The 72,089-nt window shown below is 36.3% G+C and overlaps 1 long non-coding RNA gene and 1 other non-coding gene across 2 annotated transcripts; both read right to left on the bottom strand.

Moving 5' to 3' along the window:
* Nucleotides 1-13,149: 13,149 nt before the first annotated feature.
* LOC116269847 lies at nt 13,150-13,252 on the bottom strand. Its single transcript, XR_004177666.1, has one exon. It is a non-coding gene; the product is annotated as a U6 spliceosomal RNA (small nuclear RNA).
* Nucleotides 13,253-29,299: 16,047 nt separating this feature from the next.
* On the bottom strand, nt 29,300-68,665 carry LOC110740455. Its single transcript, XR_002517025.2, has 2 exons — nt 67,154-68,665; nt 29,300-30,112 (listed from the first exon to the last, which is right to left on the bottom strand). It is a non-coding gene; the product is annotated as an uncharacterized LOC110740455 (long non-coding RNA).
* Nucleotides 68,666-72,089: the final 3,424 nt, after the last annotated feature.

The raw sequence follows: 72,089 nt of genomic DNA, 5'->3' as shown, positions 1-72,089 counted from the left end.
AGACTAAGAAGCTTGAATCCTAAATAATAAAACTCTAAGCTAATTCATGATCTCCTCTGCTGATTCAAAAAATAATGTAATATTGTTAAAAGCATAAGAACTAGGAAATCGACCAGGCTCCGTGGCTCACGCCTGTAATCCCAGCACTTTGGGAGGCCCAGGCAGGCAAATTACCTGAGGTCGGGAGTTCCAGACCAGCCTGACCAACATGCAGAAACCCCATCTCTACTAAAAATACAAAATTAGCCAGGTGTGGTGGCGCATGCCTGTAATCCCAGCGACTCAGGAGGCTGAGGCAGGAGAATCACTTGAAATCGGGAGGCGGAGCTTGGGGTGAGCTGAGATCACGCCATTGTACTCCAGCCTGGGCAACAAAAGCAAAAACTCCGTCTCAAAAAAAAAAAAAAAAAAAACCTATGAAATCACGATAATAGAATGGATTCCAATTTTAGCACTAGCTAAATGAACTTTAGCAACTCACTACCCCCAGACTCAGTTTCCTCACTTGTGAAATGGGTTGAAATTTCACCTTTCAAGATTGCTGTGAGAATTAGGTATCAACAGAATGACCTTTAAGACAGCAGTTGGTCCCACAGGCTCGATAGACATACTTCCCTTCCTTTGGAGTAGACACAACTGGTATCACAACTGATAATTCAGAACGCACAAAAATTATTGCTAAGTACCAACAGAATAAGAAGTGGTTCCAAGAAACTTGATAGGTGAACATAAGAAAACACCACCTTAGAAATTGTATTGAGTTGGATAAAAATCATAACCTTTTCCATTTTAGGTTATCATAAGAATTAGAGCAAGATAGACACGAGAGCTGCGTATTTCAATGAACTCTAATGGGGGAGGTAATGCACTTAATTCTGGAGGACTTTGAACCACAATGAATCAATGTGGCTCTCCATTGTAAATGGCTTAAATTTTGCTTGCTGACAATTTTATTATTAATAAATCGGTTTTAAACATGAGAGTACAGATATCTCTGACATACTAATTTTCTTTTGATATATACTAGTAAATGTGATTGTTGGATCATAAAAAAGTTCTACTTTTAATTATTTGAAGTACTTCTGTATCTTTTTCTATAATGGCCTTACTAAGAGGTGACAACATGCTAGCAGCCCTTGCTCACTCTGGGCGCCTCCTTGGCCTCGGAGTCTGCTCTGGCCTCGCTGGAAGAGCCTTTCATCCCGCTGCTGCGCTGTGGGGGCGGGCCCCTCTCTGAGGCTGGCCAAGGCAGAGCCACGAGGTGTGGAGGGAGAGGCACGGTCGGGTTCCGGGTGGTCGTGGGCTTCGCGGGTCCTGCACTTGGCGCGGCCTGATGGCGCCTGCTGGGCTTGATCTGAGGCTGGGTCCCCTGCGTGGACCCACCTCCCTCTTCGTCCGGCTGTTGGCCACAATGGCTGGTCTCCCTCTTTTTTGCTTCCCCTCTTTGTTGTTGGGAGGAGCTCCCTCTGGGCTGCTGGAGTGCCTGGGCTAGATGCCTCAAAGTCCTGCAATCAGTGCCAGTGAAAGGTGAAGCTGGCTGGGCTTCTGGGACAGGTGGGGACTTGGATAACTTTCCTGTCTAGCTAAAGGATTGTAAATGTACCAATCAGAGCTCTGTGTCTAGCTAAAGGTTTCTAAATGCACCAATCAGTGCTGTGTGTCTAGCTAACCGGGTGGGGACTTGGAGAACTTTTGTCCAGGCCAAGGATTGTAAATGCACCAGTCAGCACTCTGTCAAAACGGACCAATCAGCTCTCTGTAAAATGGACCAATCAGCAGGATGTGGGTGGGGCCAGATAAGGGAATAAAAGCAGGCTAGGAACCAGCAGAGGCAACCGGCTTGGGTCCTCTTTGAAACTGCGGAAGGTATGTTGATTCCCTCTTCACAATAAATCTTGCTGCTGCTCACTCTTTGGGTCTCCACCGCCTTTATGAGGTGTAACACTCACTGGGAAGGTCTGCAGTTTCACTCCTGAAGTTAGGGAGACCAAGAACCCACCAGAAGGAAGAAACTCTGGAAACATCTAAATATCTGAAGGAACAAACACCGGACACAACATCTTTAAAAACTCACCCGGAGGGTCTGCGGCTTCATTGTTGAAGTCAGCGACACCAAGGACCCACCAATTTCAGACACATTACTAATGAACATTCCCACCAACAGTGTATAAGAGTTCCACTTTGTCCACACCTATGCCAGCATTTATTTTTTCTTTTTTATTCATAATCATTCTAAGTGAGATGATATCTCATTGTGGTTTTGATTTGCGTTTCCCTGGTGATTACTGCTGAGGATGTTTTCACATCCCTATTGGTCATTTGTTTGTTTTCTTTTGAAAAAATGTCTATTCAGGTCTTTTGCCTATTTTTAATTCAGATTATTTGTTTTTCTGCTATTGAGTCAATTATATTCTGAATATTAATTCCTTGTCAGATGGATAGTTTGCAAATATTTTCTCCCATTCTGTAGGTTTTCTCTTTACTCCGTGTGTATATATATATATTGCAGAAGCTTTGTAGTTTGATGTGATCCCATTTGTCTATTTTTGCTTCTGTTGCCTTTCTAGTGGAGGCCTTATCCAAAAGATCCTTGCCCAGACCAGTGTCATAAAGTGTTTCCCCCGTTTTCTTCCATCATTATTCACAATAGCCAAGATATGGAACCAACATCTTTTCATCAGTGGTTAAACAAAGACAATGTGGTGTACATACACAAAGGAATACTATTCATCCATAAAAATGAATGAAATCCTATCATTTCTGGCAACAGGGAGAACCTGGAGGGCGTTATGTTTACTAAAATAAGCCAGGTGCAGAAATACAAATGCCACATGATCTCACATATAGAATCTAAAAGATAATAATTTCATAGACATAGTAGAATAGTGGTTATTGGAGACTGGCAAAGGTAGTGGGGTACCTGTCAGTGGAGAGAGATTGGTCAATGTGTACAATGTTGCAGCCAGATGGGAGGAATAAGATCTGGTGTTCTAGTACACACTGTGGTGACCATGGTTAATAGTATTTTATTGTATATTTCCAAATAGGTAGAAGAGTGCATTTTGAATGTCCTTACCACAAATAAATGATAACTGTATCAGATGATAATATGCTTAATAACCTGATTTGATCATTATACAATGTAAACATGTATTGAAACATCACACTGTACCCCATAAATATATATAATTTATTACATGGTAATTAAAAATAAAATTTAAAAATAAAAAATTATATTCTCTCATGTATTTCACTCTCCTGTAATTACAAGACAAATAATAATTTCACTTTGGTGTCTTCTTTCTCTTTCCATTTTTCAAATTCTCTAAGAAAATGAGGCTTGAAGAACCCTCTCACCGGTTATTGATAATTGATAAGCAAGTGTTTGCACCTGTTTCTTTGAATGGATACATACAAAATGTGAATGATGCTGCTGAAAATAACAGTCATTAAAATACCTGCATAATTTGTATCTATAAAGATATTCCTTTAACTACATGGAAAAAATAAACACTAGTCCTATCAAGAAACACTCTCTTAGAATAAAAATTATTTTATTTCCTTAAAGAAGTCTGTAAAATTCAAGGAGGAATTTCTATTAGAGATATGTAGGAAGCCACTTAGTCTTGCTCGCATGTTTTAGTAATTTCTTCTTCAAAATTATCACTAAAATTACTCTGGAAATTTATGTTTATTTAAGAATAGCAATTTCATTCTCTATATTATGTAATTTTGAAATAAAATCACATAATTTCTATTACAAATTAATATAAGAATCTTCCTTTATTCTTATAACTCTAAGATTTTTGAGAAAAATGTAGAGCATTAAAATATACATTTCAGGTTATGAGTATTTAGAGTATTGTTTCACTCGCAGATTATTGCCTGGAATTTATTCAGGCTGAAATATATTCTGCCTTGATTTGTCACAGTCTGAAAAACCTCTAAACTAGATCATAAAAAATAATAATATTCAACAATTATTAAGTACTTACTAGATGTCAGGCACTCTTCTGAGCAGTTTGCTTTGGGGTTACCTCATTCAATCTTAATATCAGAGTTAGCCAAGGAATATCATGAATAATTGGGGCTTTTTTACTATACTCTATTATTTTTAGTTGAAACTATGATTTGAAAACCTGTAGCTTAAGCTTCTTTACATTTTCCTTCACGGTCTTCAATCTTAGAGGGCACAGTGTCCCACTTCTTTTTAAAACAAATTTGAGTTTCCTAAAATATTCTTCAAACTCTATTTCTGCTTTCAGCTCTATTTCATTTCACTCTCTTTAAATTTCTCTCTTCTTTTCTGATTTCTTTTTCCCTATGTTCTCTGCCTCTTTTTCTTCCTTTATATTTTTTGTCTTTTCTTAATCTTATTCTCTTTGTTCCTTTCTTTCTTCTCTTTTTACTATATTTCTAAATTGTGTTCTCCCTATTTTATTTTTCATCCCTGCTTGTTTATCTTGTTTTTCCTTCCTCCACCAAATCTTGGTCATCAGCATGTATCCAATTCACTGATATGTCTCAGTCATTTTAAGATAGGTGGTTTGTCTTATAATGATATCTTCTCTCTTTCTGGGAACATCTCACCCAGTTTAAGGATAGATGATAGCAATCTCAATCCCATGCTGTTCATAACACATTTGTCATAGGGAAGCAACATGCATTTTCAGTGTGGGAAAATTTATTCAAAATTGACACTGGTTTCTGTTTCTCTGAAGCAGTATGTCACAAAATAATCCGGATGGACCCCCACAACTTAAGAAATAAAATTTCATTTTAACCTCAATCAACTTGTGACCATAACAAAAACTCTTACAGTAGGATTTCCGTTTCTTTTTTTTTTTTTTTAATTTTTATTTGAGATGGAGTCTTGCTCTGTCACACAGGCTCTAGTGCAGTGGTATGATCTTGGCTCAGTGCAACCTCCACCTCCCAGGTTTAAACAATTCTCCTGCCTCAGTCTCCTGAGCAGCTGAGATTACAGTTATGTGCCACCGTGCCCAGCTAATTTTTGTATTTTTAGTAGAGATAGGGTTTCACCATGTTGGCCAGGCTGGCCTTTAACTCCTGATCTCCAGTGATCCACCTGCCTTGGCCTCCCAAAGTGCTGGGATTATAGGCATGAGTCACCGTACCTGGGCACCCACCACACCCAGCCTCATTTGGTTGTTTTGATTGTATAAAATTTGAGAATAAAAATTAGAGAATGAGATGAATTTTATATGTTATTTTACATGCGTCTATTAATTTATTTGACCTCATGCTGCCATGCTTTAAGAAATCTGCTTGATTAACCTGACCACCATATCTGGGAACACTATGTAGATTCAAATCCCATAGGCTGAAAGATTTTTTTTTTTCTTGAGACAGAGTCTCACTCTGTCGCCCATACTGGAGTGTAGTGGCACAATCTCAGCTCAGTGCAACCTCTGCCTGCCGGATTCAAGTAATTCTCCTGCCTCAGCCTCCTGAGTAGTTGGTATTACAGGCGTGTGCCACCATGCCCGGCTAATTTTGTATTTTTAGCAGAGATGGGGTTTCACCATGTTGATCAGGCTGGTCTTGAACTCCCGACCTCAGGTGATCCGCCTGTCTCGGCCTCCCAAAGTGCTGAGATTACAGGTGTGAGCCACCATGCCTGGCCAGGATGAAAGATTTAAACCAATTAATCTTTCTGAGGCTTCCTTTCCTCAATATAAAATGGGAAGATTAATATCTTACCTGTTCGAAGGCCACTGGCTGTCTCTTGATGAATGGCATACACATTATCTACTTTATTCAATAGTAACCTGATAAAGAGATGGTTAAAGCCTGACATAATTCAATAATTTAGTTAGCTGGATTTCTACACCTAATAATTTAATAATAGCAATGATTTGTGATTTGTTTTAACAAAAATGTTATTAGATCAATATTGAGGTTGTAGTGGAAGTGTGCATGAATCACAGGTAGAGTTCAGCTAAGTCTCAATGGCAAACATTTCTTACATAGTATATTTCAATTTTTAAGAATGATTTTCCTACCTCAGTTCTTGCATTGGTTTTTATCAATCAAATATTCTTGCATGCATTTCACTTAATCTACATAGTCCCTAGAAAACAACACAAATTCGGTTTCAATAAAACCTTTACATGAGGTTAATATAACCCTGATAATAAAACCCTGTGTTAGTCCACTGTGCATTGCTATAAAGGACTACCTTAGTAATTTTATAAAGAAAACAGGTTTATTTGGCTCATGGATCTGTAGGCTGTACAAGCAAGGCACCAGCATCTGTTTGGCTTCTGGTGAAGCCTCAGGAAGCTTGTACTCATGGCAGAAGAGAAAGAGGGAGCAGGTATATCACACAGTGAGAAAAGAATCAAGAGAGAGAAGAGGCTCCAAGCTCTTTAAACAACTAATTCTTGCATGAACAAATAGAGAACTTATTCATTACCATGAGGCCAGAATCAAGATATTCATGAGGGATCTCCCCCATTGATTTAAACACTTCCTACTGTCATGGGATATTTAGGGTGTTGATTTTCTGGTTAGAAACCTCTGTTGCTGGTGGTGTCTTTGTTCAAGTTCTGTTCTGTGTCCAGGAAGAATGAGGTATGCAGACAAATGGAGGGTGAACAAGATGAAGAGGAGCTTTACTGAGTGTTAGAAAAGCTCAGAGGAGACCTGCAGTGGGCAGCTCCTCTCTGTAGGCGGGTGGTCCTCTTGAGCGTTCAGCTATTAAACCCTGGAATAGGTTCTCCTCTCTGCAGCTGCTTGTCACGAAGTTGAAGTCTCTGCAGGTCTCTGAAGCTCTCAGCAAAGGGTAGCTTGTCTCTGCAAGTCTCTGAATCTCTCAGTGGAGACGGTAGCTCCTCTCTGCAGCTGGTCATCCCATCATCTTCTGCTATTAGTAGAAAGGGTAGCTCCTCTCTGCAGCTGCTGGTCCCATCATCTCTCTGTCCTCTGTCCTGCTCTGGCTGAGTCCAGGGCTTTTATACACCTTAGAGGGGAGGAAGGGCATGCCAATTTGCCCATGGGTGGCATTGGGACAGTCTGGAAATGGCACCACAAGTCTCCACTCAGGTAGCCAGGACTGGCAGCCAGGCCACCAGCCTTCAGTCCCTCCCTGGCCTGAAGGTGAGGCATTACTGGGGACCTGCCCCCTTCTGTCCAGGAGCCTGTCTGCCTCGGGGCTGTCCATGGGCCCAGAGTGCTGGCACTAAGGGGCACCTGCGGGCTAGCACTGAGCCGCCCTCAGCCCCCTCTCTGTTTCCCCCCTCATGCTCATGGGCACCTCAATTCTGGAGGGGGAATGGTAGCAGGGCAGTGCCCCAAGCACATGCATACCCAGCCAGGCAGTGACAGTGCCTGGGCTCAGCCCCAGTCAGAGCCAGTATCTGGAGTGGAGAGAGACCAGGCAGTGGGAGCAGACAAACCTGAGCCTACTGGGAGTGTTGAGGGGGCTTCCTGGGCCTCTGAGGGTGCAGAGATGCCCAGGTCCTGTGCCTGAAAGAGCAGCTGCAATTGCACCTGCAGAGCTCCTTCCCCACCAAGTTGAAAGGGCAGGGCTCCTGCTTGTCCCCAGACCCTCCCTGCTCCATGGAATGGGAGGCCTAGGTCTGCAGCCATGGATCTGGTGGCTGCAGCCACATCTGGGAGGGCAGGGATCCTTCCTGCTCCAGGTCCCACCAAGAGCACAGGGAGAGCTGCCCACAATTTGGGTCGCTGCAGCCCCGCCCAGTGGGTGCAGCTCCTGCCTGCTTCATAGACCAGGAAGCCTTGGTCTACAGCTGTGGTTTGAGTGGCTGCAGAGGCAGCTGGAGACCTCCCGCCCCAGCTCAGGAGGGACGGGGCTCCCACTTGCCCTTGGCTCCTGTGGGCCTTATGGAGCAAGCAGCCCCTGGAAGCCTCCCCGTTGCAGCCATCTGATGGCAGTGGCTGCTGCCATTGCCACTATGTCTGCCTCCAACATTGGAGGTCACGTTTCAACTTTAGATTGTAGGGGGCACACATCCAAATCATATCAAGCCCTTTTCCTTTATTAAATTGTATATAAATCGTGACACCAATTATCACCTTGTTATTAGTATCACATAGAACTTTCCTCTAAAGAATGTATAGTATTATTTGATACAGATATCATTAATTCAAAAAGAATTTTTAAATTGTACTGTTTTTACTTAAATATATAAAGTTAAAAAACAGAAATATTTCCTGCAACTTTTAACCAATTTCAAAAGGCTTCAAATATTTTTGTAATTGATTAGAAGAGATTTTCTTAGACATATTTTCCATATTATACCTCTTCTGTTTCTGCTTTATCATGTCTTTGTACCATCAAGCTCATCTCACATATATATACCTACTTATCAGTAAAATCAAACCAGTTGACCAAAACTGATTATCAGCTTATCAGCAATCACACAACATTTATAGAAGTAATGTGTACATTGTCTTCATTAACAGATTTTTTTAAACTTTTTTGATATTTTTAACTCTAATATGATATATTTGCTTGATCTCACCTGCATACTTCAACTGTTGAGGGTATCCTTTTTTTCTCTCTTTAAAAGAGTATTGATTGGATTTATGCCACTCATTTTACTCTACCCTTCTTGGTCCTGCTTTATCTTCCTTGACTCTGGACAGGTATTGGTCTTAACTGTTGCTCTCTGTACATTCTGTAGGGTTTGACCATCTCCTCTTAAGCATGTAAGTTTACTACTCAATGTTCTAGTAATCTACCTCTAGAATATTAGCTTAGATCTATTATGCTTTTGTTCTTAAGCAGGGAATTGGATTAATACATAGTGGTTTAACAAATAAACCAACATGATTCTGCCTACTTATTGTTTTATCCAAATGCAAGCTTTTATCTACTTGTTCCTTATGTCTGGACACAGCATTATCCACTGCCCTGAAACTGGCAGAAATAAATGGTTAGTAATTCTTTCTTACCATATTAAGAAAAGCAGATTTATAGTTATTAAAATTAACTTTTGATTCTCATTCTTTAATGTACCAAATCAACTTGTATTTATTTTGTTATGCTCCTATATTTTCTTCTGTTCTCTAACTTTTTTCTATTTATCTTTCAGAAGAGAAAATAACAGTTCTAGTGAAAGCTGCTGTAGCAGGTTATGATTTGCAATAGACACAGATGCCATAAAGCATAACTTTGGGCAGTACAGTCCACTGGTAGAGCTGTAGAAGGTTGGACTTTTTAAAAACTAGAGGCAAGTGACTGTGACTCAACCTTACTTTATGAGCATCTGAACCATTTGATACTTGGCTCAAAAGGGAAAATTATCAAGACTAGGAAAAGATATGTTAAACAGCTGTTTACACAGAAGTTTCAATGAGTTTAATACTTTCAAGTATCTTAGATTCCTTTCAGATAAAAATTAACAAATACAGCTCTACAAGAATCTCATGCAAGTTTACCATGGTGCAAAAAGATTTCTTTAGCTGATATCAACTAGTTGCTTCCTGTGTAAGGTTCTAAGTGCTTTAGATGATTTATGCTTTTTAATTTTATTCTAAAACTTTTTTTAAAAAAATATAATTTTGTTAATCTTAGTTCTCATGTTGTACAGTAAATTTCTAGATTTGATCATTGATATGGTTTGACTGTGTATACCCACCCAAATCTTATCTTGTGGCTTCCATAATTCCTACATATTGTGGGAGGGACTTGGTGGAGGATTACTGAATCATGGGGGTGGGTTTTTCCCATGCTGTTCTCATGGTAGTGAATGGGTCTTATGAGATATGGTGATGTTAAAAGAGCGAGTTTCTCTGCATAAGCTCTCTTTTTGCCTGCAGACATCCATGTAAGATGTGACTTGCTCCTCCTTGCCTTCCACCCTGATTGTGAGGCCTCCCCATCCACATGTAACTGTGAGTCCAATTAAACCTCTTTCTTTTGTAAATTGCCTAGTCTTAGGTATGTCTTTATAAGCAGTGTGAAAACAGACTAATACAGTAAATTGGTGTCAGGAGAGTGGGGCATTGCTGAAAAGATACCTGAAAATGTGGAATTGCCTTTGGAATTGGGTAACAGGCAGAGGGTGGAACAGTTTGGAGGGCTCAGAAGAAGACAAAGAAATGTGGGAAAGTTTGGAACTTCCTAGGACTTGTTGAATGTCTTTGACAAAAATGCTGATAGTGATATGAATAATAAGGTCCAGGCTGAGGTGATCTCAGATGGAGATGAGAAACTTGTTGGGAGCTGGGGCAAAAGTGACTCTTGTTATGTTGTAGCAAAGAGACTAGTGGCATTTTGTGCCTGCCCTAGAGATTTGTGGAACTTTGAACTTCAGAGAGATGATTTAGAGTATCTGGTGGAAGAAATTTCTAAGCAGCAAAGCATTCAAGAAGTGACTTGGGTGCTGTTAAAGGCATTCAGTTTTAAAAGTGAAATACAACATAAAAGTTTGGAAAATTTGTGGCCTGACAATGCAATAGAAAAGAAAATACCATTTTCTGAGGAGAAATTCATGCCAGCTACAGAAATTTGAGTAAGTAACAAGGAACTGAATGTTAATTCCCAAGACAATGGGAAAAATTTCTCCAGAGTATGTCATTGGTCTTCACAGAAGTCTCTCCCATCACAGGCCCAAAGGCCTACAAGAAAAAATGTGGTTTTTGGGTCAGGCCCATGGTCCTCATGTTGTGTGCAACGTAGGGACTTGGTGCCCTGCATCTCAGCCACTCCAGCTATGGCTGAAAGGGGCCAATGTAGAGTTTAGGCCATGGCTTAAGAGGGTGCAAGTCTCAAGCCTTGGTGCTTCCACATGGTGCTGAGCCTGCAGGTGCAGAGAAGTCAAGAATTCTGGTTTGTGAATCTCTGCTTCAATTTCAGAGGATGTATGGACATGCCTGGATGCCCAGGCAGATGTTTGCTGTAGGGACAGGGCCCTAATGGAGAACCTCTGCTAGGGCAGTACAGAAGGAAAATGTGGGGTGGGAGCCCCCACATGGAGTTCCTACTGGAGGACCACCTAGTGGAGCTGTGAGAAAAGGACCACTGTCCTCCAGACCCCAGAATGGTAGATCCACCAACAGCTTGCACCATGAGCCTAGAAAAGCCACCGACACTCAATGCCAGCCCATGAAGGCAACCGGTAGGGAGGCTGTACCCTGCAAAGTCACAGAGGTGGAGCTGCCCAAAACCATGAGAACCCACCTGTTGCTTTAGTGTGATCCGTATGTGAGACATGGAGTCAAAGGAAATCACTTTGGAGCTTCAAGATTGTACTGCCTTCTTAGATTTTGGAGTTGCATGGGGCCTGTAGCCCCTTTGTTTTGGTCAATTTCTTCCATTTGGAATGGCTGTATTTACCCAATTCCTGTACCCCCATTGTATCTAGGAAGTAACTAACTTTTTTTTTATTTTACAGGCTCATAGGTGGAAGGGACTTGTCTTTTCCCAGATGAGACTATAAACTGTAGACTTTTGAGTTAATTCTGAAAATGAGTTGAGACTTTGGGGGACTGCTGGAAAGGTATGATTGGTTTTGAAATGTAAAGATGTGAGATTTGGGAAGGGCTGGGGTGGAATGATATAGTTTGACTCTGTGTCCCACCCAAATCTCATCTTGTAGCTCCTATAATTTCCACGTGTTGTGGGAGGGATTTGGTGGAGAATTACTGAATTATGGGGGTGGGTCTTTCCTGGGCTGTTCTCGTGATAGTGAATGGATCTCACGAGATCTGATGGTGTGAAAAATGGGTTTCTCTGCACAAGCCCTCTTTTTACCTGCCACCATCAATGTAAGCTGTGACTTGCTCCTCCTTGCCTTCTGCCATGATTGTGAAGCCTCCCCATTCACATGGAACTGTGAGCCCAATGAAATATTTTTCTTTTGTAAATTGCCCAGTCTCGAGTGTGTCTTTATCAGCAGTATGAAAACAGGCTACTACTCTACATTTCCTATACATCTGTTATTCTGTGTTATTTGACATATATCTCCCTATTTCCTTCCTATCCCCTTCACTTGTGGTAACCACTGCTTCATCATCCTTGCATATTTGAGCTCTTTTTACTTAAAAAAAAATCCTCATATAAGTAAGATTATGCAATAATTTTCTTCCTCTGTCTGGCTTATTTCACTTAGCATAATGTCTTCTATGGTAGTTCCATTCATATTGTGGACCTTCTTTTTAGGGGTGATTATTTCTGTGTATGTGTGTGTTGTGTGTGTGTGTGTGTCGTGTGTGTTTGTGACATTTCTTTACCCATTTGTCTGTCTATGGGTATTTATATTGTTTACATGTCTTGCTATTGTAAATAATCCTGCAATCAACATGAGAGTACAGATATATTTGCAAGGTGTCTATCTTATCTCCTATTTATATGTATTCAGAAAAGGAATTGCCAGGTCATATAGTAGTTTTATTTTTAACTTCTTTAGGAACCTTCATACTGCTTTCCATCATGGCTATAGGAAACTACATTCCCATCAACAGTGTACCAGGGTTCCCTTATCTCCACACCCTTGCCAACATTTACCTTTTTTGTTTTTAATTAATAGCCATCTTTATGGGTATGAGATGATGTCTCATAATGGTTTAATGTGCATTTCCCTGGTGATTACTTATGTTGAGAACATTTTACATCTTTTTATATTTTGTATTTTAAAACTTATTGTAGCTATAGTTATTTTTGACTAACTGTAGCTGTAGGTATATGATTTTGACTTTTAATCTTTGTACTGGAGATTTGAAAAATTAACACATTATCATTAGAGTAATAGAGTATTTTGAATTTGATTATGAATTTGCCTCTACTAATTGGGTTTATACTTTTTTATGTTTTCATGATAGTAATTATCCCTTTTTTTTCAGTTTAACCTTTACCTTAAGCATTTGTTGTAAGTCCAGTCTAATGATGATAAATTACGTCAGCCTTTGTTTCTCTGGGACAGGGTTTCTCTTTTATTTCGGAATGCATTGCTGGGTATAGTATTTAGGGCTGATAAGAGTTTTATGCATTTATTTTTTCCCAGTACTTTGAATATATCAACCCATTCCCCGTGGTCTGTGATTTTTTTTTCTGCAAAAACCTCTCATAGTCTAATAGAGGTTCCCTCACAGGTGGCTTGAAGCTTTTATCTTGCTCTTTTTAGAATTCTCTCTTTGTCTCTGCCTTTTTTCAATTTGAAAAACATAGAATATTTCATAAATTTGTGTGTTGTCATTGCACAGGGAAGATGCAAATCTTCTCTGTATTATCACAATTTTAGTGTATGTGCTACTAAAGTAAGTAATAACTCTAACATTCTATAAGGCAGTGATTTGTATCTGGATTTACATATCAGAGATTTAATGCTTACAGAGGATAACTGACCCTACACCACTCAGATAATAAATTATAAAGCCAGAATTTTGACTCATGTGTTCCTGATATCAAAACTTATACTCTTACTTGCATTACTAGACTGCCTATTAAAGAACTCTTTCCCTTCATGATTCAATATCCATTACCTCATGTAAGTGTACTCATTGTTAGGTTTGTTTTATATGTATATTTTTAGGGTGGATTCCTTACACATTCTTTATCACTATGGTAGAGAAAACAGCCCCTGGAATTGTTTAAAAATCTGACATGAATTTACAGCATTAGGAAATAGATAACTAGAGAATGTAAAATTTACCCTGAATATCCTGAAGAGTCTTCACAGGCTGAGGTATCAGTACTATATTGTATAACTTTTGAAGATATTACTCTCTATAACTCAAACAACAAACTGAAATTTCTGGTGTTTCAGTTACTTGTACTGGCAGACGCAGACACAGATTTGTAACCTTGGTTGGGCACAGTGGCTCATTCCTGTAATCCCAGCACTTTGGGAGGCTGAGGTGGGAGGATCACGAGGTTAGGAGATTGGGACCATCCTGGCTGAGACGGTGAAACCCCATCTCTACTAAAAATGCAAAAAAAAAAAAAAAAAAAAAAAAAATTAGCCGGGCATGGTAGTGGGCGCCTGTAGTCCCAGCTACTCAGGAGGCTGAGGCAGGAGAATGGCGTGAACCCGGGAGGCAGAGCAAGCAGTGAGCCAAGATTGTGCCACTGCACTTCAGTCTGGGTGACAGAGCGAGACTCCACCTCAAAAAATGAAAAAAAAGATTTGTAACCTTGCCAAATATTGCATGGCAGCCAATCTTCCTTGTAGAACATGGAATTAAAGCCATCAGGACATGATAATAATGTGAAAAGTATATTAGCTTATTAATAGCAAATTTTATAATCCTTAATCACTCAATACATTACTAGCAAATATTCTGAAGTTCAGAATTCAATACTAAAATCTAAATAATTGGTTGTTGGCAAAAGCTAAAATCACTGGGGGCTCAAATTTCAGCCCACGGTGATGTCCACCACCCTATACTTCCATGGGGTCACAGGTCCTGTATATTAATTTGACCAAAACTTGAGGTGATATCAATTTTAAACATTTCAAAATTGTTAAAAACAATAATAATTTCCTCAAATTTGCTTTGTATTGACTGACTACTTTATTCCTTTCCTTTTTTTTTTTTTTTGAGACCGAGTTTCACTTTGTCACCCAGGCCGGAGTGCAATGATGCAATCTCAGCTCACTGCAACTTTTGCCCCCCGTCCCCCTGCCCCCAATTCAAGCGATTTTCCTGCCTCAGCCTCCCGAGTAGCTGAGACTACAGGCATGCACCACCACACCTGGCTAATTTTGTATTTTTAGTAGAGATGGGGCTTCCTCCATGTTGGTCAGGCTGGTCTTGACCTCTTGACCTCAGGTGATCCGCCTGCCTTGGCTTCCCAATATTCTACTTATTTATTAATTTATTTGAGAGGAGTCTTGGTTGCCCAGGCTGGAGTGCAGTGGCACAATCTCGGCTCACTGCAAACTCCGCCTCCCGGGTTCACGCCATTCTCCTGCCTCAGCCTCCCGAGTAGCTGGGACTACAGTCGCCCGCCACCATGCCCGGCTTATTTTTTGTATTTTTAGTAGAGACAAGGTTTCACCAAGTTAGCCAGAATGGTCTCAATCTCCTGACCTCGTGATCCTCCCACCTCAGCCTCCCAAAGTGCTGGGATTACAGGCGTGAGCCACTGCCCCTGCTTGGCCTCCCAATATTTTATTCCTTTTTGTGTTTAACACTATTCACCATTCTTTCACCCCTCTGATTCAAGTCTAACTGGAGGAAAATCACGCTGTTGACACACATCTCAGAAATATTGTGGTTAAAGATATACAGAGTACCTTGAATTAGGAAAAGCTTTCAATAACCCACACAGTCTATAAATGCCAGAAAAAAAAATCCATACTGGTGCAAAAATATATTCCAAGCTCTCTACAAGCCTCTGGATTATACAGCCATTATTAATTAAAAGAATTCTAGTCAGACCTAAATAGAATCAAGCAGGACATTTTGTCTTGTATCTACTAAGCCCCTGCATTTTTATTTTCTTCATTAGGCCTCTTTTACCAAGTCTTGGGAAATTTTGTCTGGTTTACTCTGCTTATCTGTATGTAGAAGGAAGTCACACTTGAGTATATTTTACTCTGCTTATCTGTATGTAGAATGAAGTCACACTTGAGTATATTGCCACCCTCTTCTTTTTCATGAGTTCAATTAAACAGTAAGAAAGATCAACATGGGTTTGAAGGCCAGCTATATCACCTTGAGTAACTATTCAAGTTTTTAAAAACTTCGTTGTTTCATTTGTTAAATAAGGCTAATGCTCTCAGGGTGGTTGTCATTGTCTTATACAAAATGTTTCTTTCAAACGATTATCCCAAATTTTCCTGGAAAAGATATATTTTAGATAGAACAGTTTGGAACATTCTATATACTATGTTATCATCATTAAATATCAAAATTATATTCTTATATTAATGATTCTGAGCAGTACTAAAGAAAACCTGTTTATATTAATTCAACATTTCTAAAAATATTGATTAAATAAGCTGTGTGTTTAGTACTTATTAACCTGCTGCAGAAATAGACACTTACAGAATATACTTTGGAAAATGCTATTTTAAGGATTAAAAATTGTTTCCAGCCTAGATCACATTGCTAAATTCTAGTCTACAACTACGTATTTTATATCCACACTTAGATATCTATCAGAAAAGTAAAAGGTTAGGAAATGAAATTTGAATTTTTCTCTTTAAATCTGCATTTTATGTACTCATTCTAAACTCAGTAAATATCAGATCAATTCTTTGGCTCATACCAAAGTTGTTATGATTATTCTTGATTCCTCTCTTTGTCTCCTACTCCATATCATGCTCATAAAAAAATCTTATTTAAAAGTACAAAAACTTAGGCTAATTCTTACCAACTCCACCATTATCATGCTAGCCCAAGTCACTCTCTCTCACTTAATTATAGCATTAATTTTTGGCTTGGTTTCCATGATCTTTTCCTGCTCTTCTACAGTCTTCTTTTGGCATAGCAGGTGAAAGTTGTGGTTGTGTTTTTAAATGGAAGTCTCACTGTGTTATTCCTGCTCAAAAATGTCTAATATTTTTTAAGTTGTGCAAATTAAAAACCAATATCCACATAAATGACCCCAAAAGTTCTTCAGGATTTGCCTCAGCCTTTTAATTCTCAGACTTGATTTCCTGTTACTTCCTTCCTTGTCCTCTTTCTTTGAGCTAAAGTAGAATTTTAGTAATTTTAAAGCACAAAGCATGTGTATTAGTCCATTTTCATGCTGCTGATAAAGACATACCTGAGACTGGCAATTTACAAAAGAATGAGGTTAAATGGACTTACAGTTCCACATGATTGTGAGGTAAGGGAGGCCTCACAGAAGGCGAAAGGCACGTCTCACATGGTGGCAGACTAGAGAAGAAGAGCTTGTGCAGGGAAACTCCCCATTTTAAAACCATCAGATCTTGTGAGACTTATTCACTATCCTGAGAACAGCACAGGAAAGACCTGCCCCCATGATTCAATTACCTCCCACTGGGCCCCTCACACAACACATGGGAATTGAAGATGAGATTTGGGTGGAGACACAGTCAAACCATATCATTCTGCCCCTGGCCACTCTCAAATCTCATGTCCTCACATTTCAAAACCAATCATACCTTTCTCCCAAAGTCTTAACTAAAAAATTTCAGCATTACTTCAAAAATCCACAGTCCAAAGTCTCCTCCAAGACAAGGCAAGTCCTTTCTACCTATGAGCCTGTAAAATCAAAAGCAAGTTGGTTACTTCCTAGATATATTGGGGGTATAGGCATTGGGTAAATACAGCCATTCCAAATGGAAGAAATTGGCCAAAACAAAGGGCTACAGGTCCCATGCAAGTCTGAAATCCAGGTAGGCAGTCAAATCTTTTTTTTTCTTTTTTTTTTTTTTTGATGGAGTCTCACTCTGTCACCCAGCCTGGAGTGCAGTGGCTTGATCTCGACTCACTGTAAGCTCCACCTCCCAGGTTCATGACATTCTCCTGCCTCAGCCTCCCGAGTAGCTAGGACTGCAGGTGCCTGCCACCATGCCTGGCTAATTTTTTTGTATTTTTAGTAGAGACAAGGGTTTCTCCATGTTAGCCAGGATAGTCTCAATCTCCTGACCTTGTGATCTGCCCACCTCAGCTCCCAAGGTGATGAGATTACAGGCATGAGCCACCATGCCCAGCCCCGGGCAGTCAAATCTTAAAGCTCCAAAATGATCTCCTTTGACTCCATGACTCACATCCAGGTCATACTGATGCAAGAGGTGGGATGGGAACTGGAGCAACAGTGACTCCTGTTATGTTCTAGCCTACAGACTGGCAGCATTTTGCCTCTGTCCTAGAGATTTGTGGAATTTTGAACTTGAGAGAAATGATTAAGGGCAACTGGTGGAAGAAATTTATAAGCAGCAAAGCATACAAGAAGTGACTTGGGTGCTGTTAAAGGCATTCATTTTTTATAAAGGAAGCAGAGCATAAAAGTTAGGAAAATTTGCAGCCTGACAATGTGACAGAAAAAGAAATCCCATTTTCTGAGGAGAAATTCAAGCCAGCTGCAGAAATTTGCATAAGTAATGAGGAGCTCACTGTTAATCCCTAAGACAATGGGGAGAATATATCCAGGGCATGTCAGAGGTCTTCACAGCAGTCCTTCCCATCGCAGGCCTGACCTAGGAGGAAAAAGTGGTTACATGGGTTGGGCCCAGGTTCCCTGTACTGTGTGCAGCCTAACTTGGTGCCCTGTGTCCCAGCCACTCCCACTATTGCTAAAAAGGGCCAAGGTACAGCTTGGCCCATGGCTTCCAAAGGTGCAAGTCCCCAACCTTGGCAGCTTTCATGTGGTGTTGAGCCTGTGAGTGCACAGAAGTCAAGAATTGAGGTTTGGGAGCCTCTGCCTAGATTTTAGAGGATATATGGAAATGCCTGGGTATCTAGGCAGAAGTTTGCTGCAGGGGTAGGGCTCTTATCCAGTACCTCTGTGAGGGTAGTACAGAAGGGAAATGTGGGGTATGAGTCGCCACACAGACTCTCCACTGGGGCACCACCTAGTGGTCTGTGAGAAGAGGTCCACCGTCCTCCAGGTTTAATTGAACTGTAAATCAATTAAATCTCTTTTCATAATAAATTACTTAGTCTCATGTAGTTCTTTATAGCAGAGTGGCTGGAACAGTTTGCAGGGCTCAGAAAAAGACAGGATGATTTGGGCAAGTTTGGAACTTCCTAGAGACTAGTTGAATGGTTTTGACCAAAATGTTGATAATGATATGGATAACAAAGTCCAGGCTGAGGTGGTCTCAGATGGATATGAGGAATTTATTGGGAACTGGAGTAAAACTCATGGTTGCCATGCTTTAGCAAAGAGACTGATGGCATTTAGCTCCTGACCTAGAGCTCTGTGAAACTCTGAACTTGAGAGAGATAATTTAGGGTATCTGGCAGAATAAATTTCTAAGCAGCAAAGCATTCAAGATGTGACCTGGCTGTTTCTGGATGCGTACAGTCATATGTGTTCACAAAGATATGATTTGGAAAAGGAACCTACGTTTAAAAGGGAAGCGGAACATAAAAGTTTGGAAAATTCAAAGCCTGACTATGTGATAGAAAATAAAAACCCATTTCCTGGGGAGAAATTGAAGCTGGCTGCATAAATATGCACAAAGTAATGAGGAACCAGTTGTTATTAGCCAAGACATTGGGAAAATGTCTCCAGGGCATTTCAGCAATCTTAATGGAAGCCCCTCCCATCATAAGCCCAGAGGCCTAAGAGGGAAAAATGGTTTTGTGGGCTGGGATCAGGGCCCCCACTGTTCTGTGAAACTTTGGGATATAGAACCCTGTGTCCCCAGTGCTCCAGTTCTACCCGTGGCTAAAATGGTACAAGGTACAGCTCAGGCTGTGGCTTCAGAGGGTGCAAATCTCAAGACTTGGAAACTTCCACATGTTATTGGGCATGTGGATGCACAGATGGCAAAAACTGAGGTTTGGAAACCTGTGTCTACATATCAGAGGATGTATGGAAACAACTGAATGTTCAGGCACAAGTCAGTTGCAGTAGCAGTGCCCTCATGGAGAACCTCTGCTAGGGCAGTGCAGGAGGGAAATGTGGGACTGGAGCTCCCACACAGAGTCCCAACTGGGGCACTGCCTAGTAAAGCTGTGAGAAGAGGGCCAGCATCCTCCAGACCCCAGAATGGTAGATCCATTGACAGCTTGCACTGTGTGCCTGGGAAAGCTCCAGGCATTCAACAGCAGCCTGTGAAAGCAGTTTCAGGGACTGTACCCTGCAGAGATACAGCAGCAGAGCTGCCCAAGAGCTTGGGAGCCCACCTATTGCATCAGCATGACCTGGATGTGAGACATGGAGTCAAAGGAGATTATTTCAGAGACTTAAGTTTTAAGGTCTGCCCTGCTGGGTTTCTGACATGCATGGGGCCTGTTGCCCCTTTGTTTTGGTCAATTTCTTCCTTTTGCAATGGTAACATTTACCCACTGTCTGTACCCCCATTGTGTCTTGTAAATAACTTATTTTTAATTTTAGACTTATAAGTGGAAGGGACTTCCCTTGTCTCAGATGAGACTTTGGAGTTAGACTTTTCAGTTAATGCTGGAATGAGTTAGGATTGGAGGGACTGTTTGGAAGGCATGATTGATTTTGAAATGTGAAAAGGATATGAGGTTTTGGAGGGGTCAAGGGTGAAATGATACGGTTTGGCTCATCTCCCCATCTAAATTTCATCTCAAATTGTAATCCCCCGCTTTGAGGGTAGGACCTGTTGGGAGGTGATTGGATTATGGAGGTAGATTTTCTTTCTTGTTGTTCTAGTGAGTTCTTATGAGATCTGATGGCTTACAAGTTTGTCTCTCTTCTCTCTCTCTCTCTCTGCCTCTCCCTTTTAGTCCAATCTGGCAGTGCTTCTGCTGGTATAACACTCCCCAATTCCCCCAGACCTTTATAGTTTCCTGCATATATGCCACTGGGATTTCTCATTAAATAAGAGATTTCTTCACAGATTTTTTTATTTTTTTGATAATCCAATCTATATTCCCAGATTAGGTTGAGGAGGTTGAGGAAAACCCTGAGTCAATCTCTTGCTTTTGTTGTCACTACTCTCACTCCCTTCATGTCTCTCTAACATGACATGTTGTGATTATATTAGAGTCATCCAGATAATCCAAAATAATTACCTCATACTGCCTAATCACATCTACAACATTCCTTTGTCGTATTAGATAACATAATTACAGGTTTCAGTGATTAAACATGGATTTTTGAAGATGTCTCAAATAATTATTACACATTTTATTTTCTGGAGAAACTCAGCAATTAGCATTGATATATTGTTTCTCCTCCACTTGACTTTAGCGAAAAGGCCAAGAAGCAGTTGCCTCTCCTCTGTTCTATGCATGCATTCAGAATTCAGTCAAAGAATAAAAAGGAAACAAGTTTCCAGAAAAAACAATGAAAATTACCAATCCTATTTGGAAAAAAAATTAAAACTGAATGGCTATATAACTCTTTTAAAACTAATTCATAGTGCAGTTATCTAGCCAAAAATATCCCCAGGCCAATAATATATTTTTATTCAGGGATCTAAAATATTTAAGATGGTCCATTTTTTTTCGGACTTGTACAGGATGTACCAGAACACGACCCATCAGAAAAGAAAAACTCTCCTTTATGACTCTCCTTTATGAGGTGATTATAACTTTAATATCAAAATTAGGTAACGGCAGTATAAAAAGGAAAATTGAAGATCTACTTCATTTATAAAATATAAGCAAAATTCTAAATAAATATTAAAAAGCTATCTAGTAAGGGTTATAAAAGTAATGCATCATGATTATGCTGTGTTTAAATAAGAAAATTTGGCCAGGCGCGGTGGCTTGCACCTGTAATTCCAGCACTTTAGGAGGCTGAGGCGGGTGGATCACCAGGTCAGAAGCTCAAGACCAGCCTGGCCAAGATGGTGAAACCCTGTTCCTACTAAAAATAGAAAAAATTAGCCGGGTGTGGTGGCGGGCACCTGTAATCCCAGCTACTCAGAAGGCTGAGGCAGGGAACTGCTTAAAGCCCGGAGGTGGAGGTTGCAGTGAGCCAAGATCGCACCACTGCACTGGGTGACAGAGTGAGACTCTGCCAAAAAAAAAAAAAAAAAAAAAGTATTAGAGTTTTTCATCAAAATGGGAGAACAATGAGGAATAAATAATTATTTTATTAAAGTATTTGATCACATTGAATACGTAACGAATTTTAAAATCTTAACCATATTATAGAAAACAGAAATATTTTTATTCTAATAAAAATTATTTTCAAAATCTACATAATATATTAAATATAGTTATGAATGTTAAAAACTTTCCACTTAAAATCTAGAACAAATCAAAGATGCACACCATTTCAGTTTCTATGTAAAAATTCCCTGGATACCTGGTCATTATAATAATAAAAATAAAATAAGTAGAAGGTAAGTTACAAAGTTAAAGAAATTATTATTTTTCATAGATGATATAACTGTCAAAGTTAAAAACTCCAGACAGTATGCAATATATTTAAATTATTAAGACAATTTAACATGTTTGCCAAATGTACAATAAACATTAGTATATCAAATGCATTCCTCTGCACTAGCAGCAAATATTTTAAAAATACGGTTTTAAAATGTGACACATTTTGTTGTTATAATAACAGAAAATATAAAGTGTCAATTATTAATAAATATAAAAAATCATAAAGCCTGTAATATTATTGATTTTAATTAAAATATAGATATTAATAAAATAATTGGGAAAATGAATAATTAGGAAAGGAATAAAATAATTAGGAAAATTCCTTCAATAGAAGGAATTTGCTACACTTATAAGATTAAAACAATTAGAAAAGCCTTTATTCTCCTTGACTTTATCTGCCAATGAAGTCAGTTTATCAGATCTTTCTACTACTGATCTGCATGGGCAAAGGACTGAATATAACAAAGGCAATTTTTAAGATGCACAGGATGGAGGAACTTGTTCCACAACATGATAAAACTTACTATAAAATCATATTAATTACCAGCCTGTCAAAATCCTGGAGGGGTATAGAAATTTCCCAATTAAACAGAACTGAAATCCAAGAAAGAAATATCCAAATTTCTATGGAAACTTCATACATGACAGAAATACACTTGCAGATCAGAATGGAAGGAAAAGAGACATTAATGCTGATGGAAAATTTGATTATCTCTTTTGAGAATGTACTGGGTCTATAACTCTCATCAATAGCAAACACCAATTTCATGTAGTTTAATAAACAGAGAGAGCAAAACTAGGATAATATTTTGTCACATCAGTATAGGCAACTTGTTCTAAAGAAACACAAGTAAAGTAAACATTAAAAAAGAATAGAATTTCTAAGGCATGGAATATGGAGAGGTAAAATGTTGACTTTAAAGTAGAGATGCCTAACAAACTCTACTTTCACTAAATGATCAACGTTTCTAAGTCATAAATATCACATACCCCTGGTTTGATGCAATGAGTAGGACAGTTTTCTCAAAATGCATATACTCAGTCTCACTGTGCGAAAACTTCAGACAAACCCAAATTGAAAAATATTCTACAAAATCTTAATAATTACTCTTCAAAAGTGTTAAGGTTACAAATAATATGAATAGGATGAGAAAATGTCACAGATTGAAGAAGACTATGACAAGATAACTTAATGCAACATGGTATCCTGGCAAAGAAAAATAGAATTGGTAAAAAAATTGGTGGAATCAAGTCTGTAGGTTAGTTAACGGCATTTGACCAATATTAATTTCTTAGTTTTGAAAAATGTACCCTAGTTAGTTAAGATATTTACAGTATAGAAAGCTGAGTGAAGATCTATAGGAACTCTACAATGTCTTTACAATTCTTGTGAAAATCTAAAATTACTTCACAATAAAACTTTTAAAAAGATTCCTGATTTGAATACATTCAAACAATATCAAGAAAAAGAACTTTGTCATAAGACTTCATAATTTAGCTTTAGAGACGAATTTAGAAGAAAATATTGCAATGCCTATAACTGAACATAGATTAGTATTCAGAACAGATCGAAAGTGCTACAAAACATAAAACATCATATAAGTAAAAGAGAAACAAACTTTTTAGCAAACATCACCTGAAATGAAAAATAAAAAAACCCAGTATGCTCATCCATTGACTGAAGCTAAGTAAATTGGCTTAAATACACTGGGGAGAAATACAGGCAGAGCAATATCTAATCAACTTGTATATTCAAATAATCTTCAATTCAGCCATTTCACTTTGTTTATTCACTAACTTTCCACACATGTAAACAAGGAGACATGCAAAAGAATGACATTTACATTATTATAAAACTAGAAAAAGTTTAAATGTTTATTTAAGAGAACAACTTAACAATACAGGAATGTTTTTGCAGTCATATACTATACAAAAATTAAAGTAAGTCAATTCAATGTAAATGCTTAAATTCATTGCTGAAAATTGCTCAAAAGTTGTTGCTGAAAAGAACAGTGAGTTAATTTTTATATATATGAATATATATGTATAAAATAATGCCATTAAAATATTATCAAAACGTTCAAAACAATGGATATGTAGAACAATTATAAAGATATGTTGGTAATGATAAAAACATTTTCAAGATTGTGAATTTCTCTGAAAGGTGTGAAGAGAAAATGCTGAGGAAGGAGGACATGCACAGTGAGGCTTCAACTGTTTTAGAAAAGTTATACAGATGCATATTGCACAAATTATTTTTTAAATTCATAGGTGTCACCTAGATAAAAAGGAGCAGGATTGAATGAAAGACAATTTTATAGGTTTATGTCACATTGAAGAAAAAATCCAAGGCTCTAACTGGAGTGGAGCATATTAAAAAATACTGGCGACCTCATTACGTTAAATCTCCCCCAGATTCAAGGATCATAGTGCCAGAGAAATGGCTGAGCTTCTGTCAGGCTGCTCTTTACAAACTGCTCTGTAAGTAGTTGTGAAAATTATTAGTATGCTTCTCTCATTCTATTGGAATTGATCCTTTATTTCTGGCATTTTGTAAGATGCATATTTACGTGTTGCACTTACACTCTAGGGGCTAATTTTTGAGTTTCGGAACAAAATTAAATATGTTGAAAGATTACGTAAACTAAAATGTTATATTTAAATGATTGAGAGGTACTAAGGCAAAATGTCAGCAGACTTCAAAATAGTTTACTAGGAAACTAGTTCCACATGATGGAAAATGTAGCCCCCGACCCATATCTCATTAAAATGTAAATAGACATCCCAATATGTTTCTTCCAAACTTGTTTATAAAAATTGAACTGTATTTTATGCATGAGGCTGTAGCTAAAATTGTTTTGTTGCACATCTGCATTGGGATTACTGGAGGTGTTAGTATTTGATGCCAGAAGACATGAAACTCATACCCAGAAATCCATCTAGAGAAAAGCGAGGTCAAGTTACTATTCCTCATATTGGGTGTGCATTGTGGATTACTGGATCAGATCCAGAAAGTTCACATTAGTTTGAACCAACTTGGAAAACCTATAAAAAGATAGGAGTAGATTACTGTAAGATTCTTTAGAGTAGGCAGCTCTCACATATTCTAGTTTCTTTATACCTGAAAGATCACTATATTAACGCATCTATGTACTTAGAAACATTTTTTTTCTCTAGTCAATTATGCCTATACTTTCCAAGAGTAGGAGAATGTGGTGTTTCAGAACAGCAGCTTGGGAGAAATATAGATGAATATAAAATCTGTACCCACTCATCCACATGTTACATGAATGACCAAGAGATAAGTTTCCTAATCTTTCAGAGTTACTTTTCATAATCTGAAGTGGGAGTTATAGGAAATACCTACCTCATAATGGTTTTGTACAGTTTGAATTACATAAAGTATCTAGGATGATACTGTAGACATACGAGGGAATGAAAAGTGATAATTATTTTTATTTATGGCATTATTATTACAAAGTGGACTTAAAATGTAAAGAAATGAATTTTATCAAATCTTAGATCTTAATTCTATGTATGTATTTGCTATTATTGATGTTTGTAGGAAATAACGTCTTTTTAAAGGAATATTTATAGGGTGATCATTTCCTATTCCATTGAAACTATCTCACTGCTTCCTCTCCTTAATTCTCTGAAGAAATCGTCTTTCCTATTTCAGAGAAATGCTACCAAGGGTACTTGAATGATCATCACGTTTCCCCAAGTGATCCTTTCCCATCTCTGAATCCTCATATTTTTGACTCTTTAAACATTTAATACTTTCTTCTTTATGTCATAATTATCTGCATTCATTTAGTTTGCACCACAGCTACAGCTTTCAAACTTTTTGACTAGCACTTTCAGTAAGGAATACACTTTATAAGGTGATACAGAGTTTGCATTCTTATTCTCACCTTTACCATTCAGGCTACTCTAGTCTACTGTTTTCTAGTCTTACAACAGTATACTTGTTATTACAGAGCACCATAAACATTGTGACATTTTAGAATTAAGAAACTGCATGGAATGCGAGTAAGTTCTATTAAAATGTCAGCAAAATAACTGGCTATTGCAAAATACACATATCCCATGGGTCTTCTCTCCTCTCCTCCCTTCTCCTATCCTCTCCTCATCTTTTCTCTTCCTGTCTCTTCTCACTATCTTGTCCTATCCAAATCTCTTTTTATCCATCTGTCTTATTTCATAATCTGATATCCTAACATATCCTATTTTACTCTAGTTAATATTTTAAAATTCTAGACAAACTCTAAATCGATTACATAACCAATAAAGCGTGATCACTGTCTTTAAACCATTTCCCTCATCTTCTTTATGTTAGTATGCATGTTAGATTCTTCTTGTGCCTTTAATAGTGTAGAATGGGCCGGGCTAGGTGGCTCAGCCTGTAATCCCAACACTTTGGGAGGCCCACGTGAGTGGATCACCTGAGGTCAGGAGTTCGAGAATAGTCTGGCCAACATGGCAATACCCCTTCTCTATTAAAAGTACAAAAATTCCTGTAATCCTAGCACTTTGGGAGGCCAAGGCAGGCAGATCACGAGGTCAGAAGATCGAGACCATCCTGGTTAACACGGTGAAACCCCGTCTCTATTAAAAAACACAAAAAATTAGCCAGGCATGGTGGCGGGCACCTATAGTCCCAGCTACTCGGGAGCTGAGGCAGCAGAATAGCGTGAACCCTGAAGGTGGAGCTTGCAGTGAGCCAAGATGGCGCCACTGCACTCCAGCCTGGGCGACAGAATGAGACTCCATCTCAAAAAAAAAATAAAATAAAATAAAAAAAAAGTACAAAAATTAGCCAGGCATGGTAGTGGGTGCCTGTAATCCTACCTACTCAGGAGACTGAGGCAGGAGAATTGCTTGAACCCAGGAGGCGGAGGTTGCAGTGAGCCGAGATTGTGCCACTGCACTCCAGCCTGGGCTACAATAGCAAGACTCTGTCTCAACAAAACAAAACAAAACAGAACAGTGTAGAATGGTGCTTTCCATAGTATAAATGTGTGCAAATATTTATAAATGGACGAATTAATGAAGGGTCTGTTTCAATTCAAAATGACTCAAATTTTGAAGCTCACAGAATTTTTGCTGTTGTTAATAACACTGGTCTATACAGAAAGAGGACTGTCAAATCCAAACTTATTAGATACAGAAGCCTGAGGTTTAAAAATCATGATAAAATGGTACAAACTTGAAATATAATTCTTAATTGTTTGAAACTTTAATCTTTTTCATTTGTGCCAATGATTTATGTTGATGGATTCTGAGTCACCAACATTTTTTTCAACTCTTTTTTTCCTCATAAGTTATTAAACAATAGATTTTTTTCAGATGTCATTTTAATATATTTACACATGGATTAGGTAACAGATTATCATAATATTTAGTTACCTAAAACAACATTCTTTTATTATCTATCACAGAATGCATGGTTGACAATGGAGATTACAGTGATTACAAAATATTTTTGTATCATATGAAAATATTTTTCTTCACAGTGCTAGAAAACCCTTGCTCTAGAACTATGGAGAATACAAACTTTGAAATCAAACTTTAAAAAAAAAAAAAAAAGCATATTCTCCATGAAATTTTAGAATTAAGAAACTGTATGGAATGAAATTTTTATGTCAACAAGGGCAATTGCCTGTATCAAATATACACATCTCCCATGTGTAGGTCTCCCACTACCCAGTGCATTATGGGACAGAACACAGGGCTAGACGTTATACACCATGAGAGACTTCCCCTTTGTTGTGTGTGACTGGGGAAGAGACATTCCCTCCTTCGATGTGGGCAGTGACTGGAATCCATAATCAGAAGGTTTGAGCATAATACTGGTCTTGAGCCCTATTCCATCAACTTATTGTTCAATATTTATGAGAGTGTAGGTTCCAGACTTGGTGTAATCAGCTGGGATGCAAGCACTGTAGTTGTTTCCAGTATTGATATTCCATATCAGAACTCTATAGGATTAATTACTTTAAAAACTATTCTATAGTGGGTTTCCCTGATGTTTTGTAAGAGGCTATCTCTTTCAGAATCCAGCCTCTGGGGAATGGCTTTGGATAAACTGAACCCCACCTCAGAGTGATAGTTTTGAGCAAGTGTAATTCCTCACTGGAAGTTGCCATGGTTTGAATGTGTCCCCAAAGTTCTGAAACTGACCCAATAGTCGCATAGTTTTTTGAATAAACATTGAAATTGACCCTTCTTGTCTTAAAGCTTGAACCTTACATTTGTTTCATCTGAGTTCCTTCCTCAGGAAACCACCTTAGGGCCTCTCACAAAAAGAATCAAAGAACTGAAACTCACCAGATCACTGTATTCAGACAATGAGATGCAGAAACCCTCATTTATCATGACTGCCTTTTCCTCCTCCCTAGTTCCTCTTTTACAAAACATTGTTACATTTCTTCCCTGCTATATAAACCCCTGCTTTTAGTTGGTCAGGGAGATGGATTTGAGACTGATCTCTCATCTCTTCAGCTGTAGCACCTGATTAAAACCTTCTTCCTTGGCTATACTTGTCTCTGTGATTTGCTTTTTGTGCAGCGAGCAGCAGGACCTAGACAAAATGCCAGCTGTTTCCGTAACAAATTTATGTACTGGAAACTTGATTCCCAATGTAATGGCATTAGGGGATGGGAACTGATGGGAGACATTTGGGTCATGGGGGCACCACCTGCATGAATACAATAATGCCATTATTATGGGAATGGTTTTCTTATTTTAAAAAATGGGTTTGGCCACCTCTTGCTCTTTGTCTCATTCTTTTTTCCCCTCCCCCTTCTGCCAGGGGATGAGGCAGCAGGACAGCCCTTGTGAGATGCCAGCTTCTTGATCTTGGTCTCCCCACCCTCCAAAACTTTGACAAAATAAAATTATGTTCTTTATAAATCACTCGGTCTGTGGTATTCTGTAATAGCAGCACAAGATGAGCCAAGACAGAAGTTTTATTAAGCTGCTTTGTAAATTTTTTCATCATTAAAAATCTTTCTTAAATGTGTAGGAGTTGTAATGGAGAAAATAATTTGAAAGGAAAAATTAACAGAACCCATTTTCATTCATAATATATTTGTATATCATCTAATTTAAATTTAGTAAAGGAACTTACTTTTCTAATTAGTAAATGCAGTGTATTTCCTTTTATTAGCCAATATTTTGAATACTTCTACTTTATTCAAATTTGGGGGGAAATGGTGGAAATTAGGAAGCATAGCATATAATGAAGATATATGAGAAAGGGCAATTTATTCATAATAGACTCCAAAATTGTATCAACAAAATTGACCTTTTTAAAAAACTTCTGGTACTAGTATTTGAAACAGTACTCACATCACATTTACTTCTTTTTATTTGAAAAAGGAAAATATGCATATATTATCCAAAGAGGTTGTATATGTGTATTCAGTAGTCAAATTTCAGCAGAATGTCATGCAACAATATTCCAGAATTCCAATTACATTTTAGAATTGGACTGTCCACAAAGATGGTTTTAGGAGGGAACACACATACGTGCACACAGACACACACACAGGCAAACTAAAATTGTCCTGAGTTTATTTTTCTAGGACTTATTTAAAAGGTAAATGAAAGGTACGATATATCCAATAGAATAATTTTCTAGAACCCAGTTAAGTATTGTTTGTTTGAATTTGTTTAAAAAAATCATTAAGTAAAAACCACTTCGAACATAATGGAGTCTATTTGCAAAAACTTCTAAATTTCTGTTATATAACAACCAAGAAATCTAAAAGAATGTACCATGAATCATGTAATTGTTAATATTACAATGAAAGTGTTTAGGATTTGAGTCCGAAAAGAAGGGAAAAAAGAAAGAAAAATAACCTTTGAATAAGCTCTTTTATATACTTCAATTATTTGTAAAAGTTTTCTATGACTGAGTTCATATTTGTTGAAGGTAAGAGGTTGTTTTCTTAGCTTCCATACATCTGGTCAAAGTTGTGGCTATGAGAGAGGATATTCAATGAAATATGAGCTTTGATACTAATTTGGGTCTCACCAATGCCAAGGTCAGCTCCTCTGGGTTATAGTAACAGACTATTCATCATGCTTTGTCTCCATGTGTGGCCTTGTTCTGAACTGATGAGAATCTGCAGTTCACTGGGCATTGCTTGTGACTGAAGGGCTAAAATTAAATCAAATGACAGGGATCAGCTGGATTCATCTCTATAGATAAAAGATATTTTCTTAGGATAAAGAAGAGTCAAGAAGTAAAGAAACTCTTAGAAAATCTTCCTGAATTCTAGTAAGTTCCAGACATGACATGCTATTTATTCACAAAATTTATTCTCAGCAAGGGGAACTTGAGTAGATAAGTAAAAAATTTGTTTTCAAAGACTTCTTTTTGAATCATTAATCCATTATCTTCTGCGTTTCTAAACTAGCTTTCTTCTAGAAAAAAATTTGTTCATTATGGTGCTTTGGAAAGAAAGTTTTTGATCGCTCTGAAAAAAAGTACACTAAAATGTGAAAGTAGTGCTAACAAATTATGCCCTGACTACAAAATGAAGAAAATTAAAACATATCTCTGAACATATACTTTTTAAGAAAAATTTTCCATCTTAAGAAGATAGGAAGAATCAAACTTAAAATTTTAGTTGAATTTTTACAAAGGTTTTTGCATTTCTCACATTCAACATTTTACAGTACAAACTAGAATGAGCTAACATTTTGTTTCAATGTTCATAAATACAATGCCAAGAGGCAGCTATATTAAATTTGGAATAAAATGATTTTGTTTCAAAGCTAAAACTGATTATCTTGCTGTTGTTTAACTTTGAATAAGTCATTTAAATATTTGAGACCTTAGTGTCTAATCTCTTTATAAACTCTAAAATGAATATAATGCTGTTAAACCCACAAAGTGATTGTCATTCTCAGTTTTTTTCCAATTCTGCCTTACCCACCATCCATAACAGATGCCTACTTCAGTTAATACTCTCCAGTCAATCAAGCAATGGGTCTAAGGCTGGTGATTGTACATCCAGTGACAATTTTCCTCTAGCTGATTGGGTCTGGAAATTGTCTGGGAAAGAGTTTTCTTACATCAGATATCACAGAAGCAAGAACTTTTTAATATAATAATGTTTGAGTAATTCTCACCCAAAAATCTTTCATAAAATCCACTCAAATTATTTAATATAAATTGATTGTACATATTGGAATAATATATCCTTTGGGAATATCTATATTCTAAGTCAAGGAAGCTGGACTCCTACTATATAATTCCACGTATAGTTTCAAATGACATTGAATATATTGTTATAATAGATAAATAGGATGGAATTTAATTTCAAATACTAATAATCAAAAATGTATGATAAACTGATTTACTCTGAATCTATGAAAATTTTGACCTTATATTCTTTTCCATGAATGGTGTATTTACATATTCCAGGAATTATAATAATAACATATGGAATACATATTTATTGATAAGCCCTCCACATATGATAATTTATAAAATACTATCATTAACTTTTACCTCAGTACAGATTAATCTATCTAATTCCAGCTTTTAGTTTCTCCAATATAATTGTAGGATTATGGAATTGTAACAAATTTACTGTCAAGAATTAGAGGTGAAGACTTTACTATCCTCCTAAATTTTCTCATTAAATTTTTGGCAACACTATCCTGTATTTTTAACTGGTTTATGTATAACAATAACTAAAACACTTAATTTAAACTTAAAATCTTCTTCCAAATTATAGTTTACATGAAGATTGAGTTCCATGGCTAAATAGCTTTTGAATTCTTATCTATGTGTTCTACTAACTTTTAACAATAGCCCCTAGATTTCATATTTACAAATATGTGTATAAATGATGGATGAACCCCTAACTGTGCAACATAGTTCCAGTAGTCTCATAGTATCTTTCGATTTTCTTATGGCCTGCTCTATGATTTATTAAATTTAGCACCTATGAAATATATTGAAATGTTAAGCCTGCGCAAACCTTTCTACCTAGGTTAAATATTTAGATCTCTGAATCATAAAAAGGTACTTTCCAGGCCTTTCCTGTCTACCATACTTCTAATCTCTTTTGACAAATGTAGAGTGACTTTCTCAGCAGTATCACTGCAAATGTTGGTGACCTCTTTATGCTAGAAATTCCTTCCAGAAAAATAGCTGCCCAGCAGGACTACCGTGAATATTAAATGAGATAATACGTATGATAGAAATGCAGTGATTGGTACTGCGTACTATCAGTATTAGTTTGCTTCTTTTCCTGGCTAAAAGGAAACAAAAAGAACACCTCATCACTAAGCAGAAGCCGAGAGACATTGATTAAATTTAGGCCATATTTCAAAGAGGTTATTCCATTACAATGCTTTAACTACGACACTAATTAGAAAATGGCAGAGATAGTGCTTAATTTTGGTTGCTGTTATAATTTCTGGCATAGAATAACTATGCTTATTTCACTCAGAGGCTGTAGAATTACACTGAATCTACTTTAAAACATGCCTCCACTTATAAGTTGATTCCATCTGAAAAGAGGAATGTTTGATTAATTGTATTTGTGTTTTTATTTTATTTAAAGATAAACGCAAAAACTTATAGATGCTTATTTAAAATAAGTGTGATTTTTGAAGTACTTTGTGACATTACCATAGACAAGGAAATACTTGAAATGAAGTAAAATTGATAGATTGCATATACTAAGCATGCATTGACTAAATATAGGAAAAGGGTTTTCAGAGAGAATAATTTACATAAGAAAAAATATTTTTAGGCAGAGTAGAGTCAAGCTCTTTTACATATCTCCAAAACAATATTAGGCTGTTTTTCGGGGCTCTATTTCTTGTTGAATATTGAATGTGAATATTTTACACCCCTCCAACCCTCAGCTCATTGAGTTTGTCTAAAGACATGCTTACCTTCTTACTCTTTCAGTCAAAATTGGTAGACACCTCTAGGGAACGTGTCTTTCAATGCTGGGCTTTTGTCTCTGAAGTTTCACCATTTTAATACATTACCTCCACAGGTCCTATTGCCTTGTCAAAACTCTTACATGTTAAGTTTGATTTTTTTTTTCTTTTTAAAAGAATTTAAAGTTATTCTCAGTGGAAGCATTACTCCAAAATATATCATGTGTCATTTTTGGTAGTGGAACTACTTGATACTCTTCTTAAATTTAATTATTAGGAAGAGGTAAAAGGTAAAATTAAAAAAAATCAGTTTCATATACTCTAGTATTGTGCTGCTGGTCGTAGAAGAGGCTAAAAATTTGGCATTAAGCATTCGCTAAAAAAGTAGAACCCTGGCCGGGCGCGGTGGCTCACACCTGTAATCCTAGCACTTTGGGAGGCCGAGGTGGGCGGATAACGAAGTCAGGAGATCGAGACCATCCTGGCTAACAAGGTGAAACCCTGTCTCTACTAAAAAATACAAAAAATTAGCCGGGCCTGATGGTGGGCGCCTGTAGTCCCAGCTACTCGGGCGGCTGAGGCAGTAGAAAGACCAGAACCCAAGAGGCGGAGCTTGCAGTGAGCCGAGATCACGCCACTGCGCTCCAGCCTGGGCGACAGAGTGACACTCGGTCTCAAAAACAAAACAAAACAAAACAAAAAGTAGAGCCCTGAAAAATAACCCAAGCATTAGTTTGGCACCCTGAACTGTTATTATACTAAGTAAAAATTTAATATACTGAGTAAAAAACAGCTAGTCACAGAATACCACGTTTTTTGATTACAGTTATAAGAAATGTCCAGAATAGGCAAATTTATAAAGCCTGGAAAGACAGTAGAATTTTTCTAGTGTCAGCCATCTTGGAGGAAATGGGGAGTGACTCCTCTTGAGTATGAGATTTCTTTTTGGGGTAATGAAAATAATCTAATATTTATTGTGATAATAGTTATACACCTCTGTGAATATATACAGTTTGAATTTTATATCTTTAACTGGTGCATCACATGTCATGTGAATTATATCTCAACCTATAATTTTAAAAATGAAAGCAAAATAAGGACATTTCCAGAGAGAGAAAAACAACCCATCTTCAGACCTAATTGAAATAAAAAGTCAAAGATATTTCTATGGCTAAATAGAAGACAAAATAAAATAAACAGATGAAAGCTTGGATATTTAGAACGAAAAGATGGAAACATATGTACAGAAAAACACTAAATAAATTTTAAATCTATAAATTAATGATAATTTATATATATTTAAAATTTATAAAATAAAATGCATGAAAAAATAAAAGAAGGATACTAATAAGTGTTAAATTGTTCTAAGCTTTTTTACTTGGAAGTATAAACGTAGTAATTTTCCAGCACTATTTGTTGAAAAGACTACTCTTTTCTCCATTATATTGTCTTTAAATCCTTTTCAAAAATCATTTGAGCATAAATGTGAAAGTTTATTTCTAGACTTCCAATTTTATTCCATGGATCTATGTGTCTGTCCTAATGCCACTACCACACAGACTTGATTACTGTAGTTTTGCAGTTAGGAAATCAGAAGTGTGAGTCATCTATTTTTGTACATTTTCAAAATTGTCTTGACTATTCATGGTCTCTTGAGATTTAATAATCAGCTTGTCAGTTTCTCCAAAGAAGCCCTTTAGGATTATGAGCGGGATAGTGTCTAACTTGAAGACTGATTTTAAAATGATTGCTATTTTTACATTAATAACTTCTAATTTATGAACATAAGATGTAGGTCCATTTATTTAGATCCTTTTTAAATTCTTTCAGAAATGTGTAGTTTTCAGTGTATATATCTTGCATTTTTTTTTTGCTAAGTTGATCTGTATTTTATTCTTTCTGCAACTATTATAAATGACAGTAATTTACAATAAACTTAGTCAAAAACATATATGTTATATTTATATTTTTAAAACGAGATAAAAAATCAGAATATAACCACAGCCCTACCTGAGATGTGAATCATCCCTTTGTCGAGTGTATCCACACTGTCTACGCTACCTGCCTGCCTGTTAATGACTCAATAATCATCTCCCTTATCAGATCAAGTATTAAATATCACAGTGCTTATGCATCACTAACCCTATTTGAGGTAGTAATGGTCCCAAAGTGCAAGAGTAGTGATACTGGCAAGTTAGATATTCCAAAGAGAAGTTGTAAAATGCTTTAAGTGAAAATGTAAACATTTTTGACTTAACGAAAAACAAAAAGAAGTCGTATGTTGAGGTTGCTAAGATCTATAGTAAGAAATGCATCTTCTATCTGTGAAACTGTGAAGAAGGTAAAAGAAATTTGTGCTAGTATTGCTGTCACACCTCAAACTGCAAAAGTTATGGCGACAGTGCATAAGTGCTTAGTTAAGATGGAAAAGGCATTAAATTTGTGGATGGAAGACATAAACAGAAAAGTGTTTCAATTGACAATGATGTGTTATGTCAGAATGCATTGAGCCTATATGACAACCTCAGCAGGAAGTCCCTGAAACAAGAAACACAACGCCATTTACTTCATTTTATTTTTTATTTTATTTTATTTTTATTATTATACTTTAAGTTCTAGGGTACATGTGCACTGGAGGGATCGCATTAGGAGATATACCTAATGTAAATGACGAGTTAATGAGTAAAGCCGTTTACTTCAAATTAGAGACAGTACACAGATTCAGGAATGGGTTTGAACTAAAAAATATAAAAATTACTGGGTAGGTTGCATCTGCTGATTAAACTTAACAAGAGGTATGTGTATTTATGGGAAAAAAATGGTATATATAGGCTTTCATGCTATCTGTGGTTTTAGGCAACCACTGAGCATCTTAGAATATATCCCCCAAAATAAGAGGGAATTACTGGACTTTTGTTTGAAGAAAAGCAGAGAGAAAACTTTAATAGCTGGAGCTAGAGGTATATGAAAAAAAATTGTTTCTGTTAGGATAACATGATTATATACTAATCAGAATGGTAATAGAGAAAGTAGGTTGAACTAATGAACTGAAGTCCTTAATACAGTGAAAGGTGAGTTTATCCACAACAAAAGGGGAAATGGCCTTTTCTTGGAAATAATTAGGAAAGGTTGAATGGAGGAAGAACAAGAAGTTTGAGTGGCTCTTGAAGGGGGAAAGCAATATGAAAATGAGTTTAAAATATTATAAGTTGAATTATTCCTAATGAGACCTTTTGTAGCAGAATAACCTAATGGGTACTTAGGTTACAAGATTCAGTGTATTGTCATATTTCAAGGAGTGGGTGTGGTAGGAATTAATTTAAATAGAAGAAAGAGAAGGACAGGAAGAATTTGAGATCTCTAGAAAACCCTGAAGAGGGAGAAAAGAGGTAGGGTATAAGATATGTGAGAAATGAGATGAAGACATCCATAAAAGGAGAGACACTAAGGAAATGGTGTCAAGAGAAACATATGAAATTGCATTTATAGATTATTTTATTATGGATGTCACTTAATAAACACATTTTCTCAGTCTTCCCTGTGAATTTTTAAATTATATACACATTACTCACTAACGTTCATATTTACCCAGGGATAGAAGAATAATTTAAAAAGCATTGATTTCATGTCTGAGAAGTCCTATGGAGTACACAAATAGCATTTGTGCACACAGCAGTGCCCAGAAAGGGACACTTTGAATTCTGGAGGTCATTGGCTGTAACTGTTTCTGATAGGATTCTTGCCTGTCCTCATGGAGCCATCCTATCATCAACCTGGGCATGTATTTGACTTTAAATTCTGCCTCTTGAGCACTTGAAAACTTATGTCTTCCCTGTTTCTAATAATCAATGATGTACTGTGTAGCTGATGTCACTACAACATCTATTTGGAGATGCTCTGTGTGGTAGACCAAAAAAGCCTGATGTTACTTATTGCCACCACAAACATATGAGATTGTGTTCAGACCCCTAATGTGCCCTGACCATACTTTCAAATTCCAAGAGCTGAATGAATCAATAACTCAGGTTGGGAAGCCCTTAAGAAAATATACTGAGGTTTTAGAAAGGTGGTGTGATAAGAGCTGCAGTGGCTGAATCCATAAGGCATTTCAGAAATAGTATTAAATAATGTTGGCATTCAATTTTTAATGTAACACTTCAGAAAACTTCAAGCAAAGATACAATTCAAGATGGCTAGGATTCTTATTTCCAACAGTTGACTGTAAAGTTATTTCATCATCTGAGACCAGAAGGCAGAAGGAGAAGCAAACTTTTGGAGTGGAAGACAATGAGTTTGTTTTTGACAAATAGGTTTTAGAGTGATTACAGCACAGACATTATAAATAAAATTCAAGCAGGAAGTTGGTTATAAAATATAGATCAGTTATTTCTCTAATGTTCACCACTTTTTTGAGATTGCACAATCTTGAAGATAAGGAATTTATTTTTTAAAATATTAGGAAAGATAAAAAACACTGCTAAAAACAAAATGGCTATTAGTGTACTTAGATGCAGTTTCTCATTAAAGTGATGTGAGACAGACCTGGCTGCAGGATTGATGCCATTTTGGAACATAAACACACAAAATAATGATCAGCTTATGATTAAATATTTGATAAATGTATTAACCAAAGTGAGAAAAAAATAATCACAGTCTTTAGAGACTCATCAGACTCTGGAAGGCATTGCTTTGCCTCCTTCAGATTGTCAATGAAGCAGTTAGATCTGTGTACATCTTCCCTTAGTCCTCTACGAGAGCTACCAGCCACTGGCTTCTCTTTGATAAATAGAAAGCAGCTGGTGTCTCAAGGATGGCTATTAATCTCCTCACAAGATAAAAGGAATTGGGAAAAGTTGAGGAATGCTTTGTAATCAGTGATTCATGCATTCCTTTCTGAAGAATAATAAAAGATCTTTGAAGTAGTTTCTGTTTAGAAGATGGATGCATTTTAATTTATACATGGTTACTTTAAGAAGTCAGGGTGTACCAAATGAAGTCGAAATTTTAAACACTTTTTTTTTTTTAAATTAAACTTTAAGTTCTGGGATACATGTGCAGAACGTGCAGGTTTGTTAAATAGGTATACATGTGCCATGGTGGTTTCCTGCACCCATCAACCTGTCATCTAAGTTTTAAGCCCCACATGCATTATGTATTTGTCCTAATGCTCACCCTCCTTGGCCCACACCCCTTGACAGGCCCTGCTGTGTGATGTTCCTCTTCCTGTGTCCATGTGTTCTGATTGCTGAACTCCCACTTATGAGTGAGAACATGAGGTGTTTGGTTTTCTGTTCCTGTGTTAAGTTTGCTGAGAATGATGGTTTCCAGCTTCATCCATGTCCCTGAAAAGGACATGAACTCATTCTTCTTTATGGTTGCATAGTATTCCGTGGTGTATATGTGCCACATTTTCTTTATCCAGTCTATTATTGATGGGCATTTGGGTTGGTTCCAAGTCTTTGCTATTGTGAATAGCACTGCAGTAAACATAGGTGTACATGTGTCTTTATAGTAGAATGATTTATAAATCTTTGGGTATATAACCACTAATGGGATTGCTGGGTCAAATGGTATTTCTAGTTCTAGATACTTGAGGAGTTGCCACACTGTCTTCCAGAATGGTTGAACTAATTCACACTCACACCAACAGTATAAAAGCATTCCTATTTCTCCACATCCTCTCAGCATCTGTTGTTTCCTGACTTTTTAATGATAGCCATTCTAACTGGCATAAGATGGTATCTCACTGTGGTTTTGCTTTGCATTTTCTCTAATGACCAGTGATGAGGGGCTTTTTTTCATGTTCGCTGGCCGCATAAATGTCTTCTTTTGTGATGTGTCTGTTCATATCCTTTGCCCACTTTATGATGGGGTTGTTTTTTCTTGTAAATTTGTTTAAGTTCCTTGTAGATTCTGGATATTAGACCTTTGTCAGATGGATAGACCACAAAAATTTTCTCTCATTCTGTAGGTTGCCTGTTCACTCTGATGATAGTTTCTTTTGCCTTGAAGAAGCTCTTTACTTTAGTTAGAACCCATTTGTCAATTTTGGCTTTCGTTCCCATTGCCTTTGGTGTTTTAGTCATGAAGCCCTTGCCCATGCCTAGTCCTGAATGGTATTGCCTGGGTTTTCTTCTAGGGTTTATAGTTTTAGGTTTAAGCCTTTAATCCATCTTGAATTAATTTTTGTATAAGATGTAAGGAAGGTGTTCAGTTTCTGCATATGGCTAGTCAGTTTTCCCAGCACCATTTATTAAATAGGGAATTCTTTCCCCATTTCTTGTTTTTGTCAGGTTTGTCAAAGATCAGATGGTTGTAGATGTGTGGTGTTATTTCTGCAGCCTCTGTTCTGCTCAGTTGGTCTATATATCTGTTTTGGTACCAGTATCAGCTATTAATTACTGCCTCTATTTCAGAACTTATTATTCGTCTATTTAGGGATTCGACTTCTTCCTGGTTTACCCTTGGGTAAATGGGTGTATGTCCAGGAAGTTATCCATTTCTTCTAGATTTTCTAGTTTATTTGCATAGAGGTGTTCTCTCTACATATATATTTATATAATATTCTCTGATGGTAGTTTGTATTTCTGTGGGAAAATTGGTGATACCCCCTTTATTATTTTTTATTATGTACATTTGATTCTTCTTTCTTATCTTCTTTATTAGTCTGGCTAACTGTCTATATTGTTAATCTTTTCAAAACATCAGCTCCTGGATTCATTGATTTTTAGAGGGTTTTTCATGTCTCTATCTCCTGCAGTTCTGCTCTGATCTTAGTTATTTCTTGTCTTCTACTAGCTTTTGAAAGTGTTTGCTCTTGCTTTTCGAGTTCTTTTAATTGTGATGTTAGGTTGTCAATTTTAGATCTTTCCCGCTTTCTGCTGTGGAGATTTGGTGCTATAAATATCCCTCTAAACACTACTTTAGCTGTGTTTTTTAGCTGTGTCCCAGAGATCCTGATACGTTGTGTCTTTGTTCTCATTGGTTTCAAAGAATTTATTTATTTCTTCCTTAATTTCATTATTTGCCCAACAGTCATTTAGGTGCAGGTTGTTCAGTTTTCCTGTAGTTGTGCAGTTTTGAGTGAGTTTCTTAATCTTGAGTTCTAATTTGATTGCACTGTGGTCTCAGAGACTGTTTGTGATTTCCATTTGCTGAGGAGTGTTTTACTTTCAATCATGTGGTTGATTTTATAATAAGTGCTATGTGGTGCTAAGATGTATATTCTGTTGATTTGGGGTGGAGAGTTCTGTAGATGTCTATTAGGTCTGCTTGGTCCAGAGCTGAGTTCAAGTCCTGAATATCCTTCTTAATTTTCTGTCTCATTGATCTGTCTAATATTTACAGTGGGGTGTTAAAGTCTCCCACTATTATTGTGTGGGAGTCTAAGTCTCTTGGTAGGTCTGTAAGAACTTGCTTTGAGAATCTGGATGCTCCTGTATTGGGTGCTTATATATTTAGAATAGTTAGTTCTTCTTGTTGCATTGATCCCTTTACCATTATGTAATGCCTTTTTGTCTTTCTTTATCTTTGTTGTTTTAAAATCTGTTTTATCAGAGACTAGGATTGCAACCCCTGCTTATTTTTGCTTTCCAGTTGCTTGGTAAATATTCCTTTATCCTTTTATTTTGAGCCTATGTGTGCCTTTGCACATGAGATGATTCTCCTGAATACAGCACACTGATGGGTCTTAACTCTTTATCCAATTTCCCAGCCTGTTTCTTTTAATTGGGGCATTTAGCTCATTTACATTTAAGGCAAATATTGTTATGTGTACATTTCATCCTGTCAACATGATGCTAGCTGTTTATTTTGTACATTAGTTGATGCAGCTTCTTCGTAGTGACATTGGTCTTTATACTTCAGTATGTTTTTGCAGTGGCTGGTACTGGCTTTTCCTTTCCATATTTAGTGGTTCCTTCAGGAGCTCTTGTGAGGCAGGCCTGGTGGTAACAAAATCCCTTAGCATGTGCTTAACAAATCCCTTAGCATGTGCTTGTAAAGGACTTTATTTCTTCTTTGCTTGTGACGCTTAGTTTGACTGGATATGAAATTCTGGGTTGAAAATTCTTTTCTTTATGAATGTTGAAAATTGGCCCATACTCTCTTCTGGCTTATAGGGTTTCTGCAGAGACATCCACTGTTTGTTGGATGGCCTTCCCTTTGTAGGTAACCTGACTTTTCTCGCTGGCTGCCCTCAACATTTTTTCATTCATTCCAACCTTGGAGAATCTGATGATTATATCTTGGGGTTGTTCTTCTTGAGGAGTATCTTAATAGTGTTCTCTTATTTCCTGAATTTGAATGTTGGCCTATCTTGCTAGGTTGGGGAAGTTCTGGATAATATCCTGAAGCATGTTTTCCAACTTGGTTCCATTCTCCCTGTCACTTTCAGGTACACCAATCAATTGTACATTTGGCCTTTTCACATAGTTTCATATTTCTTGGAGGCTTTATTCACTCCTTTTCATTCTTTTTTCTGTAATCTTGTCTTCATGGTTTATTTTATTAAGTTGATCTTCAATCTCTGATATCCTTTCTTCCCCTTGATCAATTCGGCTATTGATACTTATGTATACTACACGAAGTTCTCGTACTGTGTTTTTCAGCTCCATCAGGTTATTTATGTTCTTCTCTGAAGTGGTTAATCTAGTTAGCAGTTCCTGTAACCTTTTATCAAGGTTCTTAGCTTCCTTGTGTCGGGTTACAACATGCTCTTTTAGCTCAGAGGAGTTTGTTATTACTCACCTTCTTAAGCCTATTTCTGTCAATTCGTCAAAGTCATTCTCTGTCCAGTTTTGTGCCCTTGCTGGAGAGGAGTTGTGATCATTTGGAGGAGAAGAGGGATTCCGGTTTTTGGAATTTTCAGCATTTTTGCACTGATTTTTCCTCATCTTTGTGGATTTATCTACCTTTGATCTTTGATGCTGATGGCCTTTGGATGGGGTTTTCCTGTGGGCATCCTTTTGGTTGAGATTGATGTTATTGCTATGTGTTTTCTAGTTTTCCTTCTAACAGTCAGGGCCCTCTTCTGCAGCTCTGCTGGTATTTGCTGGAGGTCCACTCCAAACCCTGTTTGCCTGGGTATCACCAGCAGAGGCTGTAGAACAGCAAAGATTGATGCATGTTCCTTCCTCTGGAAGCTTCATCCCAGAGGGGCACCCTCCTGATGCCAGCTGGAACTTTCCTGTATGAGGTGTCTGTTGATCCCTGCTGAAAGGTGTCTCCCAGTTAAGAGGTACAGAGGTCAGGGACCCACTTGAGGAGATAGTCTGTCCCTTAGCAGAGCTCAAGAGCTGTCCTGGGAGATCTGCTGCTCTCTTCAGAGTGGGCATGCAGGATCATTTAAATCTGCTGAAGCTGTGCCCATGGTCGCTCCTTCCCCCAGGTGCTCTGCACCAGGGAGAAGGGAATTTTTTCTGTAAGTCCTTTAATGGGGCTGCTGCCTTTCTTTCAGAGATGCCCTGCCCAGTGAGGAGGAATCTAGAGAGGCAGTCAGGACCCAGATGGTTGGCCACACTGTGGTGAGTTCTGCACAATCAGAGTTAACACTGTGAGGGGAAAACCACCTACTAAAGCCCCAATAATGGCAGACACCCCTCCTCCCACCAAGCTCAGTTGTCCCAGATCAACTTCAGATTGCTGTGCTGTCAGCGAGAATTTCAAGCCAGTGGTCCTTAGCTTTCTGGGCTCTGTGGGAGTGGGACCCTCTGAGCAAGACCTCTTGGCTCCCTGGCTTCAGCCCCCTTTCCAGGGTAGTGAATGGTTCTGTCTCGCTGGGCTTCCAGGTACCACTGGGGTGCAAAAAAGAAAAAAAAAAAACCTCCCGCAGCTAGCTCAGTGTCTGCCCAAACAGCTGCCCAGTTTTTTGCTTGAAGCCCAGGGCCTTGGTGGTGCAGGCACAAGAGGAAATCTCCTGGTCTGTGGGTTGCAAAAACCATGGGAAAAGCATGGTGTCTGGGCTGTATAGCACAGTCCCTCATGGCACAGTCCCTCACAGCTTCCCTTGGGTAGGGGAGGGAGTTCCCTGACCCCTTGCACTTCCTAGGTGAGGCAATGGCCCAACCTGCTTCTGCTCACCCTACGTGGGCTGCACCCACTGTCTAACCAGTCCCAATGAAATGAACTGGCTACCTCAGTTGGAAATGCAGAAATCACCCGCCTTCTGTGTTGGTCTTGCTGGGAGCTGCAGACTGGAGCTGTTCCTATTCAGCCATCTTGCCAGAAAGTCTAAACAAAGTTTCTTACTTAGAGCAAACTATTACTGAAAGATGTATATTGTATGGGGTTTCTTAGTGTTGTTCATTATAGAGTAGAATCACAAACCTGGTCAATTCTAGGAGGAGTCAACTAAGTTCTTCTTCTTGGTCTTAACATAGTTTCTACCATCTACTCAACTGTATTTTGGGGCTAAAAACTGAAACATAGTGATTTCGGTTTTAGAACAATATATTTATTTAAAAGAATAGTATATGGACCTCAAAATGAATAGTAGCCATTGGAATGTCTTTGCAGCTTCAATTTTTTCAAATATAAGAATTACTTATTATTATAATGAACATTATTCAATATAATTTACTTTATTACAATTTTCATCAACTGAAAGAGATCCAAAATTTCTTTGAAAATATAGTTAAAAATTTATTTTCTTAAACAGAATATTTTATATAAATGAAATTAAATTACTTAATCATACAACCATGTAATATTTCATATTACATATATGTTGCAAATATTGCTTATTACATATGTATATTATAAATTTAAAATGTAATTTAAAAATATTTCATACCTAAAAATAGTAATGTGGTAAAATCATATTCAGTCCAGAGCTTTTTTAATATGAGTCCAACAATAATTAGTATTAATTCAGTAGCTTCCTCATCAAATCCATAATCAGATACCCAAGGCCTTATATAGCAGAAATTGTGACAGACAAATATGCAAATGTATAAATGAAGAAAATCTTCCCTCTGAGAATTCCAGAGTACTTTATTAATCCCTGTTTATAAGAATCATTTGGAGTTAACTCTGGATGGAATTTGGAATGCCTGTCTACTATATCTAGATAGATGGAGGATATAGTAGACACAAATAAGGCTGAAATTCTTATTATGAATAAATACAAAATAGAATGCAAGGGAAGGGAAGATTAATTCATAGCAGTTTTTATGAACTGGTTATAGTTCATATTTTTCTATTATTCAGTAAGTAAGTGATCATTAATTTTATGGATTTTGATGGCCAGATATTATTTGAATATATATAACTTCCCACAACCTTTAAACCAAAAATTAGGAGAGAAAAAACCCTAATAAGTACAACAAAAGCCCTAGAAATCTGAAATTGTTTTGCCCATTTAAAAAAGCTTAATAAAATACTATGTCATTAATCCTAAAAATAAATGCATTTTGAAATATATACAGATTAACTTCTTTCTTCAGGAAACTATTTCACTTGGAGTTAGAAATATTTACTTCTAAACTAAAAATAAATGTAATATTGCTAATAATTTTTTTTAATCATATATTCAGTTGTTGTTCTTAGGTGATTTTAAAATTGTTTTTAAAGCCCTAAACAAGTTTCTATCTAAGATACTGAAAGTGTTTGCAGTATTTCTGATAAAAACTATGTCCCAAAATACATTAAGAAGTCCCACTTTAAACTTCCTTATATAAGCCAAAGTATAATATTAGGTAAGTGTTTTGAAGGTATGAATATCTTTGTTTCCTCTCTTAGTGACACATAGAGTCCTATATTTTGGTTTGTGAAGTTATATATTTTTATTAATTGTTCCAGTGTATGTGTGTGCATATATTGATGTATTAGCTCATTAATAATATAAGTCACTTTTTTTTCCATTTCTGAAAGGTTGATGAGTTATTAATATTAATAAAATTAATATTGATATATAAAGAGACAGTAGTGCCTCAGCACTAACATTTATAATGTCTCTTGCAGAACCACTTTCATTTACTCTAGTTACAAAAGCTGCCAGAAACTGTATTCATTACTTTGGGATTCTAAGTATCAATATATTGATTAAACATATTTTTGCTTTGAATAAACTTGTATGTCACTCTTATAAGTGCTCTAACATTTCATATCTATCTTAGTAATATGATGATTTTGTATAGTACAGATTTACTTCAAACTTGCTGTGATCTACATGTTGTTGTCCCCCAAAATTCGTATGTTAGAATCGAATATCCAATGTAGTAATATTAAGAGTTAGGGACTTTGGGGAAGTGACTAGGTTATGAGGGCTTCACCCTTATGAATGGGATTAGTGACCTAATAAAAAAGGCTTGAGGGAGGCTGCATCCTTCTACCATGCCAGGAGCAACAAGAGGTGCAATCTATGAAGCAAAGAGCAACTTCACTAGACACTGAATTTGATGGAGCCTTTATCTTGGACTCCCCATTCTCTGGAATGGTAAGCAATACATTTCTATGATTTTTAAATTACCACTGTAAGGTATTTTGTTATAGCAGCCAGAATGAACTAAGGCAAAGGTTATCCTAATTATGTAGGAGTTTTTTTTTTTTTTTTTTGACATGGAGTCTTGCTCTGTTGCCCAGGCTGGAGTGCAGTGGCATGATCTGGGCTTACTGCAACCTCTGCCTCTGAAGTTCAGCAATTCTCCTGCCTCAGCCTCCAGAGTAGCTGGGACTACAGGTGCAAGCCGCTGCCACATCTGGCTAATTATTATTATTATTTTTTTTAATGTTTCAGTAGAGACAGGGTCTCACCGTGTTGCGTGACCTGGTCTCGAACTCCTGAGCTCAGGCAATCTGCCTGCCTTGGCCTCCCAAAATGCTAGGATTACAGGTGTGAGCCACTGCACTTGGCCCCATTTTGCACTTTCTAAATAAAAAATTACTAAAACGTCTATGTACTCATTTGCAAAACTGTGAATGTTTTATTACGTAAACAACTGCTTAACTATAAAAACCGTGAGGGAACTGTCCTAGTTTTGTTTTGTTTTGTTTTGTTTTCCTTAATACCTTTTCCCAAAGCTTTTATGATGTTTCTCTATGGTGGGAAAAGAATAAAGAGAGCCTCATTCTTCATTCACTAGAATGTACTGATCAAATCCTAGCTGCCAAAACTGAAACATAAATTAAATCCTTCTTATAGGCAATGAACATCGATTTAATATGAAGCTACCGATGCTATTGACAGGCTTGTCAGAAAGCTACATTTTACTACTAGTAAAATTTACAAACTGAGAGTTATGTTGTCTAATGCTTTTGGAGGTCATGGAAGATGGATTCTAGATCTTCTAATCAGGACTACTCTTAATTTTTAAACTATGCATTTTTTACAACGTATATAAATACTAGATGTCCTATGACATTGTCAGGATTGCAGCAATTAAGCCACTTGCTGCAGTAAGGAGACGGAGTTAGAGTATTAGATGACAACTGTCATTCAATTGTTCTTACTTTTTGTCATGCAGCTTGGTTGCATAGATTGAATTAATCATAGCTTAACACATTATCACTATTGGAACATTCATGATGCATTTTTACCATTAATTTATCCAGTTATTCAGTTAAATAAAGATAATTTTTCATATCCACCACTTAAACTGCCAGCTAGAATACGCCAAAAAACTTAAATATACCTGTTGGAACTGCACCTGTCCAATTTTACTGTCCACCCTAAAATGAGCTGTTAATGTAACTTTTGTGTTTTTATTTAGTTTTTCTTATTTCAAGTTTTATAACAGGTAGTCCTCTGGTGTTATTTCCAGCTTTATGTGTTAAGCAGTCCCTTATGTTGCCAGTGACTGGCCATACTATCTCTACCATGAGCCAATGTTCTATATGGCACAAGTGTATTTGAGATCCTTTGAAGCACTTTATTCTGTTCTATTGGTCACTTAGTTTGTCCCTTTATAAATATACACTGTCTTAGTAAGTTAAATATAGACTTTTTGCTTAGATTCATTCTAGAAAATACTCCAATCCCCTCATCTAATTATATTCATGAAGAAAAAAAATGGAGTTGCAGATAAGTGTCTCAATGAAAAGAAATAATGTATTATTGTTAAAAATGAAAAAAAAAAACTCATCTTAAGGCACTACATAATCGAACATCATTTGATAGAAAATCGGGGAGAAATATTGCGTTCTTATAATGATGCTGTATTCTGAATACTTAAATTGATTTTTATAAAATTATATAAAGAGAAATTTCTTCAATTTAATATAAAGAGTCTCAAAATTTCCTCTTTTAGTTATGTTGGTATGTCTTTTCTTTGGGCAGTGCTGTTGTTGTAAACAAGGAAATTTGAAGAAAGATAAAACAAAATTTAAAATAAAAAAAATTAACATGCATATGAAGGTTTCAAGGGCTCCTGTGGCATCTAAGACAAGAGAGTCCATAACCCCAGAAAGATGGGAAACTTACTGAGAACAGACCAATAACCTGCACCTTACTTTTCCTCTTGGGACCTTTTCCAAGTCTTAAGTGGCATCTAGTGAGATGCCAGCAGAGCACATCTACTCTGATGTTGAGAAACCAGTAGAGCTTTCTGCAAATTCTTAAAAACATGGAGAAAAGAAAATGGGATTTGGGCATGGTTTTATTAGCAGTCACGACTTGTGCAGCCAAGATTCTGCAGAGAAGAGATGCATAGAGGTTAAATATGACTCTCTACCTGGACTTTTCCTCAGATTATTTCAAAACTCTTAGTGTAAACTGTGACAAATACTAAGAAACCTAGTAAAAAGTAGCTGAAATGCTTAATGGATCTTTTGACAATCTTACAATGCTGAATATTTAGTGGGTCTGACAATAAATTGGAGTTCAGGACCTGGTGAGACCTGGCAAATTGGTGTGGGGTAGACGTAAAATATATGAAGCATTGAATATAAATGCAACTTCTACTTAGCTTCATCCATTATGGATTAAGGTGATCCTTTCTTTCTCTTTACTCTAGAAGCCTGAAAGAGAATGGGTGAATGTTTCCTGGGGAAAGATATCATCCAAAGCATCTATAATAGTTCAGAACATGATGCCTGACACACAGTGAAATATTATCAGACATTCTAAGAGTAAAAAAACAAAAGATTTGAAAAACAGATAACATGGTTTAGAAGCAACTCAGATATTGAAATTTTCAAATATAGACTTTAATATAATTGTGATTAATATGGCGAGAATATGAGTGATGACATGGAGAAATGTACCAGATTGCTGGGGAAAATATATACATATATAACAATATATATAAAACGCTGTGTGTATTTCAATAATCTGGTCAATATAATGTAAATTTTAGAACAAAATACATGAATGCTATTAAATTAAAAAATAATAGGTTTAGAAGTGTATTAGAAAAAAATGAAGAGATTACTCACGCATTGGAAAACTGTCTAGACTGAAATACAGAAAGAGAGCTGATAGATATGCAAAAAGAAAGGCAAGAGACATATGGGATGCATAAAATAACACAAAAGTAGATAAGAAAAAAATAGAAACAATTCATATTCAAAAAGATAATCACTAAGAATATTCCTAAGTTGATGAAACACATTAGGCCACACATTCAAGAAGCGCAACAAACTTCATGTAGGATAAATACAGATAAAACTTAATGCACATTGTAGTAAAAGTGTTAAAACTCTAAGACAAAAATAAAGTCTTTAAGAATGAGAAAAAAGATCATCTTAAGGTGAACAAAAGCATTATGATCAACTTACTGATCACTGAAGAAGAAAAAATAATACATCTTTTCAAAATTGACATAAAAATCTACCAGTCTAGAAATCTATACTCAGTAAAAATGTTATTCACAAGTAAAGGCAAATAGAAATATCTCTAGTCAACAAAAATGAAAAGAAAATTCATCATTAACAATCCCACACAAAAAGTAATATTGAACAGTGTTCTTCAGACAGAAGAAAAATTATGCCAAGTAGAAAGGATAGAACATAATAGTAACTATGGTAATGATATGAGTAAATCTAAATAAATATTGACAGTAGGAAACAATAATTGTAGTTTGTTATGTAGGTCAAAATCAATGTAGAAATGAATATATAAACAAAGAATACCCAAGGCAGGAGGAAGTAAAATAAGTTAATATATTATAAGGCCAGACAATTGTCTGGGATGGGATATATTAGTTATTTATATTGGATGCTACTAAGTTAAGATGCATTTGGCCGGGGGTGGTGGCTCACGCCTGTAATCCCAACACTTTGGGAGGCTGAGGTGGGTGGATCATGAGGTCAGGAGATCGAGAGATCGAGACCATCCTGGTTAACACGATGAAACTCCATATCTACTAAAACTACAAAAAATTAGCCGGGTGTGGTGGCGGGTGCCTGTATTCCCAGCTACTCGGGAGGCTGAGGCAAGAGAATGGTGTGAACCTGGGAGGCAAAGCTTGCAGTGAGCCAAGATCATGCCACTGCACTCCAACCTTGGGCGACAGAGCAAGACTCCATCTCAAACAAACAAACAAAACATGCATTTGTTCATGAAACCATTAAACAAATAATAAAAATATTTTATAATAAATAACCCTATAGATGAGAAAATGAAACCCTACTGAAACTTGACTGATAAAAAGAAAAAGAACATACAACATGTAGAAAACAAATTGGATCAATTTATATCAAATGTAAATAAAGTAAAACTTCCATTATAAAGTCACAGATTATCAGAATGAATTTTTTTTTGTTTTTGTTTTTTTTTTTTTGAGACAGAGTCTTGCTCTGTCACCCAGGCAGGAGTGCAGTGGTGCGACTTGGCTCACTGTAACCTCTGCCTCCCGAGTTCAAGCAATTCTTCTGCCTCAGCCTCCCGAGTAGCTGAGATTACAGCCATGTGCCACCATGCCTGGCTAATTTTGTATTTTAGTAGAGATGGGGTTTCACCACATTGGCCAGGCTGGTCTCTAACTCCTGACCTCGTGATCCGCCCACCTTGGCCTCCCAAAGTGCTGGGATTACAGGACTGAGCAACCGTGTCTGGCCATCAGAATTAATTTTTATGAAGAAAAACTATATTCTGTGTGGAAGGAAGACATTTTAATTTAACAGAAAAGGAACATGGAAAATGAAAGTATAGAACATTTGTCATGCAAAGAATTTTTTAAAAAAGAAATACAGAGGAGCTATATATATATCAAACAAAATAAACCATAGGGCATGAATTATTCCTGGAGATGAAGAGGAGTACTTCAAAATAATATGGAGGCCGATAAACCAGGAAAATGTAACAATCACAAATATTATGCAACTAATTAACATAGTATTATCATTGTAAAGCAAGAATTAACAGAAGTAGCAAATCTACAAGTCTCTCATCAAAATGGGAGATTATCACACCTCAGTCAGTAAGTGAATGAGCAACCAAAAAAAGTAGAAAGAATTCATAAGATCTGAAAAACCCGATTTTCTCAATTAACTTCATTAACATATACAGAACATAGCACACAACTGCAGAATACACATTTATTTTAACTTCATAAAAACCTTTGCTAAATATACATCAAGTCTGAGGGATGTAGCTATTCCTTGAATATCAAACAATGTGTTATCTTAAATGCATATGGTTTAGTTATTTATTGCTGCATGATAGACTATCTTAAAACTTCACGGACTTACAAAACAAATAATTCATTTATTTTCAAGAGTCTCTGGATTGTCTGAAATCATCTAGCCGTTTTTTTCTTAGGGTTTTATTCTTTCTTTCTTTCCTGTTTTTTTTTTTTTTTCTTTTTTTTAAGACAGAGTCTCGTTCTGTCACCCAGGCTGGAGTGCAGTGGTGCAATCTCGGCTCACTGCAACCTCCGCCTCCGAGGTTCATGCCATTCTCCTGCCTCAGCCTCCTGAGTAGCTGGGACTATAGGACTACAGGCGCCCGCCACCACACCCGTCTTTTTGTGTGTGTGTGGTTTTTTTTTTTTTTTTGTATTTTTAGTAGGACGGGGTTTCACTGTGTTGGCCAGGATGCTCTCGATCTCCTGACCTCATGATCTGCTCGCCTCGGCCTCCCAAAGTGCTGGGAATACAGGCATGAGCCACTGTGCCCGGCCTTTTCTTGGGGTTTCTGTTCAGCACTGTATAGTCACTGTTGTCTAAGGTTGCAGTCCCATTGGGCTCTAAGCGAATGGTTTAATAACATGGCTATTGGTGAATACAGATGGTTGTTTCAAAACTCACATGGGCTCATATGAGAACAGATTTTAGTTCTCCTTTATATTATCTCCTTTATATTATCTCCTTTATATTATCTCCCATCATCAAGCTTGTGGCTTGAGCTTCTTGTACCACAGCAGCTGTATTTCAAAAGCAAAGTTTCCAAGAATAATTTTGGTACCAACTCTTACAGTAACTTTTCAGCTATCTTTGTGGATAATAAGGCAATTCTTATTTATGAGTTTGGTACTTCCCAACAAATCCATTTTTATTTTTACTTTATGATATTCTGAAACTAAGATTTCAGATAATAATAAGATAATATAATGATATTCTGAAACTATTATTTATAAATATACAATAGAGCTACTGGAGTCCATGAAATAAAGGAGAGTAAACCAGATAATCTGTATGGTGTTTATGTTCAGATGTGAATGTCAAAAGTACACCTCTTCTCAAAGAGGGAAGAGGGAAAGCATCCCTGTTAGAAGGGGCTTTCTTAAGTTTCAGCAAAAATAGTGCATATAAGTCTATATAATTAATCATATATCTTCACCTAATATATCCAAATTCTTTACTATGCCACTTTACCCAGAGCCAGATTTTAGGGACATTCAAAAAACAAAATTAGCTTGAGTGACTTGAAGCTTGATATGCCTTAAAAGCAGAATGCCCCTTATTGCGTGGGTGTTGAAGGATGTAAAGCAGGTTGTGGTGTATAGTATAAGACAAAGTACTGTAGAAGTGGGAATTTTAATTTTCTTTTTAAATGAGAATACTAAACAAATAATTTATATTTTATGTCTTCCACATATTTTGACTAAGAAGAAAGTTAAGTTTTACCATGACAAAAAGGGGGAAACAGTTTTTCTCTTAAGGAATGTAACCTAATACAGTGCTTAAATTTATATGAAATCTCACATTGTACTATCTTGAATGCCTTTTCTATCTCCAATGTTAATAAACTTCCTCAATTTGTTTTTCCTACAAGAAATTTGCAGAGAAGAGGAGTTAACCATAGCAAGTTAATAACACAAATGTTTGGAAATTAGTATTGTTATACTAAAAATTAAGATAAAAACTTGTGTTTATTGAACTCTGGCCATCCAACCTTCACTTACAATCTTAAGGTTTAACCTTTAGGTTTTCTCCAGTTACTGCATATCACATATTTAAAGTCATTCTGAACTATCATCAGAAACATTTAGCTTCCAGTGACACTGCGCTGTATTTTATTCAATATGATGTCTATTCTAAATGAAATAAAAGACTAAAGGAACAGTGCTTCCTTCCTTTGAAATCAGATTTTCATTATAGAGTTCACCTTTAAATGTCCCATTTTGTTAGGCAAACAACATTATTTGAAATTAGTCACAGGTTTCTTGTTTTGTGCAAGCAAAGCTTGATTGCAAGCCTTTCCGTAAAGCTTCTATTTGGTTTAATAATTCATACTTCTCTGCTTATCAGCTTTAAAATTCTAAAGGAGGCATTTGCCTATAAATCTTTCCTACTGCTACATTTTATTTTAATGCATAGCAACAGAACACTAACATAATTGGTGCAATCTGTTATTTACAGATATGCGGTGAGACGCAGGTGGCAAAGTCTTTTTTAGTGTTGTAAGGAAAAGTAAGACCTTCTTTCACAACTTGAGTTATGTGAATAAAAATTGTTCCTGGGTTAGGATAGCAGCCATTGTCACTACAGGTGTTCTCTAATTTCTGCAGTAAATCTTTTCCATATGGAATCCTTTTCAATTCCACTCTGCACCAGGATGTGTATTTTGTGTTAAGAACATTTATTCTTAAAATGTGGCCCCATAAAGAAATGCTATTGGGTTTTGCATTTATAATTATTAACAAATATCCAGAATTGATTCATGATTTTGTTTTAATGAAAGTATCTATAAATGCTTTCTAAAATCTAAAACACAAATCATGCTTTTTTGCCCCATCATAAATTCTAGATTTAAATTTTCCAAAATCAAAGCTCAGTTGCTTCATTTGTCACACAGACCTTTGCTGCATTTCCATGGTTTGTTTAAATGAACATCCCAATAAACATTTTTTAAAATGGTAACTCTGTAACGACTCAGTTGAAAGTTGTATCATATCATACAGTCCACATTCAATTAGCTACAATCTTTGGGGCCAGATATAATTTGGACATCAGAACTTCTTACATGTTATAAAGGCAATATAGGTGTATATTGCATGTTGTACAGAACTTCAGCACCCTGTAATTGTGGGATAAAGAGCCTCATTTTAATTTCATCAGGGTTTGCCCCAATCTTCTATTTGGCATTTGGAAATTGTGGGTAAGTGATTACCTCCTTTAATATTTTCTTTTTCTTTCTTTCTTCTTTCTTTCTTTTCTTTCTTTCTCTCTCTTTTTCTTTCTTTCATTCTTTTCTTCTTCGTCTTCTTCTTTCTTTCTTCTTTCTTTTTCTTTTTCCTTTCTTGCTTCTATTCAGCATATGGAAATTGTGGTTAAGCGATTACGTTCTTTAATATTCTCTCTCTCTCTTTCTTTCTTTTTCTTTCTTTCCTTCTTTCTTTTCTTTCTCTCCTTCCTTCCTTCCCTCCCTCCCTCCTTTCTTCTTTCTCTCTCTCTCTTTCTTTCTTTCTTTCTTTCTTTCTTTCTTTCTTTCTTTCTTTCTTTCTTTCTTTCTTTCTTTCTTTCTTTCTTTCTTTCTTCTTTTTCCTTTCTTTCTCTGTTGCTTTCTGTCTTCTTACATTGCTGATACTCTAGCAAAGCCACAGGGGGATGTTGTTGTTGTTGTTATTTTTGTTGGTGGTGTTGTTGCTCACTGATGTTTACAAAGTGTTTACAACAGTGAATGAAAGATATAAACACCCAAAAGATAATTGTTGAATGAATTGTATGAATGAACATGTGGGTAAATTTTATTTCCATTTAACTGTCATTTGTTAAGCACAAAGCATTATCCAGTTACCGGGGAACTAAGAATTTATAATAACGTAAGGAAGTGAATATATAAAATAGTAAAAATAGCACTTATTGAAATTTACATTATGCCAGTAGTTTTCACAGTGTCTTGTGAAATTCTCAAAATAAGTTTGGGATATGCTTCCTATTATTTTCCTTAAATTGTGTATGTAAAACTGAGACTTGGAAAGGATAAAAGACTTGTCAAAGATGTCACAAATGGTAGTATCAGAACGAGACTTTGAACACAGGCAATTTGACTTTGAAGCCCACAGCATTAAGGATCTAGATATAGTGAACATGTCAGCAAGTAGATGATAATACAATTCAGTATGTTAATAAGGATAAAAAAATATTTTTAAAAGTATAAAATGTTTTCACATAATAGTATGGTTGTAATGGCCAGAATATTGAAAGAGAGCTTCACTGAGGTGGCAGGCAGGAAAATATAATTATTGATAGATATATGTAGGCTTTAGAGAAGTGTGATGTTGAGAAAAACTACCACATAGACTCAAGGTCCAGAGTGAGGAATTTCTAAAGATGCTTACATATGTACTCATGGTACTGAAGGAAGAAAATCTAATCTTGAGAAAATCCAAAATTTATAGAAATAAGGTAATTCCAAAAACACAACACCATAAAGCATCTTGTGTGGCTCCATGTCATTTCACAACTGCAGTTTTATTTCTACATTTATCTTCATATAAAACTTATGAACAGAATATTCAATAGTTTCAGTATCAGTTTATCACCTCATGCTTGGTTCTACTCCAAAAAGATTGTCACTGTAATTCACTATTGTAATAATCATCAATAATAACTATTCATCAAATTTAATGATCAATTCTCTGTCTCTATCTTATGACTCAGTAGTATTTGAAAATTTTCTAGCAACCTTATTGAAATTTTATTTCATTGACTTATTATATGTATCATTATATGTATTTTTCTCCTCCTTCCCTTGTTACTACTACTTTATGTTTTTTGCTGGAGTATCTCTTCATATTTCTAAATGCTCAGCAGCTCATGCTCAGTTCTCCAATAACCTTTCTTTTCTCTCTTTCTCCTCTCTCTCTTTCTCCCTCCTTCTTTCTTTCTCCTTCCTTCCTTCCTCCCTCCCTCCCTCCCTCCTTTCTTTCTTTCCTTCCTTCCTTCCTTCCTTCCTTCCTTCCTTCCTTCCTTCCTTCCTTCCTTCCTTCCTTCCTTCCTTCCTTCCTCTTTTTTCTTCTTTCCCTCCCTCCCTCCCTCCCTCCCTCCCTTCCTTCCTTCCATTTTTCTTTCTCTTTCTTTTTCTTATTTATGATTCCATATAGATTTAGGTATAAATAGTTGATCTCCAAATTTATAGCCTGGGCTGGATGTGGTAGTTCACACCTGTAATCTCAGCACTTTGGGAGGATGAGGCAGGCCGATTGCTTGAGCTCAGGAGTTTGAGACCAGCCTGGGCAACGTGGTGAAACCCTGTCTCTACAAAAACACAAAAATTATCCGGGCAAAGTTGCACACATCTGTCGTCCCAGCTACTTGGGAAGCTGAAGATCACTTGAGCCCAAGAAGTTGAGGATGCAGTGATCCATGATCATGCCACAGCACTCCAGCCTGAGTGACAGAGTGAGAACTTCACACACACACACATACACACACAAACACAAACACACACACGTACACACATGTAAATTATAGACTGATATATATAATAATCCCTGAACTCAAGAAGCTCACAACTAAATACCTGCCAACATTTCCTCTATAGGGTCTTAACATAGCGAAAACATTACTTTTCTCTGTAAACAAATTTCTGCTCCAGTTTTTTCTATCTTACCATTCACCATTTATCCAATTGCTCAAACCTGGAAGTCACCCTTCATTCTTTTTTTTTCCACTTTTATCCTGAGCCCAATTAATACGTTTTGACAAATTAACTTTTTAAAAATGTATTTTTAACTGATAAATAATAATTGTACATATTTCTGGTTTACATCATGATGTTCTGAAATATGTATATAGCATGGAATGGCTAAATCAAGCTAATTAATATATACATTATCTCACATATTAATGTAATCTTTTTTTGTAATGAAGACACTGAAAATTTACCCTCAGCAATTTTTGAGTATAAATTACATTGTTATTAACTATAATTATCATGTTGTAAAAAAGGTCTCTTGAACTTACTCCTTTCGTCTTACTAAAATTTTGTATCTCTTGACAAATATCTCCCCATTTCCTCCTTCCCCAATCCCTGGTAAGCACCATTCTACTTTCTGCTTCTATGAGTTTGACTTTTAGATTCCATGTATAAATAATATCATGCTATACAGTTGACCCTTGAATAACATGGGTGTGAACTGTGCAGGTCCATTTATATGCAGACTTTTTTCAACCAAACTCAGATACAGTAATCGAGGGATGTAAAACTTGCACATAAGGAGGGCTGACTTTTGGTGTACATGGGTTCCTCAGGGCCAACATTGAACTTGAGTATGCATGGATTTGGTTGTACACCACAGGGTGAGAAGGTGGTCTTGGAATCAATCCCCTAAAGACACTGTGTTTGTCTTTCTGTGGTTGGCTTATTTCACTTAATATAATATCCTCCAGGTTCATCTATGTTGTTGCAAATGATAGGATTTCTTTCTTGTTTAAGACACAATAGCAATCCATTGTTTGTTCATACCACATTTTCTTTATCCATTCATTCACTGATGCACACCTAGGTATATATCTTGCCTATTGTGAATTATGCTGCAATAGACATGGGAGTGCAGATATCTCTTTGACCTGCTAATTCTATATTTTGGATATATAGATGAATCAACTTTCAAAGCATATCTGGAATCTAACTCTTTTCCTTCATTGTTGCCACTATCATCCTTGTCTGAGCTGCCATCATGTCTTCCATCAGCTACATCAATGCCAACATTAGTAGTTTAATTCTAGTCTAGTCCAGTCTCCATGGTGCCATTAAAGTAGTCTTTTAAAATCTTAAATAATATCACTTCACTACCAACTTTTTGATGGTTTTATTATCACATTTAAAACAATGTCTAAATTCCTAATGCAGGCAACAAGGCCTCATACTATTTAACTTTTAACCTAAACTTCTTCCTGCTTTAGCTATGCTACCTGTCTGGGTCACACTGTCCTTCCTAAAATTTCTTAAATTTGTTAAGAAATTAGAGTAATTTCCTGCCCCAGAGAGTTGAACTTCTGTTTCCTTCACCAGAATGATCTCCCTTTTCACATGTCACCCTGCTGTTCATGTCTTCATTTAGGGTTCTACTTAAATATTTCTTCCTCATAGAGGCTTTCCCTGACCACCTTATTAAAAAGAGAAAACCCACTACAATTCTACCCACTCTCTGTTCCCTTTCTTTGTTTCACTCATTCTTCATATAACTCATCACTACTTTAAATTAGCTGCATAGGCCTCCTGGTGTATTGATTCACCCAGAAGTGCCTGTTATTTATAAGACAGGCTACCCAGGCCTTAAGGGACACAGATGTTTTGTAATATTTATCATAAAAGCTATCATATTAGTGACATGAAGAACCAGCTGTGCCTTTACCAAAGTATAGGATCCAGTAAGCTTCCTGAACATTCCTACGTTTTGTACAATTAAGATGTTGTTTAAATAAAAAATATATATGAACTAATATAATGAACAATGTTTAGTATTTTTAATAAGTATCTCAATTTTTCTCAACACTCATAAATTTACTATTAAGCTTAAATTACCTGTGACATTATTGATTTTATTTCAATTAATATTGCACATCTCAAATGTGCCAAACAAGGGAATAGATCTTAGAAGAACAAAGCAAGTTCCCTTCCCTGAGGTGCTTTTAGAGTAGTAGGAATAGAATATTTGAATACAACAACTAATAATATGAATGTAGTGCAAAGAAACATATATATTTATATATAAATTTTAAAAGACTGTGATGTTGGAGACGTCAATGATTAGGTATAATGAGAGCCTTTAATTTTAGGCTTAAGTTGACTTACAATTTTCGATAATTCAGTCACAATTTAAAGTATAGATTTAAATTAGAACATCCATTTATATAAAAGTCTATCAGCAAAGTATATGTGAACTCATATTTCTAAAACATATTAATTATGGCACAATTTCACAATTGTAGCCCAGGAATTATTATAATAATCTTTATGTCATAAGAAATTGTACATTTGTGCAGATCACATTCAGAACATCTTGGAAAAATTGCCTTTCTACTCCAAATCAGAAAGTATCTTGAACTATTTGCTTCAGGTTGACATCTTTGCTGATGTCTATACTGTAAAGGGAAATGATCAAAGTGGTAACAACAGAGAAATAAATATTCTCTTGTTCTGTATAATTCTCAGGAGAAAATGTATTATTTCTGTCTTAAGCCATTTTTGTAAAACATGTCACTTAAAGTGCCTTTGTAAGAACAGACATAACCATAGCAAATAACATTGTAGGGCTTTGCTATTATTCTCACACAAAGATTTCTTAGAATAATCTGATTCATATTTTCTAGCTCCTACAAAAGCAAACTCTGTTTGAACAGTATAGGTATGTATTTATTCTGTTATTACACTTGTGTCCACAATAGTTGAATAGAATCCCTATTTCTCTAAATAATTATACAATCAATTGATTCATAGCAGTTAGCATTCCAAAGAACTAACACCTACATTCTTAATTATCAAACTATTTTATAACTAGTTTAAATGGGTAACCTTTAAAATAAACATGTATCATAAATGTAATTTAATCTTTTCACCTTGCCTGTAAGTAAATAAAATATGAAAATAAGACATATGAGCATAGTAAAATCAAGAACAAGTAAAATGAGAATTGTGGCTGTTTTAAAACATGTACTATGCACCAGGCAGTGGATAAATGTTTTGTCTTTTTTTTTCTTTTAAAACCTATAGCAACCTATAACATATATGACATATATTATGTTTATCCTTTTTTGAAAGGTATGGAAACAAGAACAGTAAAATTACATCATTTTTCATAATCATTTAACTAACAAGGGAGTTGTTATTCAAATCCAGACAGGTTGACATAAGGGCTCAAGTCTTAACATTCACACTCTTGTTAAACGTTCATTTATTTATTCATTCATTCATATTTTTCCTGTAAACAATGTATAAGACTATGCTGTTGTTATATGCAGATTGCTAACTTGTGATTCCCCACACCTACCTATTTTAGCTGTGTCATCCTGACAGACATCCTGTTGTCAAGAGAGATTACACACACTCTCTCTTTGCCTTAATTTCTTCATTAACAAGATGGAAATTGCAAAAAGAACAAACTATATAAGACAGTTAAATGAGATATAGATGTTCAACTGTTCACAGAATGGGTAATTATTCAAGAAGTGTTAGATGTCATTTTAAATTGAAGACATATTTATTGAGCACCATCAATAAGCCAGGCTCTTTGCTTGTCACTAGGCAGGATGGAATTCTCTTGGCTCTGCTACTAAAATCACTAGTGTTAATGACATATTGGTGTATTGGTGACATACACTCTTTCTATACCTATTTATGCCTTCTGCATATCTGTACCTATCACTTATTCGGCATACATATTCTGAGCATTTAATATATGCTAGCTGCTGGGTGCTGGAAGAATCAGTGATATATGTGTCCAAACCTACTGTTTAGACATATCTAGGCATGTCTTGGAAACTGATGAGGTAAATCTAATTCACATCAATTTGCATGCAGTGAGAACACATCCTAAAGGAAAACTAATAACTAAAACTCATTGAGTGTTTAATAATGCCATTTTGATTTAAATGCTGCCCATGTACATAGGCAAGCAAATTTAATCCCATAGATCTCTGCAGGTGGTACCACTTTTTATTGGGAGTACACATTTTAGGTGGCTGAATTTTTTTACCAGTTTTACTGAAGTACAATTGATATGCAAATAATTGTATATATTTCATGTACACAATGTGATATGTTTGATAATATTATAATATTGATTTTATACATATGAGATATGAGGCACAAGGAGGTTAAGTAATTTGCCAAAGATCACTCAACAACTATGTAGTAAAGTCCATGTCCAAACACAGTCATAAGGCTTAGAACCTACACTTTTTTTTTTTTTTTGAGACGGAGTCTCGCTGTGTCCCCCAGGCTGGAGTGCAGTGGTGTGATCTCGGCTCACTGCAAGCTCCACCTCTCGGGTTCATGCCATTCTCCTGCCTCAGCCTCCCAAGTAGCTGGGACTACAGGTGCCCACCACCACGCCTGGCTAATTTTTTTTTTTATTTCTGTATTTTTAGTAGAGACCAGGTTTCACCGTGTTAGCCGGGATGGTCTCAATCTCCTAACCTTGTGATCCGCCCGCCTCAGCCTCCCAAAGTGCTGGGATTATAGGCGTGAGCCACGGGGCCTGGCCAGAATCTACACTATTAACCGTAATACCATACAATCAATTTTGGACCCAGAACGAGGTGTCATAATACAGAGTTGAAAAAGATTCCTTGTATAGCATGGTGTTTGACAATTAGTTGCTCACTGTAAATTCCCCATAAATTTCTAGTACAAGAGAATGAGTAAAAGCAGGGATTTTTTTTTTTCCTGAAATCTTTATAAGACTGTGGTTTAAGAGGTGATTTTCTATTAAAGTAATTATAAAATACATGAGAAGGGGATTCTATTCCACGTCATCACAACCACACAACTTTGACACATAGAAGTTTCTTATGGATAGGGTGTCTGGCTAGAGAGAGCAGTACCTGAAAAACAGAGCAATGGTGTTGAACAGAGGGAGTAGCAGAGTCAGTCATTCCACCAATTTGTCAACAGTGCTACGAGTGGAGATGATGCTGCCCAAGCAAAGCGACACAGTGTCGGTAACCAGCAGAATCAGCAGTGATGTGTGAAAATGATACAGTGTCAGTAGACATGGTGGTACACATGGAGAAAGGATCAAAGCCAAAGAAGCAACAATGAACAAATTAGGTCTGGTGGTAAATCTAATGAGCCAGAAGTGTCCGTGAGCTCATGTGTAATATCCTCCAGGATTCCCAGAATAATTGTGGGAATATTTTAGGTGGCAGAAGAAGAGTCATTGAAATATGAATAATGACTAGATTTTGATGATGATTTTACTTACATCTTGATGTGACCTTGCAGAAACTCAAATGTCATAAGGCATAGTCTTTGCCCTTAAGAAACGTATGGTCTTTAGGTGAGACAATCAAGCAAATACTTACTTGAAACATGGCTCTTGAGTTACACACAACATTCAGTTGTAACACAATCAGTGAGGAGGAGGATAACTCCCTAGTCTCAACATTTCTTACACCTTGTTCTGCAATATTCCTCCCAAAGGTTTTTAATTTATTGTTCTGATTGTTGCTGGAGTGTTTATGTTGCATGAATTAAGCCTGAATCTTACTTCACGAAGGTAAATTTCTTCTACATTTTATGTATTCGCTCCTTCTCTCATTTCATGCCAGGCAGGAACACAAAGTAGAGGAGGAGAAATAAGAGCAGTCAGTTGTTTTTATTCCTGGTAGTTAAGTTCTAAAAAGCAACTGTGAACCATGAATTAGCAAATTCTGAGCTATGGCTGCTAGCGGAAATACAGAATTGGGTCCCTGTGAACCTCTGGTCATAATATTTTCATCATCTGATCAACATATAACCTTGTTTTAGACATATTTCTTTTTAAAGACCTTTATTTAATATTTATATATATTGTTGATTCATTATGTTTGAACCCACAGCCGTCAATACTGTAACTCATGCCAGAATGAATTTTATCTAACATGTGTTTTCTCTGTAAGTTACGTCCCAGTCTTTCTGAGCTAAGGAACTCTAAGAGGCACTTCAGGACAATGCAAGTAGGCTACTTTAAAAAGTAGAATTGTCAACAAAAAGCACAAAAATGTGAATAACTTGACAACAGCAAAAAAGGACACAGTATGAGGGCAGAAACCAGAAGTCAGAGTGCCTGAATATCTCTTTTTTGATCTCAACTGGCAAGGTGTGTGCACGACCACATATAATTTCTCACTCTGTCTGCAAATGACTGTGAAAGCACAACATATTTTATTTTTGGAGTTACAAACAAATTTTGGTAAATAGGTAAATCTGCAAATATAGAATTTATGAATAATGAGAATTGACTGCATTTGGCGAATAGCATCATGTCATTAATTTCCTTAAAATCTTATTTTTACTTAAGAACTGACTAACTGGGACCCTAGTAATAAATAAAACTGAATACATTTTAATCAGCTAAATGAGATATCTTTGATCACAGCTTATAAAGCATTAGAAAATACACAAAATTATTTCAAATCAATTCTTGATAATGATATAACTATCACTCACATTTTACCTGATATTTTATAATTAATAAGTGTTTGTGCATCCAGTGCATATACATCTTAATCTTTCTGGCAAAGTTTTGACTTTGGCATTTTAATCTCCGTGTTTGAAGAAGAAAACATATACAGTCCTCTTCTGAAGAAATTGCTCCATGTTCTTTTTTGAACAAAGTACATTGAACAAAATAAAATGACATAGCATTGATGTTTATTTTTCTATTTATCTCTTAGCCACATCATAGTAGTTTTGAAACTCGGCAACCTGAGTTATTATAAAATTGCTAACACAGATTCCTATACAGTGATTTTTCCCCACAGATCCTAGTAATAAACTCCTATCATCAAAGATAAACTGTGTTTGTATACTACTGGCTTCAGGAACATGGTTAATTATGGCCAAGGCAATTGACGCTCTAAGAGTTTGAATGAATTGGCTAGGGTCACACAGGCAGAATTGACACTAGCCACAGACCCAACATACCCAGCTTCAAAACTTCTGCTCATGCATATTAAACAACAGCTTCTCTGTTTTGTTTATACTGGCACCTTATAAGGGCCCAGAATTGGCACATGTTCCTCATTTCTTCGGTGAAAAATAAAATTTACTCCATGCTAAAAACCCACTATAAAAGAGGAAATCAATTTTACCCCCAGGCACGTATACTCACTGTAAATTTCTACCTTCATTTAAAATTTCATTATGTTTTTCTTGTTTATCTCCTCCCTTTTCATCAACAATTTTTAAATCAAAAGAGATTTAACACACTAAACTTCACTTGTGGGGAAAACTCCCTTTTCATCAACAACTTTTAAATCAAGAGATTTGGCATACTCAACTTCACTTGTGGGGAAAAAACTATCTATAAGTGGAAGATAAAATGTTCACAGATAAGAAGAAAACTTATCTTTAACCTCAGGCTTACTAAGTAAAACCTTACAAGGACAAAACACTTGACTTGATATTAATTATGAACCAGCCTTCCAAGGCAAGAGAGACCTGAACAGGTTGGACTCATGAAGTGATGCTTGTGAAGTGTCTCGAAATATTGTCACCCCTGCCGAGACTCCTGATGCTGCCACTTCTAATGCCAAACTCGCTGTCTCTCCATGTTGTCCTCTTGTTCAAGCCACTTTACGGCCCTATCCAATAAGCCAAGAAACACTCTAAAAATCTGACTGTTCCAAGTAAAATAAAAGCATTTTTAGAAACCAAATTATGAACTGCAGGGGCTAAAGATCAGTAATCATGATTGATTATACTCTAGAACACAGTTCTGGAAAAAGAGATCTGAAAAAAAATCAGACCAGAAAGCTGCGAATATGATGAATATGGAGTTAAAGAAAAGTCATTCTCCAAATCATTAGGATTGAAAACAAAAAAATTAAGGTATCTATGTAATAGTGAATATTGGCACAATATTTTAATGGTGATCATCATTACAGTTGCCTAAATATTAGTATCGTAAATAAGTAAGATTGAAATAGTTAGACTAGATTATAATAATTTATACAAATTAGGTCATGTCCACAAATTAGGTTATATGAGCTATAGAAAAGTACCTTATAGTTTAGATCCAGGTAGTTAGGTAAATATGTATTTAATTGGGTTTTACAACTCATTTGTACATGTAGACATTGTTTACAATTGTTACAATTAATTTTTTTACACCTCATTTTCTTGATATAAAATACACATAATAAAAGAACCTATGCCATGGATTTATTGCAAAGGTAAATTTGAAAAAATCTGATCAAAATGTTAAAAATTCCATATTCAGAAACAGAATTATACTAGGATAACACCTAGTTGTCAGTTTTAGACCATAGCCAGAATATTTTTAAGCTAGATATCAGATCACATAACTGCTTGATTTTAAAATTGTTAAAAGGCTGGGCATGGTGGCTCAAGCCTATAATCCCAGCACTTCGGGAGGCCGAGGTCAGGAGTTTGAAACCAGCCTGACCAACATGGTGAAACCCCATCTCTATTAAAAATACAAAAATTAGCCTGGTGTTGTGGTGCATGCCTGTAATCCCAGCTACTTGGGAGGGTGAGGCAGGAGAATCACTTGAATCTGGGAGGCAGAAATTGCAGTGAGCTGAGATGGCGCCACTGCATTGCAGCCTGGGTGACAGAGTGAGACTCTGTCTCAAAGGAATAAAAAAAAATAATAAAATAAAATTGTTAAAAAGTCATCATTAGGATGGAAATGAGAATAAGGTCTCAAATCCTTAGCATTGTGAAAAGTCTTTCCTAACTCTATCTACATCTTCATCTCCCAACACTGTACTTGTTGCTCTGTTCCAGGATCCCTGCCACCTCAGGTTTCTTTCAGTCTTTAAAATATAACATAATTCCTAACATTTATGAGTCCTAGGCCCTTTACTGGAATTTTAACATTCCATTTTTAAGTTTTTTTTTCATCCTTTAGATCCTTCAACTTTTCCATTTTTAAAATGTTTATTTAATGCTTACTATATGCTAAAAATTTTCCGTTCCTTTCCTGTATTACCTTACTTAATATTTATAAAACTGTATGTTACATGAATAATTACTACTTCCATTTTAATGATGAGGACACTAAGGCAGAGAACGCAAGTAAATTGTTCAATGGTATGCTCATTGTAAAGGAGAGAGTAGAGATTGTGAGTCCTTGGTATTTACTAGGATGCTATCTAACATAAGGAAAAATTTCTTCCTGTTCCCAGCGGACCACATCACACTGGAATGTGTTCTCATATTTTCCTATTCTATTTCTTCCTAGCACCGACTATAGTTCATAATAATACTTTCATTTGGGAGTTGGTCCACAATAGTAGTTTATCAAATGAACCCTGGAGTCAGACAACCTAGGTTTGAAATATGATCCCACTACCTACTGAATGAATTGGGTAAGTTATTATATGATCAGATTGTTATTTGTAAAGTATTGATGATAATATCACCTGAGGCATAGTGTTATTGTTAGAGCTAAGATAATATATGTGTAACAGTCCAGCTATAAGGACCAAGATCCTAACCACTGTGTGATATGCCAATCTAAGCCAACAGATGGAGAAGACCATTGTCAAACTAATGAAGACATGTATAAACCAGAAAAAGCTAGATGACAGTGTGAAGAGAAACAGGATGTTTGCATAGTCTCAAAGTATTTTTCCTGGACATTTATTAATAATAATAAAGAACACAATACAAGCTTAATAATGGAGGAACTTGGAAAACAAAACATTAAACAAATGATGAAGTTTAATATTATTAGTAGAAATGTCGTCATGTACTCTCTCAAATAATGTACTGATATATGTACCATGTCTTTGATATTTTTGTCTAAATTTGTGACATTAGTCTAATCATGAGAAGACATCACACAAATACAAATTAGGGAACATTCTACAATTTAATTGACCACTACTCTTCAAAAGCATCAAGGTTGTGAAAGACAAGAAAAGTTAAGAAATTGTCAAAGATTGAAGTAAACTGAGACATAAAAATTAAATGCAATTTATGATCCTGGAACAGAAAAAAATGCTAATAGAGGGAAAAAACAGTAAATTTTGAATAAGGTCTGTAGTTTTATAATGAATGGTATTGCACCAAAACCCATTTTCTAGTTTTCATAACTGCAATAAGGTATTTACATTAGTGCAAACTAGGTAAAGGGTTTGTTTTTCATTTTTGCAAATTTTTTATTATCTATAAGTATTTGGAAATTAAAAAGGTAAAAGACAGAGAGGAAGATAAAGAGAAAGAGACGAGGGGAGAGGGAGAGACCTAGACACCACAAGTCAAAAGAGAAGCACAACTGGAAATTAAAGCATTTTGAATTTGACTCATAGATGTAGCTGAAACATAATTTTAGTCTTAGAGGGCTGGGGTCATTTTCAGGTCTGTAGTTGAGACTATGGGCTCACTGACCATAGTCTCACCTGGGCATGGGCCTACCTTCTTAAAATGTTCCTCTTCCTTTAGATACTCCAGATTTTTGTTAGACAACCTCCTACCTAGATCCCAAAGCTACCTCAAAGCCATTTTTCTTCATGAAAATGAAGAAAATTATTGCTGCTGTGAGGAGACATGAGAGAGGAACCTCCTATTTTGCCACCCTGCTGATGTCACTCCCAAACGACCTCTGTGTCTGCTATTTTGCTGTCAGTTTTCTTTGTTGGAGTTGTCAATGTGCCTTTCATCAAAGAAACAGTATTATTTATTTTTGTATCAGCCACAGCACGTGGGAGCACTCAAGAATTTGTCAAGTGACTAAATGAATGAAGCAGCATATAAATAAATTAATTGATGTATCTAATATACCATGGATTGTGACACTAATATGAGGAAAAGCCAAAGTTCAGTGAGGCATTGAAAGATATTTGAAATTATGCCCTTTAGTGGCCTTCTGTGCTTACTTGTGGGCCCTTTATTTTGTATCAGAAAACTGTCTTTGCAGGATAAGAAATCACTATGATAATTAACAAATATATTAATTTTTTAAAATTAGCCTTTGACATTATATTAAACATTTAATTACAATTGTTACGTCCTTGCATCTCCTTAATTTCTAAAATATATATGGATAAATTATTGATCTACAATCAACTGACATAATTAAGTTTTGCAAATATATTTTCATGCTACAAAAACTATAATGATGTACAAGTATTTCTCTCTCTCATACATATGAACTTAGAAACTAGCTGAGCAGATTTATAGCTACAATACAAGTCGTCTAGTCAATGATTTCTTTCATTCATTGTCTTTCATAACTTCCAGGATGTTGAAAGGTGGTAATTTGACTGATTTTTACTACGTAGCTCTTACCTTACTCCTGCTTTGAAATGAGCCATCAGCTGACTGCTCCCACCTCCCATGCAAAACCTGAATTCTGAGGTTCTTAGGCAGAGTTGGATCAGCATCTTCTGGGAATATGTAGAACAGTTCATTTGAAGGGAAGAGACAGGAAGTAGCTATGACCGAGACCAACGCCAGGACAGCTTTTCCTCTTTGCCTTTACCACTGCCCATCTCTTTGGTCCACTTAAGAGTACCTCAGCATTTGGTACAGCTTTACAGTTCAGAGAGCCAAGGACCTGAAAGTGGTTTGTTTGTGTGGTCCATTCCTCTCTGAAGTCTTAACCTGCTGTTTTCTTGGTTCAGAGCACAATTCCTTGGCAGTGACTTTTGCTTGTAAAAACACTGAAATGTAATATTCTAAAATCAATATATTTTATTGTGTTTATTCAACTTCCTCCCCCTTTTTTTGTTCTCACTTATCGTCATTTTTTTGGAGTGCTGCTTTTCCAGACTGAATACCAGATGTCTTCTACATTATATAGTAATAGTTTTTGTTTTATTGAAAAACCACTGCTATAATCTGGCTACCAAGAGTGCCATTTTTGGTTGTTTCTACAATTTAACATTTGGATTGGCAGATGGGGTGGAAAAGACTGCCAGGGGCAGGATGGTGTAATATGTTGATCCCTTTAACTCCCAGTGCAAGACTGTAAAATAGAAGAAATGATTATGATATATGTTGCATTCATCATATCAAACCCCAATATTACATAATATTTTAAAGCATCTTTTATAATTAACTATGTCCAAGCTGATGTCATGTGATTTATATCTTAAGTAGGCTATAAGATGCATGTAAAATGCAAAAGAGTTAGGGAATGTATCTTTTTCCATGAGCCATTGGAGTAAAGTGTAAGTACATGTGAGATTCCCTAGATTCATGTTTGTATGATACCAGACTATTGCCATGGTGATGGCTGTAAATAAGCCCATTACAACTCTCTAAGGCTAAATAAGGTAGCATATAAGATAAATAAACTGGGTTGTTGGAACAAGCTCCTACCTTGTGCTCTTTTAAAAGTCAACAGAATAATCTTTCCAAAATGCAAATCTAATTATGTCATTCTTTACTTAAAACTAGTCAACAGCATCACATATAGGATTCAGCTGCCTAAGTGTGGCAGAGATACTTAGTCTACCTTTCTAGTTTTCCGATTCAATTCTCAAAAGACGGTCGGTGGTTTCTACTCCTGAGGTCTACCAGATCACAAGGAAAATAATTTGCATTACCTAGAAACACTGGGGTATTTCATGTATCTGTCAATTCAGTTAAGCAAAACATGTGCTTTTCTGTCCCCTTGGTCAAATACCACAGCCCTCAAAACCAACTCTTTAAGTTTAATGACTCAAACTTTCATTGAGTCATTTCTGCAGAAAAAGTTTGCAACATCCAAATTCATTAACCTGGGATTGTAACTGTTTTTATCATTGGAGTGATTACACTGTATTTAAAACTTAAATTTATTTTAAATTTGTAACATGTAAGCATATTAATTTAAATATTTTTTCTTCTATTACATAGGAGAAGTCTATTTTTGGCAATGATTATGTCTTATATTCCTGTTTCTAGGACTTATTACAAGCCCAGCACATACTGATTTCTTAATAAAATATTTTGCTTTAAGGTATATTGAGATAGTGATTAGTAACAATAATTAACATTCACTATTCAATTATTTTGTAATGATAATCTTCCAGACTCTCTTATTCTCTTTATTATACATTTTCACACTTATGTATTACATTTCTCCCTGTCATCTAGATCATGTCTTTTTTTTTTTTTTTTTTTTTTTTTTGAGATGGAGTCTTGCTCAGTTACCCAGTCTGGAGTGCAGTGGGGAGATCTCGGCTCACTGCAAGCTCCACCTCCTGGGTTCATGCCATTCTCCTGCCTCAGCCTCTGGAGTAGCGGGGACTATAGGCGCCCACCACCACGCCCGGCTAATTTTTTGTATTTTTAGTAAAGATGGGGTTTCACCATGTTAGCCAGGATGGTCTCAATCTCCTGACCTCATGGTCCACAGGCCTCAGCCTCCCAAAGTGCTGGGATTACAGGCATGAGCCACTGCGCCTGGCCATATAAATGACTTTTAAATTTATGTCTATGGCCCGGATTTTCTTCTCTGAATGAGTCCTGAATATCTTCTCTTGTTTATCACAATGATAACAGAAAAGTGTTTCAGAGCATAGGCTTTGAGCTGTGATCTTGTCTCTGCTTCCAACTAGCTGTGAGAGCTTGAGCAAGCTGTATAACCATTCAATATTACAATTTTCTTATTTGTAAAAATTGAAATAATGAAATTAATACTGTTCCATGAGTTCTTGTAAGGCTTCCATGAGACACATGTAAAGTGCTTAGAAAAGTGTTTGGCACATAGTAGGTGCGCAATAAATGTTATCTATAACTACTATCAGGACATTCCCTCATAAGGCTTTCATGATACTATATATGTTCTTTTTTAAAAAATGAAGCACACTGAAATTTTAGATTTTTTTTTTTTTTTTGAGACAGATCTTGTTCTGTCACCCAGGCTGGAGTGCAGTGGCATGATCTCAGCTCACTGCAACCTCCGCATCCCGGGTTCATGCCATTCTCCTGCCTCAGCCTCCCGAGTAGCTGGGACTACAGGCACCTGCCACCACGCCCAGCTAACTTTTTGTATTTTTAGTAGAGACAGGGTTTCACCGTGTTAGCCAGGCTGCTCTCGATCTCCTGACCTCGTGATCTGCCTGCCTCAGCCTCCCAAAGTGCTGGGATTACAGGCGTGAGCCACCGTGTCCAGCCAATTTTAGATTTAACTTCTTCTTCTTATTATTATTATTTGAGACAGAATGGAATCTCACTCCGTCACCCTGTCTGGAGTGCAGTGGCATGATCTCGGCTCATTGCAACCTCCGCCTCCCGGGTTCTAGCGATTCTCCTGCCTCAGCCTCCTGAGTAGCTAGGATTACAGGTGCATGCTACCACACCTGGCTAATTTTTAGTAGAGAGTGTAGTTTTAGTAGAGATGGGGGTTTCACCATGTTGGTCAGGCTGGTCTCGAACTCCTGACCTTGTGATCCACTTCCCCATCACCCTAGCCTCCCAAAGTGCTGGGATTACAGGCATGAGCCACCATGCCCGGCCAGAATTTTTTAGATAATGTATATATAAATGATGGAGTGACTGTGTAATTCCACTGATTTGGATCACCACTTCGCTACTATTTAACATCATAGTATAGGTCTATATGTATTTTTCTAAAAAGTGATGTGAATAAAAATACACATTTTTATTTAAAAAATTCTTCACTAGTTATTGTGAGATACTAACACATAGGTATATCTTTATAGGTCTCTTCATTCTGACCAATAGAAATGAATGTCTCTATTTCATCCAATATATAAGATAAAAAGGTTACATTCAATCTGTGTGTCAATTTTCCCAAATGGCTTTCACGCATGTTAAAATACAGGAATTCTAGTGATGTGTGATGACCACACTTTATAAAAACTACATATCTCTCATTTTGAGTCAAAACAAAGCAAGATTCACCAAATGTTCTCCTATGACCTAAATTTTGTCTTAAAATATAATTTAGAAAGTGACCTACAAGAAGGCATCTATGTTTATAAAGATGGTCCCTGAATTAGGAAGATTCTACTTAGTACCTTTTTACTTTAAGGTGGTGGGAAAGTGACATGCATTCAATAAACTCCTCAACTTAAGATGGAGTTACAACTTAAGATGGGGTTTCAATTTACATTGTACGTTTCAAATTGTGATGGGTTTATCAGAATATAACCTTATTGTAAGTGGAGAAGAATCTGTATATTCATTTTAAGTCCTTTGTCTTGTCCCTAACCAAGAATTCTCATTTTAGTTGCAAACAGTTCTAGTATTTTTTATATCCAAAATGTCTATGTGTGATTTTAAAATATCACTATAGAGAATTCACAAGATTTAGCAAAGTTTAGACTCATGTGAATCTTCTCAAATATGAAATCCATATCTAAAACAAGTAAACACGTATATTCTACATTTTTGGAGTGACTGCTGAGGCTTACTACATATTTGTCTCTGGTGGATATAATCATCGTCATTGTCAGTTTCACTGTCTAAAGCCTCAGGGACAATTTCATGCCTGTCAAAATTCTGATGGTTTCAGGTTGCTTTAAATTTTTACCACGTATATGGTTATATAAAAAATATGTCTAAACACACTAATACTATACGATATATACTATACTACATATATATATAACTGTAGCTATATATAAAATTATAATAATATAGCACTATATATAAGTATATATATAGGCTTCAAATGTATACTACCTTTTTTGTTTTCCCTTCATCTTTCAATGTTTCTTACTGAAATTATAATCTAAACATGAGTAGGCTATAAATGGTTAAAGAATGTTACAAAAGTAAAACATAAAGTGTTCTCCAGAATTTACATTATTTTTGTGTTATCAAGGAATTCACAGTGTTGAGAGACAGGACTATAGCTAGTCACATCTTTGCAAACCAAAGCTCAATCAAGCATTAGTTCAGCATGGAAATAAATTGGTTTCTGAGGAGTAGTAAATTTTGTGTAATGAAAAATTAATAACTCATAGGTTAGTAAGGTAGCAAGCTAGATGAGCCTCTGACATTTGTTGAGAAGCATAATCTCTGTGGGACATTAGCCCCATCTCCAAAACATAAAACTATCAACATTTGCCATTACCAGCAGTATTTACACACAATGACCCTGCAATACCACCAATAACAAAAAGAAAGAGAGAAAGAGAGAAATTTGGCTAATTTCACCTTCTGATTTAATTTTAGGAGCACAGAATATACAGATGTCCAAACTTCCACTCAAGAATCATTGAGAATTCAATGTTCCTAGATAATACTCCCTATTGCAATTGAATGT

Source organism: Papio anubis, chromosome 12 (genome assembly GCF_008728515.1).
Source record: "Papio anubis isolate 15944 chromosome 12, Panubis1.0, whole genome shotgun sequence".
NCBI lineage: Eukaryota > Metazoa > Chordata > Mammalia > Primates > Cercopithecidae > Papio > Papio anubis.
This window is presented reverse-complemented; position numbering and strand designations above follow the sequence as displayed.